Source organism: Ipomoea triloba, chromosome 2 (genome assembly GCF_003576645.1).
Source record: "Ipomoea triloba cultivar NCNSP0323 chromosome 2, ASM357664v1".
NCBI classification, from domain to species: domain Eukaryota; kingdom Viridiplantae; phylum Streptophyta; class Magnoliopsida; order Solanales; family Convolvulaceae; genus Ipomoea; species Ipomoea triloba.
Genome location: NC_044917.1, coordinates 26016434 through 26088522, shown reverse-complemented (window position 1 = coordinate 26088522; position 72089 = coordinate 26016434). Strand labels below are relative to the sequence as shown.

The 72089-nt window shown below is 31.8% G+C and overlaps 5 protein-coding genes across 14 annotated transcripts; 2 read left to right on the top strand and 3 right to left on the bottom strand.

Moving 5' to 3' along the window:
* Positions 1 to 12231: 12231 nt before the first annotated feature.
* On the top strand, positions 12232 to 21026 carry LOC116010290 (replication protein A 70 kDa DNA-binding subunit A-like). 10 transcript variants are annotated; one of them, XM_031249628.1, is made up of 14 exons: positions 12232 to 12499; positions 12896 to 13021; positions 15382 to 15530; positions 15637 to 15901; positions 15998 to 16097; positions 16251 to 16381; positions 16590 to 16668; positions 16744 to 16876; positions 16977 to 17140; positions 17246 to 17298; positions 17450 to 17552; positions 17682 to 17780; positions 18590 to 20689; positions 20789 to 21026. In XM_031249628.1, the coding sequence occupies exons 1-10, from the start codon at positions 12349 to 12351 to the stop codon at positions 17259 to 17261; spliced, it is 1314 nt and encodes a 437-aa protein (XP_031105488.1). In that variant the 5' UTR covers positions 12232 to 12348; the 3' UTR covers positions 17262 to 17298; positions 17450 to 17552; positions 17682 to 17780; positions 18590 to 20689; positions 20789 to 21026. The 10 variants fall into 10 exon arrangements, with proteins under 10 accessions (XP_031105488.1, XP_031105490.1, XP_031105489.1 ...); XM_031249630.1 differs by having other exon boundaries at positions 17246 to 17552; positions 18590 to 18790; positions 19445 to 20689; XM_031249629.1 differs by lacking the exon at positions 17450 to 17552.
* Positions 21027 to 22738: 1712 nt separating this feature from the next.
* LOC116011469 (O-fucosyltransferase 13) lies at positions 22739 to 25927 on the top strand. The gene is made up of 6 exons (XM_031251047.1): positions 22739 to 22999; positions 23160 to 23242; positions 23600 to 23670; positions 23776 to 23864; positions 24388 to 24609; positions 24948 to 25927. Exons 1-6 carry the CDS (start codon positions 22869 to 22871, stop codon positions 25678 to 25680), a joined length of 1329 nt encoding a protein of 442 aa, XP_031106907.1. The 5' UTR covers positions 22739 to 22868; the 3' UTR covers positions 25681 to 25927.
* A 3506-nt stretch (positions 25928 to 29433) lies between these two features.
* Positions 29434 to 31088, bottom strand: LOC116010615 (embryo-specific protein ATS3B-like). The gene is made up of 3 exons (XM_031250097.1): positions 30784 to 31088; positions 30580 to 30684; positions 29434 to 30060 (listed from the first exon to the last, which is right to left on the bottom strand). Exons 1-3 carry the CDS (start codon positions 30937 to 30939, stop codon positions 29722 to 29724), a joined length of 600 nt encoding a protein of 199 aa, XP_031105957.1. The 5' UTR covers positions 30940 to 31088; the 3' UTR covers positions 29434 to 29721.
* A 5182-nt stretch (positions 31089 to 36270) lies between these two features.
* Positions 36271 to 41249, bottom strand: LOC116009717 (TSET complex member tstD). The gene is made up of 5 exons (XM_031248839.1): positions 41078 to 41249; positions 40404 to 40517; positions 37232 to 37311; positions 36899 to 37023; positions 36271 to 36622 (listed from the first exon to the last, which is right to left on the bottom strand). Exons 1-5 carry the CDS (start codon positions 41128 to 41130, stop codon positions 36551 to 36553), a joined length of 444 nt encoding a protein of 147 aa, XP_031104699.1. The 5' UTR covers positions 41131 to 41249; the 3' UTR covers positions 36271 to 36550.
* A 22827-nt stretch (positions 41250 to 64076) lies between these two features.
* Positions 64077 to 65192, bottom strand: LOC116011230 (ethylene-responsive transcription factor WIN1). Its single transcript, XM_031250767.1, has 2 exons — positions 65044 to 65192; positions 64077 to 64920 (listed from the first exon to the last, which is right to left on the bottom strand). Exons 1-2 carry the CDS (start codon positions 65121 to 65123, stop codon positions 64416 to 64418), a joined length of 585 nt encoding a protein of 194 aa, XP_031106627.1. The 5' UTR covers positions 65124 to 65192; the 3' UTR covers positions 64077 to 64415.
* Positions 65193 to 72089: the final 6897 nt, after the last annotated feature.

The window sequence follows — 72089 nt, the reverse complement described above, 5'->3', positions numbered from 1 at the left end:
AATTATAATCAATTATAATTAATATTATTTTATCATAATAATTACCATATTACTAAAATGGCCCTACGTTTGGGCGAAAATTTTTGGAGGAGGATATTGTTTTTATATATAGTATAGATAGTATAGATTATTATTATTGTTATTACTATTACTACTACTACTACTACTACTATTATTATTATTATTATTAAATAATGGTGCAATAATATATATATGTGTGTGTGTGTGTGTGTGTGTGTGTGTGTGTGTGTGTGTGTGTGTAAAATTAATTAATTCTAAATAATATTTTTGTCTAAATAGTTGACATTACAAAAATTTAGAATGTAAAGTAATTAAGGTAATAACATTATTATTATTATTATTATTATTATTATTATTATTATTATTATTATTATTATTATTATTATTATTATTATTATTATTATTATTATGGATAATTGGAGACTAAAATCATTATTTGATCATAATTTTGCAAATAAAGTTTGCAATTTTCTTGTTTATAAAAAACATTATAACCAATAAACATAAACACATAATAAAGTGTGATTATTTAAGAGAAATTAATTTATAATAAATGCCTATAAATTTTGTGGGGAAAACTTGGTACAAATTAGTGGATTTAGTGCAGAAGGAGAAAGAGTTGGCTCTATTTTCAAAGGTGAAACCCAATCAGGCCTTGGAATCGTTGAAGTTTCATCCCACTGCACCTAAAGATATCAATACATATCACTTTAGGCATCACAAATAAAAATGTATCACCAAACCCCTCCCTTTCAAACACAAGGGTATTACTTTAGACATCTCCATTTTGATTCCGGCCACTTGTGGAGATCACGATCTTCAATGCCAACAATAGTTCCAATAAATCCAAAAAAAAAAAACCGCCACATAACGCTCATAATATTAGTTACTGAACATGAAATCTTGGGGCAAAATATGTAATTTTAGTGAACATGAAATCTTATCTCAAAAGCCCAAAATTAAACTCTTATCAATACTTAGTAGCACCATAGCCACTTTGATAATGAACTTGTAAATTAGTCAAATCTTAATATAATTACTACTAATTAATATTATTATTATTAGCAGCATCATCAAACCATCAATAACATCCATAACCTTAATCTTTACCTTCTCATTATTCTAATTTCCTTCAAAATCATTATTATCGCCAATTTCATCATCTATACCAGTACAATACCAAATCTTATCATCACCAATAGTGCGTTCCACCGTGTTCTTAACATAGTGATAGGGATTAACTGCTAATCAGAGATCAAATCTTAGCGGTAAACTATTATATAAGTATTGTATATAATTGAAGGAATATAATATCTATTAACTATGAAAAATAAATTAATAGATCAGACAATGAAAGATTATATACAGACATAAAAAAAAAAGGTAAAGCAATTAGGTATTGTATCTAATTAAAAATGAAAGGTAAGCCTACTTTTGAATTAATAGAGAAGAGCGTGCGTAGAAAGTAGAAACCGATTGAGAGAGAGGTGAGGAGTTCATTGTGAGAGGCTGGAAAACGGAGTGAATAAATAGGTACAGAATGATGCAGTTCCCTCTTATACTCTTTTTTAGCCAATGAAAGGAAAAGAAAAATGGTGAGTAACGGCTGTGTATTTGCAAGAGAAGGGAGGAAATCATGGAGTAATCTATATTGTATGTATTTATATAGAATGAGTGATTGCTTGTCTTCATAATCATCCAATAAAAAGAAATGGAAAGAAATCAGGGATGTACATTGAATTAAAAATCATTTGTGTATAATAGGATTCTTATGTTGACTGTCGAAAGAATATTTTTTTGAGTTCACTGCCGAAAGAATATATATATATATATATATATATATATATATATATATATATATATATATATATATATATGATAATTAATTAATAAATTAATAAATGAATAAAATAAATGATTTTAATAAAATGCCACTAAGTTTGGGCGGGAAAATTTGGGAGGAGGATATTATTTTTATATATAGTATAGATTATAATTATAATATATATCTTATATAATAAAAATAATAAATAAAAAAATACGTAACGTTTTACGTACGTCAAATAAACAAAGAAGAAAAAAAACCTTTTTTTCTTTCTTTTGTTTAATTAATCTAATATGGTCACACTTGTGTGAGACCGTCTCACGGGTCCTTATTCGTGAGACGGGTCGGATCGGGTCGAAGCAACATGCAAATGTAATACTTATATGTGCAAATGTCATACTTATATGCTCAAATATAATACTAATTAGGAATATAATTTTTGTTACTTAAGTATTACATTTTTCATAATAAGTAATGTTGACAAGTGTCCATTACTTATAAGAAAAAATATAATACTTTTGAGGAAAAATGTAATACTTTTAAATCGAAATGTAAAAGTATTGTATTTCCCCTTAAAAGTATTACATTTATCTTATAAGTGACAAAAATTTAATTCCTTATTAGTATTACATTTAAGCATATAAGTATTACATTTTCATCTTGACACGACCCGATCCGGCCCGTCTCACGGTGAGACGGTCTCACACAAATTTTTGTCATCTAATGGATATATCTCATATATATTACTCCATATAAAAACATTTTTAATTTAATATATATCTCATATATATATATATTATAAAATCATATAATAATCAAATTATTATATGATTAAATTAACCCAAGATTTTTTTAGATCAAAAATCAAAAGCCACAAATTAATCTACACATAAAATCATTAGAAAAAGTCCAGCTCTTGATGCCACTGTTAGAAAAATTCATACATGCGCAACGGAAGCATCAAATCGCTTTTTCCTAAGATTCTATGTAAAATAGGGTGTTAGAATGTTTTGCCCTTAAAGCGTGCTTTGGCAGAATCAACAGCTTGAACCGTCTAATTGTCCGACCTCTAGTTCGTTCACGGGCCGGGCACGCGAGAACTCCTAGAGATTTTACGTGAAAACAGTTTTCTGACTAATCTCTATCACTTATATGCCGAGTAAATTCCATCAAAGGTCCCTTGTCTTTGGTGACAATTCCAAATTTAGTCCCAGACTATCGTTTTTGCCATTTAACATCCTAGACTATTATTTTTTGGACACTTTTAGTCCTTCTCATGACTTCTCCTATTTTTAGTAAGGGCATTTTTGTCTTTTTATATTTTTATTTTGTAATTTTTTTGGTTTCAACCGGTTTAATTGGTTTAGGACTTTAGATAATCTTTGATTTTTAGTAATCATATTTTTCAACTCATTATTAAATAACTCGCAAGTCATGAGTGACACCTAGTAGTATGTCATGACTACCTAGTTGACAATGAATATATTTTAATATATTATAATAAACCTTTCCGTTACAAATATTATGCAACATTCCTTCCCCACAACACTTGTTCCGAACTAGGTAAAGGTCATGACTCATGGTCAAACCCATAAACCTGGTCAATACGTCTATTCAATATTCTTAACCTGAAGTTTAACTCCATTATACACTGACCAGAGATTCTCGTTGTATGATTATTGAATAGACTGGAACATCCTTGTTACCTCAAGGCGGTGGATCCTTTATTGAACGCACACATACATATCTTCGCACAATATTGAACTAGGCTACCAAGTACACTTATAGTCTCATAAAGAACAAAATGCGCATACTGGCAAAAACTAGTCCACCATATGTACGAGACAACCATGTCGTCTCAAGTCGAAGGATTATTGCATGCATACTTGTAACATACAACATACTGATGACACGTAGGTAAACACCATGCGGTATGTTAAAGTAAGTCATTATTCAATGACTTGTTCTCTAACAATCATCCACATGTCCACTCTCTATATCTCATACAGAATGGCATGAAACTCACTATAAGGACAATGTGCCAGTCTTATCGGAATACTAATGCCCAATTAGAATTCCTATGACTAGGAACATTTTTACAATACTTCATTTATTAATTTTTCGTCACTCATATTCTTAACTCTTAAGAATGAAGAATTAAGAAGATTTTTCGTCACTCATATTCTTAACTCTTAAGAATAAAGAATTAAGAAGATTGTATAGAATAATATCAAATATTAACTAAGTCAAAATAAATAAATAAAACAATTATTTATTGTATTTAATTAATAAGAAATTAATGTTCAAAACAATAAATGTTGGCTCCTAGGGCATACATGTCTAAGGCGTAGTATGTAAAGTTAGTTCATAAAATTCAATGGCGTAACCGTTTTCTCCATGCACTGCATGAGCTACCTAGCTAGAATGTCACTTTCGGGGCATCTTCCATTGTTCCATCACGCCTCCTCGACCATGCAATTATACACATTACTTCATTGAGATCTGTTAGTTCATCGTTCAGATACCCACAACTAAGCAGTTCTCCATGGCGCTACTATCTTGAGATTCCATTATAGTTGAAGGTTCACCAATCATATAAAGTAGAACACTCGTGCTAATAATTTGTAATTTTGGTGTACTTGTGCTTGTATCAATCTTGTGTAATCGTACAATCATATATTCAGAATAAAAGAAGAAGAAGTTTACAATCATATATCAATCTTGTGTAATCGTACAATTATATATGTAGAGGAGGACGGAAGAGAAGAAGAAGTTTAACCCTGAATTGAGACTCCCCTTTTCTTAATAACTATTTATATATATATATATATATATATATATATATATATATATATATATATATATATATATAACTCAGTAACTGCATCCTATGCTAGAAAATAGGTGGATGATGACAATAACATTAACTATATTTTACAACATTTATTTTATTTTATTTTATGTTTTTGAACTCTCAGCTCATGTGAATTACAATTAAATTTTAATATTTTGTATTAATTACTTTTTAACCGTTGGTAATAGTACGAAAAATGTTTTGAATTTTTAAAGTGGTCAAAACTGTACTCAAAAGGGTATTTTTAACTGAATATATTACGCTTTTTTGTTAGTTGCTAATGGTTGAAAATCCAAAATTTTCTAACCATGAGAGTTGATTATATATTTATATTGCTAAAACACAAAATATAGTAAAAAATGTTTTATTATTGAAAATCATGAAATGTATACTATTAATAAAAACAAGAGTTTATTACGGAAATGGTCCATCGACTATTGCAAAATTATCAATTTGGTCCTCGATAATTTTTCGTGCCCAATTAAGTCCATCGACTTTGAAAAATTTAACCAATCTGGTCCTCCGTTTATTTTGTCGTTAAACATCCGTTAAATAGGGACCAAATTGATAATTTTGCTATAGTCAAGGAACCATTTCAGTGAAAAATTAATTACCAATTTGGTTCCTTGACTATAGCAAAATTACCAATTTGGTCCCGATTTAACGGTAAAATAAACGGAAGACCAAATTGGTTAAAATTTTCAAAGTTAAGGGACTTAATTGGTCACGAAAAATTGTTGAGGATCAAATTGGTAATTTCGCAATAGTCGAGGGACCATTTTGGTAATAAACTCTAAAAACAATATCCTTAACTTTAACTTTCCGCCCAAAATACTCCTATACTATTAAGGTTTGCATAATATTGTAAAATATGGTAATACAATTCCTATTCGTAATACAATCGTACATTAAAATATGATAATTAATACAATTCGTAATAAAATATATATTCTTTTCTACGTTCCTATTCGTAATACAATTCTATATTAAAATTACTAATCGTAATAATACAGTACATATATTTCGCTGCAATGTAATCTATATCTATACTATTAATAAAAACAATATCCTTAACTTTAACTTCCCGCCCAAAACACTCCTATACTATTAAGGTTTGCATAATATTGTAAAATATGGTAATACAATTCCTATTCGTAATACAATCGTACATTAAAATATGGGCAAATACTTGTGTGAGACCGTCTCACGGATCTCAATCCGTGAGACGGGTTGGGTCTTTTATTATATGGGTTAACACTAGCAAGAATCTCATGCTATGTTTCTCTCTTCTTGTTTCTACCACACGATTTCTTCTCCTAGGCCATCTCCTCTGTTAACGGTTTCGGCTTCTTCCCATCTGCTAACGGTCTCAACTTCCTCCCATCTCATCCGCCACCTCCATTTCCGCCGCTGTCTTCAAGTCAAATGCAACCTAGTCAATCAAAAACCTTGTGTAAATTAGCATACCTGCATCAATCACACTAGAATTAACGTACATAATCTTCATTATTCTCATTAAAGTTCTCTGCCCAACTGCCATTACCATTTGATGATAAGCTGAAGTTGCATGCAATCAACTTGCTAATTTGCGAATGTGGTTGCCGGAAAAAATGAACCTGCCTACAGTGGATCCCATCAAGTCTCCAGAACTCACTTCTAAGAATTTTAGAAGCCTTCACCAAGAGTGAATTTACAGATCTGAGTATGGACACGCTTAGCATGAACCACCAAGCAAACAACCGGTCCTTGTAGAGAATTCATTTTACTTCCATTTACTATCAATGAGACAATAAACGGATTATTATCAAATTTCCGCTATTGTGTAAAGCACACCAAATATTTATAGACACACATAAACATAATACTTTATAGCACAAATCTAATACTTCATAACACAAACATAGTACTTAATTTGTATGTAGATATATATAATCAATAGTTTAAACATTAAACATAATACTTCAAAGCACAAATATAATATACAGTCTGTACTTAAATAGATAAAATTAATACTTTAAACATTAAACATAATACTTTATAGCAAAAATCTAATACTTCATAGTACAAATATAATTCTCCATATGCAAGTAGATATAATCAATATTTTAAGCTTTAAACAGAATACTTTAATTTGTAGCACAAATCTTATATTTCATAGCACAAACATAATACTCCATGCATCTGCATGTAGATATAATCAATACATTAAGCTTTAAACATAATACTTTACAGTACAAATCTAATACTCAGTCTGTAGGTAGATATAGTCACTACTTTAAGAATTAAACATATATAATACTTTATAGCACAAAAATCTAATACTTCATAGCACAAACATAATACTCATTCTGCAGGTTGATATATTTTAAGCATTAAATATAAAATTTTATAGTCTAATTATTCTAATACTTCATATCACAAATATATAATCAACACTTTAAGCATTAAATAAAATACTTTATAGCACAAGTCTAATACTTCAAAGCACAAACATAATACTCAATTTGCAGGTTGATATATTTAATAATTTAAGCATTAAACATAATACTTTATAGAACAAATCTAATACTCTGTGTGTGTGTATATATACTTAATACTTTAAGCATTAAACATAATACATTATAGCACAAAACTAATACTTAGTGTGCAAATATATATAACTTAAATGTAATACTTCATAGTACAAATTTAATGCACAGTTTATATGTAGATATATTTAATACTTTAAGCCTTAAATACAATATTTTATAGTCTAAATATAATACTTCATAGAACAAATTTAATACACAGTTTAAGGTAGATATATTTAATACTTTAAGTCTTAAACACAATACTTTATAGCGTAAATATAATACTTCATAGCACAAATCTAATATACAGTTTAAGATAGATATATTTAATACTTTAAGCCTTAAACAGAATACTTTATAGCCTAAATATAATACTTCATAGTACAAATCTAAAACATATATAATCAATACTTTAAGCATTAAATATTATACTTAATAGCATAAATATAATACTTCATAGCATACATCTAATACACAATTTAATATAGACATATTTAATACTTTAAGTCTCAAATGTAATACTTTATAGCTTAAATGTAATACTTCTAGCACAAATCTAAAACATATATAATCAATACTTTAAACCTTAAATACCATACTTTAAGAATCATATATAATACTTTATATAAAAAAAAAAGTAGTACTTTATAGCAAAATATGGCATGAGTATTGGGACTATAAATTGCAAGCCTATTCCTGAACTTATTATCTTACGAGTAGTTTAAAATTAATATTATTTAGATTGTAGAAAAACTCTAATGAATTATTATGAAATTTTATCAATTTTGAGAGGGTAGCTGCGCCCTTAGAGATGCAGATCAATCATCAGCAGCCAATCCAGCCATTACATTTAGGTAAGCGCGCATCGCAGCAGAATTATATTTCATCATTTGCTTCGTATTTTCCTGTGCACTCAATGACCCAAATTATATGNCCTTAAATACCATACTTTAAGAATCATATATAATACTTTATATAAAAAAAAAAGTAGTACTTTATAGCAAAATATGGCATGAGTATTGGGACTATAAATTGCAAGCCTATTCCTGAACTTATTATCTTACGAGTAGTTTAAAATTAATATTATTTAGATTGTAGAAAAACTCTAATGAATTATTATGAAATTTTATCAATTTTGAGAGGGTAGCTGCGCCCTTAGAGATGCAGATCAATCATCAGCAGCCAATCCAGCCATTACATTTAGGTAAGCGCGCATCGCAGCAGAATTATATTTCATCATTTGCTTCGTATTTTCCTGTGCACTCAATGACCCAAATTATATGGATCCGACCCGTCTCACGAATTGAGATCCGTGAGACGGTCTCACACAAGTGTGACCCTAAAATATGATAATTAATACAATTCGTAATAAAATATATTCTTTTCTACGTTCCTATTCGTAATACAATTCTATATTAAAATTACTAATCGTAACAATACAGTACATATATTTCGCTGCAATGCAATCTATATCTATACTATTAATAAAAACAATATCCTCAACTTTAACTTCCCGCCCAAAACACTCATATACTATTAAGGTTTGCGTAATATTGTAAAATATGGTAATACAATTCCTATTCGTAATACAATTATACATTAAAATATGATAATTAATACAATTCCTAATAAAATATATTTTTTCCTACGTTTCTATTCGTAATACAATTCTATGTTAAAATTACTAATCGTAATAATACAGTACATATATTTCCTTGCAATGCAAGCTATACTATTAATAAAAACAATATCCCAACTTTAACTTTCCGCCCAAAACACTCATATACTATTAAGGTTTGCGTAATATTGTAAAATATGGTAATACAATTCATATCCGTAATACAATTATACATTAAATATGGCAATTAATACAATTCCTAATAAAATATATTCTTTCTTACGTAAATTTGCGTAATATTGTAAAATATGGTAATAAAATTCCTATTCGTAATACAATACAATTACTCTCGCCCAAAACACTTCTATACTATTAAGGTTTGGGTAAAAAACAAGCCCAATGGTTGGTGATACGAAAATTTCGCATAACTCAACCCAATTTTCTAATCGACAGTCGTGCCTGCAGGTGTCGGCTCACACGAATCAAGCCTTTTCAAGTTCATTTTTTTTCTAATCGACAGTCGTGCCTGCAGGTGTCGGCTCACACGAATCAAGCCTTTTCAAGTTCATTTTGGGATTTGATTTGCACCCACTGCACGCGCGAGAGAGAGCCTTTATGCTATACAATTCAATAAGTCTTAAAAAGACTCTTGTATAAGTTGTTGTGCAAACCCACTTCCCAAACCAATGTGGGACAAAAGTTACTTGAAAATTTTTTCTCTCAATTTTTCTAACTCAAATGGGTCAACTTTGAGAACCAATTTCTCATTCACCCATTATCCGTTTTGAGCGTACAATATATCAATCTTTTCGTCTAACTATGAAGAACCCGAATCCACTTTGACTCGACCCAAAGCGAAAGTGGATCCCACATATATTTGCACCGCAATATAGCCACTAAAATGCCATTTTATGTTTTTTTTTCAATAGTTATTTGTCTAAAGAATATCAACGTTCTACGGTCAACCAACAATCACTCAACTGATTATCCTATTACTCCCAGATAAATTTTTCTCTAATATAGTTATACTTACTGAATATCAAAATATAAGTGAATTTCAAGATCTTGCAATAACTAACCGACAAGTAATTAAATTAATGATATATAATGCAATGCAAATTATCTACATATTGGACTTATACACTTATTTTAGAATACTGAATTTTTGTGATATTTGTTACATGCAAGGAAGACTCACACTATAGTTTATTTGTCGATTCTTATATGTTATAAATCATAATATCATAAGAAACGGATACTTTTACGAAATATGAAGCATGAGTAGTATGCCAATCAACGTTTATGGACATCGTATTTCAACAGTTTGGATGTGCATCATTTTAAAAAGCCATACACTCCATTTGGTAATCTGGGTTGAAGTTTGGATTAACAGTTCAGATATATGATTCATACATTCTGATATATTTTTGTTTATTGCCTGATGCCAGTATGATGATTTGAATTTTGAGAGCATAGAAACAAGATCGAAACATGCTTATATGCTTGAATGGTCTTACCTCAAAGTTACTACCTACTATCACACAATGTTTTATGTTGTATGTTAGACTCAAGGTTACTAACTTCTCACAATAGTCAGAGACTTGCTTTATATGTATGAAATATTGACAAAAAAATTATGGTTTAGATGTGAGTTTTACTTATATATACCTGGGAATTTGAAACTTTTTAAAATTTAGTGATTGGTAAAATCAATATGTTTTACAGTTTGACTATCAAAACTAATTTTATGGAAAAAATCACAGAATATATACATGTAGATTATAAAATTAAAATTTCACTGTCAATATTGTTATGACTCAATGCTTTTATTACATTAAAAGTGATTTTTTAAAATTTCAAGCTCAAGATATGGCACGCTTGATGAGTCGCAACTAGAAGGTCAGTGATCCGCTCGCCGACTTCAGATGTCGTTGATCAAATTAATCAGTACATGTGTGACATGAATATTGCAAAAAGGACGAACATATTTAAGTTATAACTCTTTGTGTAAGGCAAAATCAGACGGTGAAAATCTATTAGAATTACACCCTCCTAAATTCTTAAATAGTTAGAGATTGTATGATTTTCTTAATCATTCATTGACATTAATTAATGGTTGGTACACCTGTTATGTTATTGCGGAAGATAGACCATTCTCTTGATCTTTATAACTGTACGTGACTCATCATTACAAGATTGACAGATCACATTGTTGAAGCAAGAATAGTTAATGGGACACATGAAGGAACCAAAGTTCTTATCCCTCGAATGTCTTTCACTCTTTCTGATACGAGATTGCCCTTCAAGTTCCAGCATAAATAATTCACATTGATGCTTGCAATTGCCATGAATATCAACAAAATTCAGGGCCGAACACTAACTCACGTTGGGTTATTGCTGAAAAAACCAATTTTTAATCACAGGCAGTTGTATATGGCTTTCTCCCGTGTCACCCATCCTGATAGCCTAAAAGTGTTAATTAGTTCTAGACGAGGATGAACAAGATTGTGTTGCTATTGCCGATGTTGTCTACAAAGAGGTTTCAATAATGTGTAAATACAACCGGTGATATTATGTTTTTTTCAAGATGAAAAAATTGCTATATATCTACACAAAAATATATCTTTCATACATATGAGTTAGAATAACAATTGATTCCTATAACTGAGTTACTAGATTAGAGAACGAGCATATTTGCCCAATTTATAAAAATCTTAAACAATGATATATAAAATCTCTAAAATTCCAGCACCGCATGCGTACATCTACACATTAGCTATTAATTAAGAAATTATTTGCTGGAATTCAAACAAGGATAACATCAGAAAACATAATCGATCCAAAACATATCTTCAATTGTACTATATAATATTTGGTGTTATAATTTATATAATTATATATCGATCCAAATATTCTTAATATATTATAACAAAATCATTCCGTGCATCGCATGGGTGAAAATACTAGTATTGAAAAAAAAAAACTAACAAGCTTCCAATTGCCTTATCTTGAATTTCAAAAAAATAAAGTAAATACTTGAATTACCAAGAAGGAAAAAAATGGAATGATTTTTAGTGGTTAATAACGTTAATTTTAATGTAATTTATATATATCTAAAAACTTAATAAGTGTCAATGATGGTTATATCCCTGGTTTTTGTCCCCTTTTTAATTGCTTACCTTTTTGTACATTATGTTCTTAATGTTTTACACTGCATTTTTATGGACTAGAATGCCCAGCATATTCCGTTACCGTTAAAGTTGACTAAAGAATGTTAAAGTATAAATTTATTTTCATCCACTCATTTTCGTTCCATATTTCCCCTATTTCTTCGGCTTTTCCTTTCCTTAATTTTCCTTAATCTTCCGTTTTTTTTTTATTTACACCAATACAAGAGAGAAGATGTCAGATCCTTCTTCCCTATTTCCCCGACCTAATTCTTCGCTTTTCCTTCCCCACGATGTTACGAATCTTCCACCTATCTTCCTCCCCAGATTCCTCCCATCATTCATCTGCTGCTTCAAATGAGGATTTACACGCTCAACAGCTGGAAGAAGAGCTGCGATCAACAGCATTCAATGAATATGAACATGAATTGCGCTCAAGCCAAGGTAAATTCCTTAATATTTTTGTTAATTTTATATATTGAATCTCTTTAATTTTCCAATCGTTGTTACGGGACGAAGGGTTTAACGCTAAAGCATTCGTTATTCCAGAGTTTACAGCCAGAAATTGGATTAATTTAGGATAAAACATATATGGATTAATTTAGGATTTTATTCAATAGTGTATATACCAAATCCTATTAGTGCCCGGGAATTATTCTGTGATCAGATTTTATTCAGTAGTGTTTAAGAGATATATGAATTATATTCTCAAAAAAAAACATATATGAACAATAGCTAAATTAATGTTATTCCTTTCTCAATTTTTATTTTGTTTTTTGAAAAGTTTCTTGATTTATCTCTTTTTTCTTTATTTAATTTTGGAATATTGCTTGATGTTAGGGGGTATTTTGCTATTTAAGCACTACCGTAGAGGCAGACACTCACCACAGAATAACTGTGAAATTTTATTTATTTTCTCTAAAATTTACTCTGTTACTCTAGTTGTCTGTTCAAGTCCACCTTCAGGTTCTTACTTCTTCTCTCTTTTTATTTTCGTTGTCAAAGAATAATTGCTTCATGTTATGCTATTTGAGAATGTTTTTCTTGTAGTTTTTCATCCAACTGAATGTGTTGATTCATATGTTTGCTAGAGAGGAGACAAATGACTACTAATTTGGTGGTATTTGGTGTATATTTGTGCTATACACCATTGATAGAAACAAACTATTCTCCATTTTTATTTGTGTATATTTGTTTGGGGTGCATATGCTTTCTGTTATTAATTTTTGGTGAGTTGGGGTGATATCCACCTTCTGCAATGAACACAGCTGCCTCCTCCAAACAACCATGCAAAATGGGAATACTGATTGTTCTTATTTTCATGCCCGGCCTTTTTTTATCCACCAAAATTCTCAAGTTTTAAATCTCCACTTCAATTCATAAATTTATTCTTATTTTCACATCTATAATTTATAGAATCCTGTACATAAGTATATTGTTTCAGTTTGGGTGGTTGGTGGTATTTGGTGTGAATTTGTGAAGGAAGAAGTGAGGTGGCGCATTTTTGAGACTTGAAACTCAAAAGCAGTCAGTTTGGGTGGTTGGTGGTATTTGCTTTTCTTTTAAATAAATAATAATCAGGAGAAGTGGTGTAGATCATTATTTTTGACACAACCTAACAAAGCTTTTGTTCTGCTGAGTATGGTGTAACTATATAGCTCTTATGATGGTAGTGATGGTATATTGCCTTCCACTACTTCATATTTTGTTATAACCATATGCATTAAGCATGACTTAAATCACAAATTAGTATGTTACTTTTGTTGAGTGACGAGGTAAATCAACCCGTTTCGATGGCTAAGGACTGGGGAATATGCCCCCTGTCCATCCCTTGAATGATGTACAAGCTTGGGTTGTAAGGGGGCTAATTTCATACACTTAGAAAGTAAAAAAAAAAAAAAAAAGTTAAACATAATGCTATCGTTCTTTATATGGCTATTGTCTCCCACGTATCAAACTTCCTCTGGAACAAAATTACTAGCTCCAAGTTGAGGTGTATGATAACCTCACTTGCTTAGCTTCAAAATTATAGAAAAGAAGCTTCCAAAATTTCTATGCATGTATCATATATGTGTCAATTTTCTCACTCATACCCATATGTTTACATGCATAATTTTTGCATTTTGGGCTGTTTGGGGTCAAGCTTCTTCCAGTAGTGTCAAGCTGTTATTGATAACCCCTAAAAGGCCTATTTTTTTAATCTATGTTTTGATGTCAACCAATTTCAAGGTTTTAGAAAGTGTCCATTGATAGAAACAAAGTATTCTCCATTTCTGCTTTGATTCATATGAGATTTGCAACCTAAGTGGGTCTCTTTTTCTTCTCTATTGCTTCAGTCTTCTGTCTTCTGGAAAATTAGTAAACCCCTTCTTTAATGCACACAGTAGTTAATTAGGTGGACAATGTTAGAAATGTGTATGCATTTAGAAAAAAATCCTTACGAATTGTGCAATTAGTTTGGAGTCTTGTTGAGGGAGGTAAATTGCAAGATGTATTTCAACAAGTTATTCAAAGTATTCATACTCTAAATTTGGCCAATACATAACAATGGGTTGCACACCACACCACAACGGATTGAACAATCCACACAGGCTCCAGAGCTCAACTATATGCTAATGTTAAATTACACTTATCTGCTACTGCAAAATGGGAGAGTGGTTACAAATGGTCACCTTATCCACTTTCCATTTCCCCCCTAACTTTAAAAATAAATAAAAATAATAAAAACAAATAAAATGCTAAGCTTTCTACAGACCAGCCCTTTCCCATCACGGAAAATGGCTGAAGCTGTGATGAGCTTCACGATTATTTTCGACAAAAAAAAAAAAGAAAAAAAGAAAGAGCTTCACGATTATCAAACCAAGGATTCATAACCCCTCTCTTCATTGTCCATCAAAACTTCCTAAACCAGTAAGTTTTCTGGTGATTTTCTATTATCCCTATTATTATTAGTATATTATTATTTTTAATCTTTATTTTCCTTTATGATATTCCAGCTTGTGCAATGCTTAAATTCTACTTTTAACCCTTGCAGTAGTTACCAATTCCATGGATCCAAGTTGCACCCATCTCAATTATTAGCCTATATTATTTGTACCAATTACTTGTAGCTTATAATAATAATAATAATAATAATAATAATTATTATTATTATTATTATTATTATTAGTATAGTAATAGTGATGAAATATAATTTGGATAATATTTCTATTGCTATTGCTTCTTCTTTTTTTAACATTTTGAGATGGAAGCTCACTTTGCATATATATATATATATACTACATTGTCATAACATATATATTTATTTTTATTTAATATTTTTTCAGCAATGGAATCTCGCCTTTTAATCCCCCAAATAACAACTAAGAAAAAACAATGGAGTTGTAAAGTTTGTGTTATTGAAAAGTTGAATACAAGAGAGTCAAAGAGCAAACCTGGAACCTTGTACAAGCCTATAACATTACAAGATGAAGCGGTTACTCATTTTTATTATTTCTGAACTTCAAAATTAATTCTATGTTGTTAAAATGATTGATTATATTTTCAAATAGTTTTTGACATTTTCTTTAAAATAATTATAGGGCAACAAAGTTCAAGGAATGACTTATCAAAATGATATTGAACTACTTGATGAAAGGCTCATTGTCTCTAATGCATTAGTCTCTCGTGCTAATCAATTTTTCAATGTCCCAGATGAGATGTATAGATTTGTTTGGTCAATTAATAGGAAAACTCTAATACAAGCAGTCGACAATGACGACCAATTGGATTTACAACCTTCTTCTGACATGGATACAAAACCCTTTGGACAATTATATGATTACAAATCTAAAAGACAAGCAATAAGTGAGTTTATATTCTTTTCATACATTTTTTAATTTCTTTATACATTTATTCAAATTTAGAAAATATTGTGACAAACTAATTGAACTATATTTATAGATATCATTGGAGTCGTGATTTCTAAACTACCAAGAGAATTTATTGTGACCAACAGGACAGGACAACAAAAAGCCAACGACTTTGTGATCGTTGATGAAGAGTATGTTTTTCAATTTATTTAACTCCAAAGTTTTTAAATTGTCCATTAGAATTTCAAAGGAAACATGATTAATTTTAAAGTTTATTTTATTTATTGTTTTATTGTCAACTAATCTTGCCATGATCTATTTATGAATTTTTATTCATGTCCTAGGCTTAAACCTATCATTTTCACAATGTGGGGAAATTTTACGGTTTGCCAAGGAGTTGAAATTGACAAAGAGCTCCGATCAGGAGATTATCCCGTTGTTCTTGGAAGAAGGATTACTGTCACCCCATATCAAGGTATGTATGCAAATTTAATTAATATTCATTTCGATAAGTTAATTATAAAAGAATGAGTGTCAATAACATGATCAAGTATTAAATGTACTTGTTAGAAAGCCTAATTTTATACACCATAAACATTTTCATTATCAATTAATTGTAATTGATATATTTTTTGTACCATTAACATTTTCCTTATCAAGTATATGTTTAACATGTTAAATAGGAATTTCCTTATCTACAAGAACGGACTCGGGTGTAGAAGTGAATCCGTTCGGTAAACGTGCTGATGCTCTTAAAGAATGGTAATCTAAATTCATTTTTTATCATTTAAATGTTCTATTTGTTACACTTGATAAATGATTATATGTTGATGACAGGGCGAAGACTAATTCTTTAGTTATTGAAAGATTGATTGTTGAAAAAGCACATAACAATGCTGGAAGTGAAATGGCAAGCCCTCTTGATCAACAAATATCACCAATTTCATATTTAAAGAAGTCATTTGAACAGGTTTCGCACTAATGTCACATCCTTTAATTGTTCATTTTCTTTATAACTTGTTTTACTCACTTTTATTTTGCTATTTTTCTGCATGTATTAAAAAATCAAGTCAAAAGGAGTTTGGGTTAAATCAAAGATCACACTCATAGATAACGGAAATCTTACCTACTATATTGGTTGCAACAATTGTGATAAGAAAATTAATTGTAATGATGAAGGTATTAAATTCCAATGTATGTTTTGTGGTCATGGAAATGCGGTTTCTATCAAGAGGTAAAATCATGACTCCTCAATGAAATTATACACATACTTTATTATATCTCACAGTAATCATGATGCAAAATTTTTACTTTGTATCATGATAACTCCACCGACTAGGACTCGAGCGGACTAAGATTATTTTATAAAGATGCTCATCATTGGCGACATCTGTTAGTTTCCTTCTTCCAATAAAGTTTTCACACATTTGTAGTTTCATTATCCCTTTAGTTATTCAGAGAATGACTTGTTAATGTATGGCATATGTTTTGCCCACAATGGTTAATTCATCTGTTGGGATATAATGTCAATTCTCATGGGCAGGTTTGGTTTACAACATGCTTTTATCCTAATAATATTCTTACTGAACTCCAAGCAAAAGAAGGATTTTGAGTCTAAAATCTACATCTATTGATATATTTTATAGGTAAACTTACCTTTAAACTAAAATCGTTTTTGAAATGCTGTTTTAACATGCAAAATTGATTTTTTTTTTTGACTACTATTGAACATGCAAAATTGATTAATAACTTCTTTTGCTTTTCCTTATATTCAGTGAGGTGAAAGACGATAATCTCCCGAGATCAGTTGATATTACACAATGTGACCATACATAATCTTTGACATTGGTGAAAAGTCAGACAAAATAAATCAGGTTCTATTTTATTTCAAAGTTGATTTAATTGATATTTTCTTGTAGCTACAGTTTCTATCCATTATTGTTTATTAAACTAGAGTATACTAGAATCTACTCATGAGTGTGCAAGTAATTGGTTAGTTTATCTTAAATCAATTTTTAATTGTAAAATGAAATAGACGCACAGTTTCAAAATGAATTTTTCTTGGAATGAAACGAACTAAGCAATGAGTAATATTTATGCTCATTGACTTTACAAATATTGTAGAATTAGTATGAATTCTTGTACGTTAGTTTTTCTATAACCAACATATATATGATAGTATAAACACCAATTGGTGAATTGACGTATACATGATAGTATAGACATCAATTGCATATAACTTATATTCTTACGAAAAAACTCGACATCATTTATTTATTTATTAGTTATTTTTAAATACAATATAGGTTGATTCTAAGGTAGAACTAACACCAATTTGTATTATTATTTTTTATTAGAGTAATCTTAATTATCATTTGTTTTATTTGTCATTAATTTGGAATGCTCTTATATGATTTTTTTAATACAAAATACACTAATATAACAATACTCGTAAATAATTAAATACTTCCAAAAATCAGACAGGTGTAAGCATATTTTATACCACATAATAGATTACATTAACTTACAAGTGTATTTTACAAAACATTTGCCTTCTTTGTTTATGGTTAAACATATGCAGTCTAATAATTAGTCTTAATGTAAATACCAATATTAACTGTCATACATAGATTAAAAATTATCGAAAATTTCTAATTATGTAATTTATTTCATCTCCTTTTAGTAATGAATAATTGTGGCCCTTCTCAACCTACTATTGATCGAGCTGAGCGAAATAGAAAAGACAGAGAAAAGTATGCTTGAAATGTTGCTCAACGTGAGAGTAGAAATCTCAAGCGTAGACTTGCACTTGATGCCTCTGCTAAAGAAAAAGAAAAAAGGTTGTCAGATGCTCGTGGAGCGAATCATAGCAATGCAATTCCAGGTACTTACAATATACTCAACTTTCACACTTACATTACCCATATTTCTTTTATATATTTTATAATTTTCATCTTATAATAAACTAATTACTTTACACTTGCTTTGCCAAATTAATTCACATATTTTTACCAAAATATATTAAAACTAAATTTATGCTACTCTGTATACAAATACGTACATATGCCTCCATGTTAAAAATCAAAATAAAAAAAAAATTATTCCAATTTTTTACACACTTAGTGAGAAATTCAAATGCCTCCCAACATAATCCATTTACATTGTCTCCAATGAATGATTGTACTTATTGTGGGGCAAAACGCTTTCAATACGAACCACCGGGCTTCTGTTGTTCGCGTGGCCAAATTACGCTCATCTCAAATGAAATGCCTACAATTTTAAGGAATTTATTTGTTGGTCAACATTCTGCTGCAAAGCATTTTCAAGAATCTGTCAGACCCTATAACAATACATTTGCATTTACTTCTATGGGAATACAAAACTATGATAAAGACCTATGCAGAAGAAATAAAGGAATCTACACATTTAAAGTTCAAGGTCAGATGTATCACTTTGTGAATGATTTGTTACCAAATGGTTGTCCTCCTCGCAATTTGCAACTCTATTTCTTTGACACTGAACATGAACTTGAGAACAGACTTCAAGGTGCTGATAGGATGGACAGAGATATTGTTAGTGCACTTAGTATGGACCGTATGAATTTCCTGACATAAGTTGAAGCTACCTTATTAAAAAAATGTAGACTGCTTCTTTGGGATGAAGCTTCTATGGCTAACCGTCGGGCTATTGAAAGCGTTGATACAACGCTTAGAGATATTATGGACACCGAACAAATTTTTGGAGGAAAAGTAGTTGTTTTTGGAGGTGATTTTCGACAAACATTGCCGGTTATTAGATATGGGAAGAAAGAAGATTTCATTGAAGCGAGTTTGGTTAAATCACCCTTAATTTGGCCAACTATCCGACGATTAAAATTGGTCCACAATATTCGTGCAAACGAGGATCCGGCTTTTTGTGAGTACTTGATGAAGATTGGCGATGGAACTGAACAATTAGTTGGTCGAGACAAGATTAAGATTCCATCTTCATTCATTATTCCATGTACGAATGAGGATACCTCTCTTGATGCTTTATTCCAATCCGTATATCCTAACTTAACGTGTTTCGAGACTGATCCTTATTCATTAATGAGCAAAGCCATCTTAACACCTAAAAATGAGATTGCGGATGAAATTAATTCTATCTTAATAGATAGATTCCCGGGAGAAAGTAAGTGCTATGTTAGTTTTGACGAACCACTTGATTCGAAGCAAATGCATTGTAAAGATTATTTGCACACTTTATCCCCAGCTGGCCTGCCTCCTCACAAGTTAATTCTGAAGAAAAATTGCCCTATAATTTTATTGAGAAATCTGAACCCATCTGAAGGATTGTGTAACGGGACAAGATTGGTTTGTGATTCGTTTGAAGATCATCTCATAAGTTGTTTGATTGCAGTTGGTGAATACAAAGGAAAGCATGTCTTCATTCTAAGAATTCCTCTAGAGCCATCAAAGGATGAAAATTGTCCAATACCATTTAAGAGGACACAATTTCCTATTAAAATCTGTTTTGCCATGACCATTAACAAAGCTCAAGGACAAACACTAGATTTCGTTGGAATTTACTTGAAAGGGCCGGTTTTTAGTCATGGACAATTATACGTTGCTATGTCTCGAGCAAAAAAGGCCGAATCTGTCAAGATGATTATATTCAGCGATGACGGTCAAAACAAACTGACCAATATCACAAATAATATTGTTTATCAAGAAATCCTCGAGTACATTTCTCAGAGCACAGTTACACGAAACAAAAATTAGCACCATGTCTCACGTTTATTGATGTAAGTTTTGTTTACTCTCTTATTTCAAATTTAAATAAACATACTTCTTAAATACTAATTATTTTCAATTGACAACTATTTATCTCATATGTGACACAGGTTTTCTGTATAACAATCTGTGCAAGATGTTGAATTGAGACAGTTGAATTCAAGTGTTATGTATATCTATACATGACAAATCCTCTATGGTTCAATACATTAGTGTGATATATCATTCAAAACGAGAGCATGTAATTTTTAAATTCAATTTACTCTTTTTTATTGTTCTTAAACTTTTTATATTAAGTTTCCTAGCTTATTGATTGATGAGTAATACAGTTTTTAATAATTATTTTCATTTGTTTTTCTTTTGGGTACTAATAGCAAAATTAACAAAATCACTTGCCTAAATGCATAATGTTGACAATATAAGACAATATTTAATTACTATGGTGTGAAGTGGTATGAAGGCATAAGTAATTTATGTAAATTTTAAATAATTTATTTTATCATTCGTAATTTATCAGTTACTTCAACGATACTTAAAAAATTTTGTGAAAGAAGAATTTCCCAGAACAATGGTTATTTTTAAGTATATTCACTTAGTTCGCTACTAAAATGTCTTGTTTAAACTTTAATTCAAGTTTTTTTTTTTTTGTAACTTTATGTTATTATTTACAAATTCATCTTATTTCAATAACATTTGTATCTAATATCCAGGTATCAAATGAGCAGCAACATAATGCATTTACAATTGAATTGAGACAAGATTATTAGATATCAATTTGTGAAAGTTGTTGAATTTAGATAGTTGAAATCAATTACTATGTAGATCAATATATAAATATGAATTTATAAGAGATATATCTCCAATTCGAAGAAGACTACATTTAAACAAATTTTATTCATTTTCAAAGACAAAAATATTGTAATACAAAATTTGAGTATCCTTAAAATTACAGTGGATGGGATGAAAAAAATTACAGTGGAATAAATACATCACAATTAAATTGAATTTGTTGTGTTAATTTAAAATACATACACAACAAATATCTATGACACATCAACAACTAAAAAACAAAAGAAAAAGAAAACGCATTATATCTATTTCAAAATAATTTACTAAATAAGTTGAAAGATTGGGCACAAGTCTTCGCGCAAAGCGCGTAGGAAAAACTAGTTTGTGGATAAAAGACAAAAAAATGGTTGCGCCTGACGCGGGCTACTACGGCTGAATTTCCCATTTCAAGACTGATATTTACTGTTCCCAAAAACACTCGTTGCAGGACAAACTATTTTTTCTCTTTCTTCATTTATCTCCCTTCCAACTAAACTTGTACTGTTCCAAAAACCAACAAATAACCATTGATGTATATGCTCTTATATTAGGATCAATTGCTTTGATTTTTTATTTTTATATATTTATAGGGTCATACACAACACTGCTGCAAAAATCTCTGCCTAGACTGCCTAGGCGCTAGGTGTTCCTAGACCAAGGTGAATTGCTCCCTAGTTGTCTGCCTAGGTGGCTGGCCGCCTAGCGCCTAACTTGGCCGAGTTGGCGGCCGACTGGCCAAATTTGGCCGAGTTAACTCGTCCAACTCGACAGAGTTAGCCGAGTTAACTCGAGCGAGTTGGCCTTGTTAAATTTATTATTATATTTATATATATTTAAATTTATTTATTTATATAAGTAAGAGAAGTAAGATATATATATATATATATATATATATATATATATATATATATATATATATATAATATGACATAGACCCACACACATGATTTATTTTTTTGTTTTTATAGGTCATCGCCTAGGCGCCGCCTAGACCGCTTAGACGCTAGTTTACTGTCCGACTAGGGCCTACTGCAACCATGATACATAATCAAACATCAATATTGATATTCATTCTAAGTTCACCCTACTTTCAAATATATAAAATACTTTCATCAAAATCTATTATCATTATCAAGTATTTGATTCTCATTCCAATTTCGATTTTCACGTAATAACCAAAAATCCCCTTAGCCTTTACCCACTTCTTCCCTTTCAATTAGAAAAAGGAAATTAGGATCCGAAATAAGTATAGGTATAACCGTCGGCGACCCGGCGGCAAAGATTTGAGCTTTGTAGATAAGATAGATTGATAGATCTACGACTTCATCCACTCGCCGAAACCATAGAGATTCAACCGCGGGAATGATAGCGTCAACGGTGAAGAAGCCATTGTTGGGGGTCACAGTCCTCACGTTCTCTATCTTCCTCGCCATTATTTTGTTTCCTCCTTTGTATCCTTTCTCCGAGACCCCAATCTCTCTTGATTCTTCGCTGTAAGTTTTTCATGCATCCCAATCTTCATTGTTCTCGATTAATTTGGCTTCTGTTTATTCTGGCATCCCCATTTTTTCTTGGTTTAATTGTCATCTTTTGGTACGAATTGTGTTCTGATTTACTGATTTATCCTTTTTCTTTTCTTTTCTGGAAAATCAGACTTGAAAGGCCGGAAATATGGAGTCTCCCAAGGGTCGTGGAATGGCGGCCTTGCAATTGGTGGCTCCGACGTGATTTTAGTGGTTAGCTTTCGCTTTTGTTTTGAGATCTTACTGAAGCTGCTATATGCGCTTTGCATATTTTGGTTCTTTATAGAAATTGCACAGAAGAAACTGGTACTGAGATAAAATCCCTAGTGCGCTAAGTGATTAGATTGTGAAACAATCTGTAATTCTTTTAGATTTCTGGTTTTGGGGTATGCTATTTGAGACTTTGAGAGATATCTTTTTATACAAAGGAAGCAGTATTGGGATTGTTTTTTAAAATTCATTTGCATAATAAATCTTATACATGGGGGGTTTAATTTTTCTGAAGTTGTAAACTTTGACTGGCTTCCAATGCAGAATTTGCATATGGTTTTTTGTCTTGAAATGCTGCAGCTCTACCAGCTGAGACTAACGGCTATATCCGAGTGGATTGTTATGGTGGGCTCAACCAGATGAGGAGGGATGTGAGTACTTCATAACTTGGAATGCGAAATTGACCTGATTTTGGCGTCCTTTTGCTTTTCGATCTGTGGGTGTCAGATATGACTTGAAACATGCTTGTTATGCAGTTGTGCGATGGTGTTGGCATAGCTCGTTTGCTGAATGCAACTCTTGTTTTGCCCAAGTTTGAAGTTGCTGCATATTGGAATGAATCAAGGTATGCCGGAATTAGCTAAGGTTCTATAGACTTGGTTTATGGAAGAGATTTTTTAGATTATACTCATAAAAGTATACACACCTTTCTTTAATGAGAATGTGAGATACTAATTGAAGTGTTACATTTCTAGTTTACTGTAGTCAAAATAATTACAAATTTACGATTACATATAAATCCTTTTCAGCATATAAGTTGGTGTGATTTGGTGGTAATGGTTTGTGCTTCAAGTGTACTTTGTTTCATAAACAGGGGAAGTATACTGTAGAAAATAACCATTAAGCATTTTTATATCTGGAACCTGATATCAAACATTGCAGACTGTTTTGGGAAAGGAGTCTAGTCCATTATATAACAACCAAACACAAAAAACCCCAAGACTCATAAGTTGTAATAGATCTGTTTAGACACAGTATGTTATTTTTAAGAATATTGTATCGTTTTATGCTCAAGTTTTCTGTTTTATCATTAGTTGCATGTTCTATTCAATCCATGTTGTGACAGGACTTCCGCTTTCTACTCTCAGTGATTTTTCAGATATCTTTGATGTGGATTATTTCATCAAACAATTGAATGGCTTTGTTAAAGTAGTAAAAAAGCTTCCTCCAGAGATCGCATCAAGGGAACCCTTCAGAGTTGATTGCAGCAAACGTAAAGGCCTATTTGACTACGCTGAAAGTGTTCTTCCTTCCCTGTTGGAACATCGTTATATTGCTATCACACCTGCAATGAGTCAAAGGAGGGATAGGTATAGCTTCTATTTCATATTTTGAGATAATATCTTTTTTGCTTTAATGCTCTTATTCTTAAGAATTTTTCTTCCCCATTCACTCCAAGTGTACTCCAGTTATGGGTGATTTTAGGTGTTCTCAGACGAACGAGAGTGCTCCAACTATTTTGCATACTACTTTTTCTCTAACTTTATTTTGTTACCCATATTTTCTATATTCAAGCCTGTATCTTTTCTATCCTCTTTAGTTTCTTTATTGTTAGGCTACGCATTCTGTAGTTTCTATTTTATTTGTTTGTTTACATATTTTTTAAGCAATCCACTTTGGCATTAATTATCGTCATTCTATCTTTTAGGTACCCTCTGCATGCAAAAGCTGCATTTTGTCAAGGTTGTTACAATGCTTTACGCCTCATAAGTGCATTGGAAAAGAAAGCTTCTGATCTTCTACAAGCTATACCAAAACCCTTCCTATCACTTCACCTAAGGTTTGAACCTGACATGGTGGCTTATAGTCAGTGTGAGTATGCAGGTCTTTCTTCTGCTTCTATGGAAGCCATAGAGGCTGCACGAGGGGATCGAAAACCTTGGACTGGAGAAGCAGCTCAGATTTGGAGAAACCGTGGGAAGTGTCCCTTGACACCAAATGAAACTGCCCTCATCCTCCAAGCTCTTTCTATTCCTACAGACACAAATATTTATTTGGCTGCTGGCGATGGCTTGATGGAACTCGAAGGGTTTACCTCAGTGTACACCAACGTAGTAACCAAATCCACTCTTCTTAGTGGTGAGGATTTCACAAAGATGCACGGGAACACAAAAGCTGCACTTGATTACTATGTATCTATTAGCAGCGATTCTTATATAGCAACCTATTTCGGGAACATGGATAAGATGGTTGCAGCGATGAGAGCCTTCAAGGGGTTGCATAACACACTTTTCTTGAGCAGGAGAGACTTCTCGGTGTTGACTTCTCAGGGTCTTGAGGGAAAGGACTTGGCAGATGCCCTGTGGAAGGTTCATAGGGATGATTTTGTAGTGAGCAAGGGATCTGCTTTGCCAGACTGCTTCTGTGAAGAAAAACTATAAATTCAAGATTCACTTCATTTGTAACTCTTTTATTTTTGTTGCCATTGAGCATTTCTATACCTGTAAGACAGTATAAAACTGGGATTTTATGTTCACGAGTAGGATTTCAAGATAGAAAATTGAGCCTTGGCTTATGCTTATCCTCTCTCAGCTGTAAGTAGCACATTTTTGAGCAAGTATTGTTTTTATCAAGACAAGATTTATACATTTCCCACATGATGGTTGGTGTCATCCACTCTTTGTTAAAGTGTATTGGTGTAATTTATCAAGTGAGTTATTGTAATTTACATCTTCCTAAATGTTTTGATAGGGGATTTTGGGGTTAGGGATTTAATCTTTTGGGTAAAGAGGATAATATTGAGCAAATTAATGGAATGAATGAAGTTATTGATAACTTGAGGCTACAAGAAACTACTGTATAGGTGTATCGGGACGGTTTAAAAGCTTCAATTAAGATGTCAATTTATAGAAGATCGCCATTCACTCTGTCCTCATTGAGCTTCTTCTTGAACTTCAATTCCTTGGTCTGCATAACGAAATCATCAAACACCACAATTTCTTACATCTAGCAATTAAAAAACTTGCAGGAAGATAATGTATGCAAGTTACAATATGAATATAATAATGCTGGTTAAAACACATCTAAATTAAATCTTTCTTCAAGGCCATATAACCCAAGAGTTGCGCTTCCCATCCACGTACTGTTACAGGGCGTTTGGTTGGGTGGAAAGAATTAGAGGGGAAAAGAATTGTAATTCGGTGGAATTGCAATTCAATGAATAAGGTAGGAATTGAAATTACAGTGTTTGGTAGGCAGGAATGGGAGTACAGGGAATTGAAATAAAAGAAATGACAAAATGACTAAAATGCTCTTATGTTGTAGTATATGTTGTAGTAGTAGTAGTAATAATAATAATAATTCTTTCAATAATAATAATAATATTTCCTTCAAAAATAATAATAATAATAATAATAATAATAATAACAATAAGTATAATAATAATAACTCCTTAAAAAAAGAATAATAATAATAATAATTTTTTAAAAATTAAAAAAAAAAAAAAAAAACAACGGGTATGGGAAGAGGGGCAAAATTGTCTTTACACCAACACAATTGCCCCTCCTCTCCACCGAATTGCAATTCATGGGAGGTACCCCATGAATTGCAATTCATCATTTGGAGGGAATTGCAATTCTGCGGAATTGCAATTCGGCTCGGCCTAGCCTACAATCAACTCATATAATTAAGTTGCGATATTTCATTAAATATTATGACATTAAAAGCAGTTAATAAAAAAAAAACAATAAGAATACATACAGCAGGATTAGCAGCAATAATGTATATAGTTGAATCATAATTTAGAATGAGATTTTGGCTCTTTGTGCTTCATTTGGTTGAGAAAGTAGTTATAAACATATACTACATTGTGATGGAGTCAATAGTACTCAATATATATATAGGATCGCGTTCAGGTGCGTACTGGCCGTCCAGGAGAGAATTACGGACGAATCACAGCGCGCCACGTGTCCGGAATGTAGTTGCACATAACGTTATAACTAGGTGCACATAGGTGCACCCAGGTGCATAAATGTTAACAAGGTAAATTACTTGCACCTGTAAGTGAAAATAGGTGCACACGTGCAAGTAAAATGTATTACAAGTGCAAGTAAATTGTATAATGAGCATCAATACTAAGTGCACCTAATGTTATAACTAGGTGCACATAGGTTGCACCCAAGTACATGAATGTTAACAAAGTAAATTACTTGCACAAGTGCAAGTAAAATGTATTGCAGATGCAAGTAAAATGTATTACAGGTGCAAGTGAAATGTACACTGAGCATCAATACTAAGTGCACCTAATGTTATAACTAGGTGCACCTAATGTTATAATTAGGTGCACCTAGGTTGCACCAGGTGCATGAATATTAACAAGGTAAATTACTTGCATTTGTAAGTGAAAATATTTGCGAAAATAGGTGCATGAATATTAACAAGGTAAATTACTCGCACTTGTAAGTGAAAATAGGTGCGAAAATCGGTGCACTTGTAAGTGAAACTAGGTCCACCAAAGTTCTAGTTATTTACGAAAATGCCATCGCGTCATTTTTTTAAAATTGCATTTGATTCGTTGATCTGGACACGTGGACAGCTGTGATTTGTCTGCAGTTCTCTCCTGAGCGAGAGTACGCACGAGAGTGCAACCCTATATATATATATACATATACATATATATATATATACATATACATATATACATAGGGGAAGAATTTCGGGAGAACCCGGGTTCGATTCCCATAAGTGACGATTCCCCCTCGGCCAGCTCTTGTGCCTCTCGGAGCGAATGTGGGTTGACATGGACCGTTAAACGAACAGAGAAAGACCCCGTGAATCTACCTATATATATATATATATATATATATATATATATATATATATATATATATATATATATATATGCAGGCCTGATGGCCGAGCCTGATATATATAGCCTGGCTTGTTTAGTTAAATAGGCATTTGAAATTGGCTCAAACCCAGCCTTTCTACTAAACGAGCTAGGCCTAACTAAGCTCTAATTATGCCCGAACATAGGCCCTTACAAGGGGTCTAGCCTATTCCCATCTCTACGTACTGTGATAAAATATGATATGATATTGATATGTCATTATATAGCCTCATCTTGGTGCTCATTTATGCTTGTTTTTTACTCTAATGCTAGGTAAATAAACATGGAACAACACGTAATTTGACATATTTTGTTCGAAGGAAAGAATGATCGAGAAATGAGCAAACAAGCATGAAAAGATGTTAATCTTGAGAGAAAACAGGACTTTAAAGCACAAGGAAAACACCCGATGGCACACCGGGGACCGAAGGAGTCAAACAATGGCGTAGAGGTCAATTAGAAGAACTCACGCTGACACTCACACCGTGAGTGTCAGCGTGAGTCTCAATGATCAATTTTTGATCATTGAGACTCACGGTGGGACTCACCGTGACTCCTTATCCTGAAGGCTACGAAAATGCGCGAAAATTAGACTATAAATACCCTTGGTTGGTTATTTTGTAGTCACTTTTGAATTTCTAAACTCCCATTTTAATTTTTCTCTCTAGGAAACTTCAAAAACATTCTCACACACTTGTAATCTACGATGAATTAGGAAATTTAGAAGAAGAATTCCTTTGTATTCACAACATTCAAGTTCAATTTCAAGATTATTTCCTTCCATTAAATAATCAAGTTAAGTTCTTTATCTCATACTTTAGCATTTATATTTCTTAAAGTTTCTTTTGAATTCCATGTTTTTTTTTTTTTTTTTTGAAACCATGTTTATTATTTCATTTGCTTTTAGTTTTACATTTCAATCAAGCATGAATAGTTAAACATTCCTAGGATTTGAATTGAACTTCCTTGAATATGAATCTCAATATGAATTAAATTGCATAAATTAGGTTTTGTATTGTGTGAAATTGATTTGACTGTTCATAATTATGACCAAATTATGCAAGAGATATTTGGAATTGGTGTTCCACCTATGAGAATAGGGCTACACCATAGCCATACCTCTCATATTTCTTACTCACGTTTGAGAAAAGGGGGTTTGAATTAAGGAAATAAACATACAAAGTGGTTGTTAAATTGTCTCTTCTAGCCAAGTTGTCATGAGAATGAGACTTAGGATTAGTTGATAGTCCAAGAGATCACGAGAGTGACATTGACACTTAAACCATTTCCCCAAATTCATCATTTAAACTTGCATAACTTAAACATTAGACATAAACATGATTTTATTCAAGTATGAGATTGAGAACAATTTAAACTAGAGATGAATAGCAAGCTAAGAGGTAACACACAAGACACCAACCAATTAACATAGTTTTAACTAAAGCTAGCTAGCTATTAAAAGCATTACAGATACATTGAAACTGGGAATTGAATTCTTTTATTTATGGCATGCATCAAGAAGTTGATGAAATCCACCGAAACTAGCTAGCTAGGAACCCAAAGGCAACCTTATTACACACCAAAACCCATCAAATTAATCACGCTCCAGCCCAGCAATGGCATACAACGTTGAAGCAAATGCAGACACCAAATTCCATCCCCATTTGGCATAAGCTTTTGTAGCTCGACTGCAGTAGTCAAAGCCATACCACATATCTCTGGGCACACCCACATTGTAGTAGAAGGTGACAGGCCTGCTATAATGCCCCTGCCCCTTGATCGTAATATCATAGGGTATCCACCCGTCGTTTCCGCTCCGGTATACGTACACGTAGCATATCTGATACGTACACGGACCCCATATCTGGAACGTATCTGTTGAACACCGCTCGAATGTCCTTGAATATGGATCGTCTAGCCTCGGTGCATAAACCTAAATTTCCCCAAAAACACAAACATCATCACAATTCTTATTCAAGAAATGGGAAAAATGCCTATTGATTGTTGGCTAACCATACAGGATCTAGCCCTCTGGTGCCTGGCGAGGCACCAGACTCTGATTTACTTATCTAGACTGGGACTAGAAGGTGATGAGAGCCTTGATATAGAGAATTTCGCTTTATTGTAGGTAAAAATACAGAATCAAGCCCGTATTGAGACAATTGTACCCGACACAGATTCTCCCACTTAATGGGTGATTGAATCGTCATGATTTACTCATTCATTACCTATCAGAACAGGGAGTGGGAGTTAAGGAAATTTCACCTAATTGTAGGCAATAATACATAATCAAGCCTACAATGTGAAAATTACACTAGACATAGGTTCTCCTAGTTAATAGGCGATTAAGTCGTCATGATTTAACCATCGACTGCCTACCCGTCGAGACGAGGTGTGGGAAATTTGGCGTAATTGTGGGCAAGAAATGGGAAATGTATGAATCTGAAGGAACCTGATTCCCATAAGCATCACCGAATGAGAGGCTGATTTGGTCTCTGGTGGTTGAAGTGGAATAGCAGCTTGTCCTTATGTCCACAGTGAAAGAGCATTTCCCATTCTGCAAATTAAAAACAAAACGTACGATATGATCGATCTTCAATATAATACGGAGTAATTTCTTTTCATGATCGATCGATCGATTTCAAGACAGACAGACCTGTTGGTTGAGGGTGGTGGTGTTGACGGCGAAGGAAGGAGGAGCTGGGTGCGGCCAAGAAAGGATTGAATTTGATCTTGCCTCCGAGATAATAATGGGTATGAACAGTAAGATCAGTGCAAAAACAGGCACACAATAAACTTTTGCCATTGCCATCTTCTTCCTTCTCCTTCCCAGTCTGTGAATTCGAATTTGGGGTCTTAATCCTCAGCCTGCACGCCAAAATCCTGATCACAATGCCACCTTTAATTTCGCCTTCTCATCTGATTTGTATAGTAGTCCATCACAAAGGCATATCAGTCTTTTCACCTCTATATACCCCTGGTATTTTTGGACTCTTAATGGATTTTCCATATATAGAGTTTCTACAAATATTAGTGCGAATTATTATCCGTGCCGTGCAATATTTTATAGAAAAAATATATATATTTAGTCCCTTAATTATTCTTTACTAATTGTTTTAGTCGTTAACTTTTTACTGTTTTAATATACACTCTTAACTCTGTAAAAAAGTTACAATTTTATCCGTGGAATCTCACATTGTGTTTAAATGGCATGTAGTGACTCTCCCGTATAGAGGGTCATGAGATCGAGTTTCATTTAAGACGTTGTTGCTCTTTGTGCTTCAATAGGTTGAGAAAGTATAGATGGATAGATACTACAATGTAATAAAGTCAACAGCATTAAAAAAAACCATGGAATCAACAAAATTATTAAATTTTATTAAAATATTACTTAGTAGATATTTTAGTATTTTTTAATATTTCTTATTTAATTATAATCTTTTTTTAATCTTAATTTTTTATTTGTAAAATAAAAAGATTGATTTGTGTAATAGCGGATAAACAAAATTATTAAACTTTTGCGGTCTTTTGGTTAAAGGGAAGTAATTAAGTGTGAAAAGAATTGCAATTCCATGGGAAAATAATAATGCGTGAATAAAGTGAGAGTTTAAATTGCAGTATTTGGTTTGCAGGAATAAAATTACTAGAAATTTCTATTCCAATGTTTGGTATACATGAAAATTGAGAGGGAATAAGTAGTATAAAGTTCAAAATGCTCATTGTTATTATAATAATAATAATAATAATTATTATTATTATTTGAAAACTATTATTATTATTTATAATTGACAAATTAATTCACAAATTGTTAGAGTTGTTGCATCTAAAAAATGCAAATTTTGAAGAGTTCTGCATATAAAGAATTCAAAGGAACATACATGAAAGTTGTTGTATGTATATAACGCATATAAAGAATGCAAATTTTGAATAATTGTTGCATATAAAGATTAAATTAAATGAATATACACAGAGGGAAGCCGAAGAATAATACACACTATAATTTAGAAGGGAATGCCATGTATCAATTTTAGGTTTAAAAAAAGGAGGGATAATTTTGTCTCAAGACTCTTTTTTTCTTCCTAAAATCCATGGAATTAAATTCCCAGGAGGGCCATGGGATTCTAATTCCATGAAAATAAGGGAATTGCAAATCCCCCCAACCAAACGAAGGAATTTTGTTACATTCGCAATTAGGTGGAAATTAAGTGGAATGGAATTGTAATTCCCTCCAACCAAACGCCCTGTTAATTCTCAAGATACAACCCAAGACCTTGATCAGAGTGCTACCTTTATGGCCTGTTTGGTTGAATGTAGTTTGAGGGGAATTGCAATTCATTGAATTCCCAAACTACATTGTATGTTTACTTGGAGAAAATTGTAATTCCCTCAAAATGATGAATTGCAATTCATGGGGTGTACCACGTGAATTGCAATTCGGTAGAGAGGATGAGCAATTTTGCTGGTGTAAAGATAATTTTGCCCTTCCTCCCATACCCTTATTATTATTATTATTATTATTATTATTATTATTATTATTAGTCATTTTGTCGCTTCTTACTTTTCAATTCTTTGAATTGCAATTCCACCAAATTACACCACTCAATGTTACGAAACACACCACAATGTTAAGAAACACACCACAATGCATATTTGTGTGGTGTGAACCGCACGGGAGAGCACGACCGCACCTGAACCTGACCCTATATATATATATGTGTGTGTGTGTATATATATATATATATATATATATATATATATATATATATATATATATATATATATATATATATATATATATATATATGTATGTATATATATATATATGTATGTATATGTATATAGAAAATTAATCAAATGTGGCCTGTGCATTACGTGCGGTCGTGTGGCCCAAGATATGCCGCTGGATGGAGGTGATCTGACGGTGGAGGTTATATATTAGGATTTAGGAAGTTTAATTCGCATAACTTAAGTGGGGCTTTATGGTAATTGTAAGTGGGAAGGTAATGTTAGAGTACAGAATACACTAATAAACGTATTATTAAAACACACCATTCAACGTACTAAAATGCACCAGTTCTTAAATTAAAACACACCACGTAACCACCACACACCAAATGCAACTACTCTTGTAAAATTCACCACCATGTGTATTAAAACACACCATTCTACGTTATAAAATGCACCACTGGAGAAATTAAAACACACCATTCCCCACCATACCGAAATACACCACTCAATTCAAATGCACCAACAAAATTAAAACACACCATTATACGTTATAAAATACACCACTGGACAAATTAAAACACACCATTCCCCACCATACCGAAATACACCACTCAATTCAAATGCACCAACAAAATTAAAACACACCATTATACGTTATAAAATGCACCAGTTCTCATATTAAAACACACCACTTAAACACCACACACCAAATACACTTACTATTGCGAATTACACCAATATTATCTCAAATATGAACCAGATTAATGTTGATAATGCACAGACTATTGCGAATTACACCAATATTATCTCAAATATGAACCAGATTAATGTTGATAATGCACAGAGTATTGCGAATTACTCCATTCTCGTTTCTCTGTTGGAGTCGACTTATGCTTTTTGTTCAGAACGGAGCGCTCGTTGCTGGTGATGGAGTCCCTTCTACGCTCGTCTGGTGTTTGTTGCTCAGTGCTCGTCGACTTCAAGTCTCCGTCTGGTGTTTGTTGCTCAGTGCTCGTCGACTTCAAGTCTCCGTCGTCTGTTTGTTGCTCAGTGCTCGTCGACTTCAAGTCTCCGTCGTCGTCTTGTTGCTCAGTGCTCGTCGACTTCAAGTCTCCGTCGTCGTCTAATCTGATCTGGTTTTGAAATTGTAGTGAATTGTCAACGTTATCCTTCCCGTTCGCGTAGCTAAAGATCGGCGTCTGTATTGTTTGGATTAATATGAAGCCTTAAATCATGTGATCTAATGGTGCAGATAAGGCCACACAGCCGCATGGGAGAGACTGGCCGCATCTGATGGGGACTCTATGTATATATATATATATATATATGTATGTATGTATGTATATATATATATATATATGTATATATATATATATATATATATGTATATGTATGTATATGTATATATGTATATATGTAGATGTATATATATGTATATATATATATATGTGTGTGTGTGTGTGTGTGTGTGTGTGTGTGTGTGTGTGTGTGTGTATATATATGTATATATATATGTGTGTGTGTGTGTGTGTATATATACACACACACACACATATATATATACATATATATACACACACACACACACACACACACACACACACACACACACACACACACATATATATATATATGTATATATATATGGAGGGCTTAGGTGAGTGAGGGACTGATTTGATCTTTTCATCTGGATATATCAACGATTAAGGTTGCTGAAAAATAAAGAGAAAAGGACAGAGTTCATATTATAAATATTACGAAGTTAAAAGTTTGTAATAATTAAAAAATAAAATCGATATTGCATTTATTTTACTCTCAATCATTCATAAATCTTAATAAGCGGCGGAGATCAGTTCTCACTTTTCACATGAGGAACTTGTTATCATCGTGTTCATCAATGATTGATGATTTTATTAAAAAAACGCACACACACACGGTCAATTTTATCATTATTACAAATTTTTAAGTTTACAATATTTATAAACTAAACTCCATTTTTTTTCAACAACCCTCAACCGTTGATCTATTCATACGGATGGATCAAATTAAATCCGTATGTACTTAATTTTTACATTGGAGCATGTTCTTATATGAACCATTTTCCCCAGACACACACGTGATGAGTAGGGGGGCATTTCGTTTTCTAGTTCAGTTTTTTTTTTTTAATAAATGAAACCATTTAGTTTCAATTTTTAGTTCGATTCGATTTGAAAGAGTTTAGTTTTAGTTCGATTTGAAAACTCGAACATTCCCTAGTTCTCTATCACTAGGGATTGCAAATTCCATCTGCCCCACTGATATCCACCTGAACCCACCCTGTATGGATCGGTTTTTGTGGGTGATAGTGGGTGGTGGGCCTAGTTATTGACTTGGTAACCACAATGTTATAAGTTCGACTCTTAACGGGAGTGACCTACTTGGTTTGAGCCTGTCAGCCATAAGCAACCTAAACTAGTTCATTCTCGAATAGTAGTTAGGCTATATATATAGGCTTAGGATTCCATGAGAACACATCCCCCCAAGAGAAAATTAAGAATCAATCTCAGCCTTACATCTGTAAAAATCGGATGGACCAAATCAAATTAAAAAAAAAAAAAGTACTATGACATTTTTGTAATTATCGTCAATTTTACCACACAACTTTTAACACTACTCTGCACTTGTTAAAACCAAAATGTTTATTTCTGGATAACATTTAAAAAATCAATAAAAAGAAAACTAAATTTTAAATTAAATCGTAAATGTTAAACCCTAAACAGTAAAATGTGAACTCCTAACCCAAATAAAACCAAAAAAAAAAAAAAAACTTAGGGAGTGTTTGGTTCGCACATGAAGTCGAAATGGAAATAAGAATCAAATACTTGATAATGATAATGAGTTTTGATGTACGTATTTTGCATGTTTGGTAGTAGGGTAGAATTGCAAAGTACAAATTTTAATATTAAATATGCACTTTGTAATACTTAACTGTGCACTTCATAACAACTAAATGTGCATTTCAGAAAACTTTTGAGAAGTGCAGACTATTGTCTTAAAAGTTGCCCAATAAAATTGGTGATAATTACAAAAATGCTATAGCATTTTTTAAAATTTAACTTGAGCCTTTCAATTTTCTCAAATATAAGACTAAAATTGATTCTTAATTTTGTTCTAACGATTTATTCTTATTTAATCATATATATACATAACAAATCAAATTTTAAAACAAAAAACGTTGTAGCATTTTCTCGTAATTGTTGGATTTATAGATTAAATAAAACTAAGTTTGGGAAGCCAAATTCTGATCGTCAGGATTAAAAACCAGATATTGCTAAGGGAGAAAAATTGACAACGTTTTGCGTACTGGACACTTGTCGCACTTTGGATATTCATCTGTTTCGCCGTTTGGAGCCACCGCTGCATGGCTTTGCAGTTCTGACGCTACTAAATTCTTATTTTATTCTTAAAAGAATTTAATACATTGTTTTCTGCCTTTCTGGATACCAAGTCAAATTCAAAATGATAAGCCAGAGCATTTGCATTAAGTACAGTAGTACAGAAGTGGCTGTAATTTAGAACTGGTAACAATGTCACAAGCAAAAGTACTGTGCATATCAATCAACTTGTAGATACTCATTCCTGAAGTTATACAACATATGTATGCCGCGGTTGTGGTGGCTGGATTCACGAACAAGGGAGAATGCGATAATCATTGCTCAGAACTCGACAGGGGGCTTCAACCTTATGAGTCGTTTGATTCTTTCTTTCTCAGTATTTTCCAGCAGCCCCTATGAACCAAATAGAGTAACAAGAGCATTAGCAAATGACTATTGACTAATAGACTCCAATTCTAGGGAACTGGCCTAAGTTAGTAGAGAGTACTAGATATCTAGTGTGTGGTCATTCTGAGATAGGAAGGGTGAATATAATTCCCCCATCACAGATCTGTATTTGAGTTTCAGATTGCACACGATTATAAATCAAAGATTGAGAAGAACTGAGGCTTGGTGTTTTGAGTGGATAACTCGCATTTGCGTTCCAATCTAAAAGATGGTTTTGCTCACCTTCCACACAATCTCATCCAGGCATAGGCAAATCTTTCCATACTTGTCCAAGAAAAGGCGCTCGGTTGGAGGTTTTCCACACACATCCTTAATGCCCGATGTTATGACGAAGATTGCTTCAGATACTAGAAACAAAGTCAACAAGATTAAATGGTTAGTAATAACACTGGTGAGAATTATCTTGAGGACTTGCAATCCAAGTAAATAGTCCAAGAATCTTGCAATAATTATCTATGAGGGTTATGCAAAGCAAAGAAAACACTGGGAGTACTTCTTGCCATGCCAAAATTTATAAATGAGGCCTAGAAACTGTGCCTTAAACAATATACTCACAGGCAAGTTCATCATACTCATCCTTGCCAACAACAAAAATGCTGACATCCCCCAGCACCGTGTACACAATATAAACTGATCTGCACATGTGGATAAGATTTAGAGATGAGAAAAACTTAAAGAATCATAAGAAGATAACAAGGTAGATCTTGTCAAAAAAAAAAAAAAAAAAAAGATAACAAGGTAGATTGTATTTGTTTCCTACACTTAGACATGACCCCAGATTGGTTCTGGTTCAGGGAAATTGAAGAACCTGAACGGTAGCCACTACAGTAGAGGTTTGGTCACAGTTCACAAACCGGTGGTTTAGGTTCAAACTGCCGGTTCTAATTGTTGAAAAATAAAGAGTTAGGTTTATCTATATGGTTGTGTCTGTTTATGAAAAATAAAGAGTTAGGTTTATCTATATGGTTGTGTCTGTTTATGAATAGGTGTCAGTTTATGGATAGGTACTTAGTACTTACAATTATGTGTCTGTATATATATTTATATGTACTATGTTTCTTTATTAAAAATAGAAATAGATAATATAGAATCATTACATTTTCTATATCTTTCAGTCTTATATACATTTTCCATTCCTTGATTCTTCATTCTTGCTTTCGCCTAACTTACGGGTGATTGTTATTTTCCACCCGCCAGGCCATTCTATCTTCCAAATTCAAGATGGTATCAGAGCCTACTTTCCTAGGGTATTTTCCTTCCCATTTTTCCGGCGTAAATAGTAGCCTGCGACTACCTCTTGGATTCAGACATATCTATGGTGGTTTACTTAACTCGGAATCATGTCGCAACCTTAACCAAGAAACGCCGGTGTCATCCGCCGCTGCATGCACCCACACTCGCTATCACATTTTGCCGGAACTCCGATTGTTTTTCTCAAATCTCTTCGTCTCCGATGGTTTTTTTGGTCTGACCTCCCACACTGATGAATTCCTCTCTTTCTTTCGACCTTATCTGGAAAATTTCATCGCCATCCGTCAGCGCCGCTGACGAACTTCCCTCATGCACTGGCGCATGAGGCCACCTCCGGCGGGATTTTCCGGCGAAAATTTCCAGAAATCTCCGTCAGTCCTCCGCAACTCATCTGCGTGGGTTTCCTGTGGTGTATTTTTTTTCCAATGGAAGTTTTTCAGATTGTTGTTTTGCCCTTTAGACCTTTTGGTGAAATTTGAAGGCTTTTTGGGTTTGTTGCCAAACTTCTTTCTAGGGTGTTTTGGTATAACCGTATTTGTTTATTTATTTTTGGTATACCATATTTATTCCTTAGGGTTTTCAAGTTTAGCACCTTTTTGTTTTCGGAAGCCTTTTTTGTTATTCACTTATCCTATAAGAGAGTGTAAACAACAACCATGTGGTGTTCTCGGTATTCATATTTTTATTCTTTGGGTGTGTATTTGTCATTACTATGGGCTCTACTTCATCCCCTTCGCTGCTCATGCTTTGTTTGCTTTGCCGCTCTTGATGAAGATTGTTGTTAGCAAATCCTAGAGTGCTTATGTTGCTGTGAGGTTGTTTATGACAAGCTTCGCCCCTGATGCCTTCATTCCCAAGGGTTGTGTATAGCATTGTCCCTTCGAAGCCATCCAACACTGTTATCCTCTAGCTACTTTATCTTCATTTGTAATTTAAAGTAAGGTAGAGTGTATGTTTCAATCCAAACTTGGATCCTCCAGATGTTCTAGCTTGAGGGGGAGTGTTGAAAAATAAAGAGTTAGGTTTATCTATATGGTTGTGTCTGTTTATGGATAGGTACTTACAGTTATGTGTATATATATATATATATATATATATATATATATATATATATATATATATATATATATATATATATATATATATATATATATATATATATATACTATGTTTCTTTATTAGAAACAGAAACAGACAATATAGGATCATTACATTTTCTATATCTTTCAGTCTTACATACATTTTCCATTCCTTGATTCTTCATTCTTGCTTTTGCCTAATTGGTGGGTGGTTGTTATTCTCCACCCTCCAGGCCATTCCATCTTCCAAATTCAACACTAACCATGTTTTTTTCTTTACATTTTCCAAATTCTAGATTTCCAGCCTTCCAAGTTCATATTTTCATAGTCCCGACTCCTGAACTTATGATTTGGATTTCAAATTCAATTAATCATTATTCATTATAATTATATTTTACTTCGTATGTTCTTAACCAATAAATGTACTAAAACAAAATAATTACAATAATTTTGGGCTTAAAACAGTTTATAAGAACATACTGTAATTCAATTAATCGTTATTCATTATAATTATATTTGGCCTCATGGGCTGAGGACGTGACAGCCTTTCTGTTTTGGTGGGTTGCAGCCCCATGGCCTGGCCCATATGTGTATTATCTGTGAGTGAGTGTGTGCGTATAAGAAGTTTTTAGAGTTTTGCATTTTGGCCGAACCATGGTCATGCCTCCCTCAGTCATCACCCACACCCCCCTCTCCCCCTAGGGGGGCTTTTCATTGACAAGCAATGGCTTTCTAACCACTTCTGTTTCATCTTTTAACAGACTCCAAGTTGAGGGGACCCCAAGGGCAGGGCAAAGACTAGCAAACTATTGTTGACATGATAAAGAGAATGCCCATCAAACTTTTTATGAATCAGAACTGGAACTGGTTTGGCCTGAACCACGGTCATGCCATCATGCCAACCTACACTCAGCCCCCCCCCCGGGGTGGGGGCTTTTCATTGGTAAGTAATGACTTTCTAACCAACTATCTTTCATCTTTTTTAAATCAGACGGGAGGGGGAAGACTAGCAAACTATTGTTGATGTGATAAAGAGAACACCCTTAAAACAGTTTATAAGAACATACTGGTCCCATTTTGCAAAACATATAGTAATGGATTATGATAATAAATTATTTATACTATCACATGAATGGATCAAAACAACTAAAAAATAAATATACAAGTAAACAAAGATGAATGTTCGTTATCCATTATTTTTCACCAAGGGGAAGAGCATGGATTGAAAAAAGGTTAGCCAAACATGGAAGAAGTCCTCAGATATCTTGTCAATTGGTACAAATTTTACCCTATTTTAGTATTGTTAATTGTTACAGAGTAATTTTTTGTGGGTTTAGTGAACCAGTAGAGTATTTTAACTAACTAAACAAGAGAAGAGATTCAAGAGAAGCACATACTTGTGACAAGCAACAAGAAGCTCTTCATTCTTTGTGCCTTTAAGATTATCTGCACCCAGCTTAACTAGGAAAGACCGCCAATGCAAACGCTCTTCTGCTGGGACACCATTAAATCTGTGAGCAGAATATCAGTAAGTAATCACTAAGAGCAATTCATATAATCTCATAAGAAACAGGCAGCCTCCCCTTAACACTATTACACCTGTCTTCTCTCCACAGCTATAACAATTCTCTTTCCAGAGACATACAAACAATTCTTGATTAGAGGACAGCTATCAATCCACTGTTTTTGGAAGAAAAATTTGAATCTACCATGTCAAATATTGAATGTTCCAAAAGCTAAAGGGGCGATCAAAACCTCAATTATTCACATAATCACATTCAAGTATGAAACTTTAACCGTAATTAACTAACTGTACGAAAGCTCAATCCCAGATCCCTAATGTTGCAAACATATTTCTTACAAATTGATCGACTCTAAAGTTTTATTTCATAAACTTGAGCAACATATTTCTGAACTAAATGCTCGTCCAATCAAATCATAGAAATGGAAGACAATTATAAAACCTAGATTTTAAATTTTTAACTAGAATTCGAAGAGGGAAACCAATCAACTACTTACGATCTCAGCAGAACTGCATCAAAGTATATAAAATATGAGTTTTTGAGGTTACCGTTCGACGAGAATGTTCCCCTCGGAGTTAGCAATCAACACAGCCAGCAACATTTCTCTTTATTCTTCTTTTGATTTTGAATCGGATAGTTGCAGAGAACTGATCGAGGTCGGGAAAAATTGGGAATTTGGTCGCCGAAGAAGAAAGATGTCTCTCAAAATTGTGGTATTTGGATCTTTCTCCCCTGATATTTGAAATATTTTCATTTTAGGCTCACAAATATAATTTTAGTTTGAAATTAGGGTCAAATAAGTTATCAAATTATATTAATTGAGTTATTCAATTAAAAAAATGTAATTAGATCTATAAACAACGCAACATCATGCAATTAAACATAAAATGACATGTTTTTTTAATCATGCATTTATTTTTTTATTGTATTTAAAATCATTTAAATATTGCATGATTTTATACTCCAATGAAAATTAACATGACATCTTTTTTTTTAGTACTGTTGACTCTGTTATAATGATTGTAGGTTTATTGATGCAGTTTATATTAAAAGTCAAATTTTTTTTTAAAAAAAGTGTAAATTTTAATTTATAAAATGATAGATAATTAAGGTAATTATATATAAAAAAAATTGTGAGATAAAGAGAGTTAATATTATAAAAGTTCTTTTGTACGTAAAATTAAATGTGATGAATGGGGTACAAGGCGTACCAGTCATTATCCATAGACCATGGTTTCACACATTTGTGTAAATCATAAATAAAAAGTACATTTAATATACTAAAAATATATTATTTTAAAGTATATGATTTTTTTTAATATATTATCAAATAACGTACATTCAGTGCATAAATAATGTACTTTTAGTATATTAAAAATATATATTGAATTCATGGTCCACGTAACTATGTGGGTCATGGTTCACACAATAATTTGCTCAAGGCGTAGCGAATCAGTCTCTCCTTAGACAGTTGGATCCTTCGACTCTCTTAACAACTGGTCAGACGCAAATTTTACTGTAGACCGCGGTCCACAATGGATTGTGGTCCATGCATCAAAACGGCGTCGTTTTGATTAATGAAAATAAATGATTGAAATGGCTTCTCGTTTCGCGTCGTTAACTCTGTGTGTATAACATATTCAGTTTCATTTTATATATACTGCAGTTCCCTTTCAACACAACTATAGTTCCTTTTCGATATAACTACAATTTCATTCGACATTATACACTCAAATATGTGAAACTATTATTCAGTTTCCTTTCAACACAACTACAATATCATTTCGATATAACTACAATTTCATTGGACAATATACACTCAAATATGTGAAACTATTATTCAGTTTCATTTTATATACATTGCAGTTTTCTTTCAACACAACTACAGTTTCATTTTGATATAACTACACTTTCATTTGATAATATGAAAACAAATGTGAGGTAGTATCTTTTGAGATGAACTGTAGTTTCATTTACGAAGCTCCGTTAAGACTTGACGACTGTCGTTTCTTTACTTAATGAAATGACGGCGTTTTGGGACTATAGTCCACCGTATAATGACTGCGGGTCAGAGCATTGGGCTTTGGCTTGGAAATGTTGAATGCGTTGTGGCAATCTTTGGAAAGTATTGGACTATAGGCGAAACTGGGCTCATGGCCCATGATCCGACATAAGCAGAAGCAGGCTATCTTGTATTAATTTGTGGCTAGGGATTTTAGCGAACAGAGTTTTCGGTAAATTACTCGTGTTCATGTTCGATAAGTGTTCGTTTATTAATGTAAACAAACATAAATAAACAAATTTTAGACATCGATTCATAAACGAACAGTGTCTGAATAGTTGTAGACTCGTTTGCTAAATACTCGTAAACAAGCTCATTCGGTGTTCATTTAATAATGTTTAAGAACAAACTCGTTTAATAATGTTTACAAACATGTTAATGAACAAGCAGTTAAGCATGTGTGTGTGTGTGTTGTTTGTTTGGTTATTGTTTGTGAACATAGATTATTTCTTATTCATGATTGAATTGTGATTTTGGACATGTGCATGTGTTGGTTATTAAGCGTTCATGAGCATGTTCACAAACGTTAATGAACATGTTTGTGAACGTGTTCGTTAACGTTAAAAACACGTTCATGAACATGTTCACGAATGTTAACAAACACTAAGGAACGCTTAAAAACAAACACGAACATGATTTTCAAAAACCTTAATAAACGTACATGAACACAAATACTTCAAATATCTTAATAAACGAACACGGACAACATCCGTTCATTTATGTTATGCTCTTTAACAACCCTATTCGTGGTATAATAGGACTGAGTTACCTATTCCTGAGGTAATAATTTCTCTTAAGGCGAGAAGTCTTAGGAATTAGCTTTTCTTTTAGGACTCCGAGTCCCATGGCCGGATTTTAGGGAGTGCAAGATAGGCAACAACACAGGGCCTCAATTTATAGAAGGGCACAATATTTATTTTTGACCTAGCTACTTAAGAAATTAAAAAAAAAAATCTACAACTAATCCTAAAACACATCAGTTTTATCCCAAATCACTTCTCCCTCCTAATAATTATGACCTAACTAGTTGAGCATGGCAAAACCATTCTGTTTCCCCAAGCCCTGAATCTGCAAAGATAACTTAAAGTAAAAATCATATATTTTACGTATTTTTTTTAAAGATTGTGCTTATACTTTTGGTAGGGCCTCATTTATTATAAGAACGGGACTACAAAAAAAAAAAAAAAATCGGCCCTGCGAGTCCTCTTGTATAAATATTCTCTCCAAAGAGGTAAAATTGATCCATTTTTTTCCCTAATAAAACACTTAGGTGGAGTTTGGTTCAAAGAAAAAAAATTTGAATAGAATATAGATCCAACATGAAAAAAAAAAATAAGAAAGGAATAGAATATGAATATTATTCTACTGTTTGGTTCACAATTTGAATAAAACATATGATTATATGAGGAATCATATGATTGTGTTTGGTTGGACCAATAATAAAAAAAGAATATCATTTAAATAACCATAATACCCTTATTCAAAATAAAACACATAAAAATATATATACATACTCACCCACCATAAAATATAAAATATAAAACATAATAAAATTTATTATATTATTTCACTAGTATTTTCACCTGTGCACAGAATGAATTTGCTATAATATTTTAAGAATATTTGGATCGATATATAATTATATAAATTATAACATCAAATATTATATAGTGCAATTGAAAAGATGTTTTGGACCGATTATATTTTGTGATGTTATCCTTGCTTGAATTTGACCAAATAATTATTGAATTAATAGCTAATGTGTAGATGTAAGCATTCGGTGCTGAAACTTTGGGGATTTTATATATCAATGTTTATGATTTGTATAACATGGGTAAATGTGCTCTTTGAAAAAGAAAGAAAGAAAGAAAACATAATATCACTGGTTCGAAGTACTCATTATTGAAAACCTCTTTGTAGATGACATTGATAGTAGTAACAGAATTTTGTTCATCCTTTTCTAGAGCTAACACCTTCAAGCCATCAGGATGGGTGACTCAGAAAAAGTCACGTACAATTAACTGTGATTAAATACCAGTTTTTTAAGCAATAACCCAACATGAGTTAGTGTTTAGCCTTGACTTTTGTTGATAGTCATGGCATATGCGAGCATCAATGGGAATTGTTTACGTTGGAACTTGAAAGGCAATCTCGTATCAGAAGGAGTGAGAGACATTCGGGGGATAAGAACTTTGGTTCCTTCATGTGTTGCATTAACTATTCTTGCTTTGACAATGTGATCTGCCAATCTTATAAAGATGAGATGCGTACCATTGCAAATACCAAGAAAATAGTTTATGTTCTACAATAACATAATAGGTGAACTAACCTTTAATGTCACTGAATGATTAGGGAGTCCAGACAATTAGGAATTCAGGAATGTGTTATTTTGATAGATTTTCACCGTCTGGTTCTGCCTTACGCAAAGAGTCACAACTTAAATATGTTCGTCCTTCAGCAGTGTTCATGTCACACATGTACTGATCAATTTGATCAACAACATCTAAAGTCGGAGAGATGATCGCTCAGCTTTCTAGGTGCGACTCATCAAGCATGCCATATCTTGCGCTTGGGAAGGTGCTTTCCACTATAGTTGCAATGGGATTACGTCCACACTTCAACAAAAACTGTGATGGAATATCAATTTTAGACAATCTATTGTATACAACCCCTGCAATTCCATCTCCAATGTTTGCAATCCATTTTGAAAACCAATCAAGTATATCTCCCTCTGAAGCTAAGCCCCATAGTCTCAAGTTCTTTGTGAGCCTCAATACCTTGCAATTCGTCCAAAGGTAAGAAAAATTAATTATGATTCCGACAACAACTGGTCTCGTTGCTTTTGAAATAACGGAAAAAATCTGTCTAAAATTACCGCCCAAAACTACTGTCTTTCCACCAAATGTCTTTTCAGCACTACCTAGTATGACAAACCTTAATATATCCCTCATGGTTTTTGTCAAAAGCTTCAAAACAATGTTTGTACATCATTGGTGCCTCGTTCAATATAATCAATGTTCTCCTTAGGTTCTTCCCCACAAAGATAGCAACTTCTCTAACTCCACCAAAGTGAACTATTTCTTATCTGAATCCGATAACACCAACACTTAATAGGCCAAAACGGAAACAAAGAAATCAATAAATTAGTTTATTTAGAAATAATGATAAGGAAATAACAAAGTCGAATCAATAGATCTGAGCTCGATATACTTGGATTCTGCATGAGATGTCGACGTTGAAACTGTGCATCTTCGGCAAGAAATTCCCAAACGGCATTCCACACCACCTCTGACCTACTGATTGAACTTGAAGTGAGCAGCGTAGCAAACAACCTTTGCAAAGCATACACGGATGCATAGTAACTTGAGTCAGTAATGCCGTTAATATACTCCTTGTCTTCATCTAATAATCCATATTCATAACATGCATCCCTAAACGATTTGTGAATGACCCCTCAACAGTGCAAATATCCTCGTAGCTAGAAAGTCCACGTACTAGATTTAAAAGGCATCGAAGATAGTGTAATTCTCCACACCCTGGCGGTACATAGAATAATTATCCTATGGAGAAGCCTTTTTTCATTAGATGTCATTCACGCAAATCTTGTCTCAAAACAAACTTACTAGGGAACTCTGCATAAGTGAGTGACCAGGCATCTTCGTATATTTTGTTCAGCTCAAACCAAGCCTTAAATCGGCTGTGCTTAATCGTTTGGTTCTCCACAATCTCGTCGAGAGGCTAATCTTCACCATAGACAACATTTTGTTGATTCTCTAAGTGGAAATTTAACCTCTACACAGGTGGGGTTCAATAATGTATCAAGTATCCAAATAGCCGCTATGTGGCTTCATATGCAAGTATATAGCGACAATAGTATCACATGTTAATCTCATCAACCACATCACCATTGAGAGAATTCATTGAAATACTCATGAATTCTGCCATGATCCTATCATTTCCTTTGTTCACGTATTTGAATAAATATTTAATAGACTTGGATTGGTTGCACCATTCAACGTTAATATGTGCGTGATATTTTAGGAGCAGATGTTTATTATGTGCAACGACATAACGGTTATCAAGTTCAATTCCATTCTTACTGATTATGAGCCCATTGTCATGCCTTATGTAGATCGAATAACCATCTTTATCCAAAATTGTATGAGTTACATATTTTTTTTAGAAAAACACTTTGAACATTTACCATCAACCATGCACGGCGAATTCTTCTGGAGTTCTCCGCAGGGTCCATACATGAATTCGCTGACTACGTCATGGTATTCAGCATCTGGGTCTAGTATTTCAGCTAAGATCAGGGCATCAATTTCGTTCGCAGAATTTGCCTTATTCATTCTTTTCGAAAATAGCAAGACGTGCGCGTGATGGAGTCCTCTTTTTGAAGTTCAATCGTATAGATAACTGTAGAGAAAATCCAAGAATGAACAATTGAAGTTTAATTTATAAAGGAAAATTATAATTGATGATGGCAAATTCAAATATGTATGATTTTCAAATACCTCCATATATCTCGCTAAACATCTTGTTTGTTTTGATGTCTTCAATCATCGCATCAAGCTTCATCTTTAAACACACAACAAACGATGTCAAGTTTATCCTTTGCTTTAAGGCCACAGTGTGCAACATACCACTCAATCTCATGCCACTTTGGGTTGCTGGTGAATGTAATGAATATGTATGGATAATCGATGTGCTAGCATATTGCCATTGCATCTTCATAGTTCTGAATCATATACCTAGCTCCACCTGTGAACGATGATGAGAGTATAATTCTTTTACCCCGCGCTGTGGGGTCTAATTCACCTCTTGTCAACGCATCGCTCAACCCTAATAAGCTTCATAACGCAACGCCTCCTGATGAGTTCTAATGTAAATCAAGCATGCAGATTCGATCATTGTATATGTATCAACAAAGAATTGTTGGAATAACCTTATAGAATATAGCGATGTATTCTTCTCATGTATATAAAATGATAAATAACCTTATCCTACCACCAGGATGACGTTGGCGCCATGCATCAGAAAATATAATTTCATTGCGATAACCATTTTCTTCGTAGGGGAACAACAAAGGTTACTGTAGCAGCAGATATGCAGGGTTCAATCTCTTTAACTGACCAGTCCTGGTCTCGATCAATATGTCTAGATCACCCATTGATGGGTTCAGATCCTCGAGAATAAGTGCAGCTACCTCATGAGCAATAGGTAAATTGTAAGTCCTTCCATCTTTGCTGCACCTACCTATTAAATTCATCTTAATCTAGTGTTCGCACCCGTGTGATGCACAGGATTGATTTGCTATAATATTTTAAGAATATTTGGATTGATATATAATTATAGAAATTATAATATCAAATATTACATAGTGCAATTAAAAAGATGGTTTGGATCGATAATGTTTTGTGATATTATCTTTGCATGAATTTGACCAAATAATTGTTGAATTAATAGCTAATGTGTATATGTAAGCATCCAGTGCTGAAACTTTGGGGATTTTATATATTAGTGTTTAGGATTTGTATAACTTGGGCAAATTTGCTCTTTGAAAAAAAAAAAACAAACATAATATCACCAGTTCGAATTACACATTATTGAAAACCTTTTTTAGATGACATTGGTAGTACTAACATAATCTTGTCCATCATCGTCTAGCGCTAACACCTTCAGGCTATCAGGATGGGTGTCTCGGGAAAAAGTCACTTACAATTGAATATGATTAAACACCGGTTTGCCCAACATGAGTTGGTGTTTGACCCTGGCTTTTGTTGGTACTCATGGCACATGCGAGCATCATTGGGAATTGTTTATGCTAAAACTTGAAGGGCAATATCATATTAGAAGGAGTGAAAGACATTTGAGGATAAGAACTTTGGTTTCTTCATGTGTCCCATTAACTATTCTTGATTCGACAATGTGATTTGCCAATCTTGTGACGATGAGACGCGTACCATTGCAAAGACCAAGAGGGTGGTCAATGTTCCGCAATAACATAACAGGTGCACCAACCTTTAATGTCAATGAATGATTGGGGAGTCCAAACAATCTCAAACTATTTCGAAATTCAAGAGTGTGTGCTTTTGATAGATTTTCACTATCTGATTCTTCCTTACACAAATAGTCACAACTTAAATATGCTCGTCTTTTTATAGTGTTCATGTCGCACATGTATTGATTAATTTGATAGTAAAATCAAATAAATACATAATAATTAACAAATTAATTGGAGTAAATCAATTATTTTAAAAACAAATAAATCAAAATTTATATAATAAAATGTAAAGATTATTACAAATAATTTGAATTTGAGTTGTATTACCATTACCTAGGCATATTAATAGGTGTTCTTGGACAACTAACCATATATCTACCGTATAATGCTTCACTAGCGACCACTGCAATTATTTATACCCGAGTGAAGAAAATTAAAATTTACATTGTATTTAATTAAAATAGTTAGGTACGCTATTAAGATAACAAATTTGTTTACAATTAACACTGAGATTAGTTGGACTAAATGTTGGTGCACAAACAGCTGGTTCTAACAACGACTGAACATTATCGAACAACCTATTTGGTTGGAGCAACGATGTTTGTGTATTATTCTGGTTAGGTACGCTATTAAGATAACAAATTTGCTTATAAATAACACTGAGATTAGCTAGACTAATGTACAATTGTAATAAGAGTACGAATTATATTACCATACTTTACAATATTATACAAACCTTAATAGTATAGGACTGTTTTGGGCGGAAAGTTAAAATATAGGATTTTGTTTGTATAAATTACGTTGCAGAATAGTATATGTACAATTATATTGCGATTAGTAATTTTAATTTTTTTTGAAAATAATTTTAATTTAAAATTGTATTACAAATAAAAAAGTAGGAAAGAATATATTGTATTAGGAATTGCATTAATATATTATAATGTACAATTGCAGTACGAATATGAATTGTATTACCATATTTTTAAATATTACGCAAACCTTAATAGTATAGGACTGTTTTGGACGGAAAGTTAAAATATATGATTTTGTTTTCATTAATAGTATAGATTACGTTGCAGGAAATTATATGTACTGTAATATTACGATTAGTAATTTATTCTAGAATTGTATTACGAATAGGAAAGTAAGAAAGAATATATATTGTATTAGGAATTGTATTATCATACTTTAATGTACAATTGTAGTATGAATACGAATTGTATTACCATATTTTACAATATTACTCAGACCTTAATAGAATAGGAGTGTTTTGTACGGGAAATGTTAAAATGGAGATTTTGTTTTTATTAATAGCATAGATTACGTTGCAGGGAAGTATATGTATAGTTATATTACGAATAATAATTTTAATCTAAAATTGTATTACGAATAGGAAAGTAGAAAAAAAAATATTGTATTAACATATTTTAATTTACAATTGTAGTACGAATAGAAATTGTATTACCATATTTTACAATATTACACAAACCTTAATTGCATATGAATGTTTTGGGCGGGAAGTTAACATGGAGGATTTTGATTTTATTAATATTATAAATATAGATTACGTTGTAGGAAAGTATATGTATTGTAATATTACGATTAATACTTTATTTAATTATTGTATTACGAATAGGAAAGTAAGAAAGAATATATATTGTATTAGGAATTGTATTACCATATTTTAATGTACAATTGCAATACGAATACGAATTGTATTACCATATCTACACTTATAATAAGAGCCAATAATGTTAGACCCCTAACTGGAACTAAAAAAATGTTGGTGTAATAGTCTGTTATAACATATTGTAATTTGTGTTCTTTTTATTGTGCACCCTCCAATTAAATTCCTAATATATACTAATCATTTATTATTTTACCAAATTCTTTCCATTAAATATAACGGAAGTTTAACATTAAATTCTGTAGGCAATTTGTTTCTTTATTGCAGTTTTCAAACAAATTGACAATACTCTATAATACAATTCTGTATAGATTTTTAACTTAAAATTAGAATATTGAAGCCTTAATAGGATTCTATAATACAATTTTGTATAGATTCCTAACTAAACCATTATTCTACCCAAAACAACAGTATATAAACCCCTCCCATTCTCACTGGTATTCACCCAAAACTAAACCTAGCATATTCTGCAATACACCATCTACTTGACATTCTATAAGCATGATTGTCAAAATATTATCATGCTAATTCTATTATTTGTATTTGTACTCTTAATGATTACAGTTTTTTTTTAAAAAAAAAAAATCAATGATGGTATACTCATTAATTAGTATAACTTCAATATCGTTATGTAAATATATCTATTGTATAATCTGTTCATCTATACTTGTATCCTTATATGTAATGTTGTGGTTCTCATTATATTCATCTATAATCTACACATTTTAGTTACTCATAACTCCCTAATCTATGGTTTTTGAATTTATGTTATGGTTCACATTATATTATTTCTTAACATTCTTTATGAACATATTTCTCATGGCACAAGGATATTAGTCATGACAAATGCAGTAAAGTTTTTTTTTTTGAAAACACAAATGCAGTAAAGTTAATTGATATTGACACACAAACTGTGGGATGGTTGTACAGTTCATGTCATTAAGAAAAACGAACCAAAAAACGCTATTGGAACGCCTGAGAAAAAGTATATGCTCATCGTCTTTGAGAATGAAACTGTATAAATAGTTAAAAATTTCTCCCTTTTTTTATTATTATTATTATTATTATTATTATTTTATTTTATTTTTATCATTATTAGTAGTATTATTATTATTATTATTATTATGAAGATGCTCTCATTCACCACCAACATCATTGTAAATGCTATATCTAAATGCAAGGAACTCAGGTTCAATCAATAGTGTTTGATAATGACAACGGAATGTATGACATCACTTTACAAACCAACAAATGGTACATCATCTCAAATGTCATTGTCAAACCCGTCCGGACGAACTATAAAATACTTGATCACAAATACAATTACACATGTATTTTAAATGGTCGGACCGGTGTCCAAACAAGTGACAATGATGACACGACATTTGCTCCCATGTAAATGGTTTATTTGTTTCTACTTACTTTAGTTGTAATTTAGCTATTTACAATTTCGTTATGTTTTATTAAAATATATAAGCATCGATACTATTTATTTTATTTTTATTAATTTAGCATTTTTTTTTCTCTCTCATTATTATATGACTACTTTAACCAATTAAGGAACACTAATTTAAAAATACGCATTGGACATTGGTTTAATCGCGCAACACGCGTGTGATAACTAGTTTTACAATATTACGCAAACCTTAATAGTATAGAACTGTTTTGGGCGGGAAGTTAAAATAGAGGATTTTGTTTTTATTAATAGAATAGATTTTAAGCTAAAATTGTATTACGAATAAAAAAGTAGGGAATGACATATTTTATTAGAAATTGTATTACCATATTTTAATTTACAATTGTAGTACGAATAGGAATTGTATTACCATATTTTACAATATTACGCAAATCTTAATAGTATAGGAGCGTTTTGGGAGGTAAGTTAAAGTTGAGGATTTTGTTTTTATTAATAGTATAGATTATATTGTAGGAAATATATGTATTATATTATTACGATTTGTAATTTTAATCTAGAATTGTATTACGGATAGAAAGTATGGAAGAATATATTTTATTAGTAATTGTATTACCATATTTTAATTTACAATTGTAGTCCGAATATGAATTGTATTATCATACTAGTTTTTCACGCGCATTGCACGATTGGGATAATGCCCAATTTTTATTTTTAAATAAGTACTTTAAACTATACCAATGCAAGATTATATTGGAGTAGTTTTTCCCCTACATGTTCATGTGCTGTGAAATGTTTGCCGTACATTATCATGTGAAAGTATTGAGGAAAATATTAATATTTATTATATTTGTAGAAGGTTAATGAGTAGTACATTTTGTTCTAGTTTCATAACTTGTTTACTTGATAGTAACAACAATAGCTTTGCAGGTAGTCCGAATACTGATGTTGCAATATGTCTAGTTTCATCAACAGTTTCTACATCCATTTCGCACATGTTTATTTTGAAGTTCATATTTTTTGAATTAGTATGAATGAGTATTGAGTATAGTACTTGATTGTGTGTGTGTGTCTGTGTGTGTTTTTTTTTTAATTTTTTTTTGTTGATTTGATACTAATATTGGAGTATCTACTGCTGCCTTTTCATCACAATGCATGCAGTTAAATAGTTTGTCACTTTGTGCATAAACATTTTTAAACAGTGGCTACATCCTATATATCAATTATTTTTGTTGTCAAGATGGATATTGATTTTGTCTTTAATACAAACAAGTTGATTGTAGAAAATGAAATGAATTGTAAATTTATATTAGTTCTAATATATTTAAAAAATGCACAATAAGTATTTTACATACAAGATTAACGAATGCTGCAACGGTAGCTATTTTTCAAATTTCTTCTTTTTCTGAATTTGAAAGATTGATTCCAACAATGTTGTAGTCTCAGCATCTTTTCAATGCATCAAGTGTATCGCAATGTTCTATTGCGCTACATACATTTTTAATAATAAGTTTTAAATCAATTTATTGGATTATTTGAATTCTTCTTTGTCAACAAATCCTTCATAAGTGGTTAATATGATTGGATTCAAATTGTTTTTTTTTTTAAATTTTTTCCATGTTATTAACATAGTACTTGGTAAAATAAATATATAACATTATTTTTTAGTATAACTTTTAATATTTAATTACAAGATAGTGTAAAAAAAACAATGAACAATGTAGTGAATATAATTAATTAATAAATTTGAAGGTAATGAATCTTTGTATTGTAGAAAATATAGACAATATAACTAATGAAATTATAAATGATGAATAAAGACATTGTAGACATCGAATTATAAATTAAAGAAATGCATATGTATTATTTTTGAGCGGAAAGTTAAAATTGAGGATTTTTTTTATTAATAATATAGATTATGTTGCAGGAAATATATATATTGTATTATTACGGTTAGTAATTTTAATTTAGAATTGTATCACGAATAGGAAAGTAGGGAAAAATATATTTTATTAGGAATTGTATTTCCATATTTTAATATACAATTGTATTACGAATAGAAATTATATTACAATATTTTACAATATTACGCAAACCATAATAATATAGGAGTGTTTTGGGCGGGAAGTTAAAATTGAGGATTTTGTTTTTATTAATAAATATAGAATATAGATAAGCAATTATAAATAGAAATAGGGAATATACAAATAGGTAAGTGAACTATTTGAGGGATAGCAATTAAGCCACCGAACTCAAATAAGCTCCAAATTCATCCATGAAACCGAAAAAAAAAAAAACAATTAGCATTTTAACATGTTAACAACAAGTTTGTGCTGATTGGGATGACATGTGTATTTTTATTTTATATTTTATTATTATTATTATTATTATTATCCCATTTGACCCTAAAAAAACTAAGCATTTGACCAACCCACCGCTAACTAATAAATAAATTTAACTACCAATCACATTATGACACCTCAAGAGGGAAAATTTGTGGGGGAAATATAGAAGGGATTTGTAGCATTGCTCTTTAATCAAAATGTTAAGTAATATTTTATACAGAGTATATTTTATTCTCAACATAAAAAAGAAATATATTAATTATATTCTTGAAAGTAGGTTTTTGCAATATTATTATGTTGAAATAATTGTTGATACTTCGTATAATAAAATCTAACACGTAGATATGTGTTGGGCCGACTTATCCTTGATTTAAAAAAAAAAACAAAAAAAAAAATAGAATGCATTCAAATATTCAATAACAATGCTTAGTTTTTTGTTTTATTTTTTAGGGTCAAATGATTAGTAGGATAATAATAATAAAAAAAATAAAAAATAAAAAATACACATGACATCCTAATAAGTACAAACTTGCTGTTATTCTGCTAAAAATGCTAATTGCTTTTTCTTCTTTTTTTTTTCCGGGTTCATGGATGAATTTGGAGTTTATTCAAGTTTGATGGCTTAATTGTTATTCCCAAAATAGTTCAATGACCTATTTGTACCTTTTCCATAAAAATAAATTGAAGAATAAAACAATTGTACACGAACTGGGTTAGTTTCTCTAGGTTGTGTATTGTATGTGTATAAAGAATTTATGAGGGTATTTTTTGAATAATAAAATATAGTTATTTCTCCCAGTCGAGGAATAGCTAATAGTCTAATACAAAGCGGGCCTTGGGAATGGCTATTTCAATTGTAAAAGGAATAGACCATTTGGTTGAATTATATTCCTTATTTTAAAAGTTGAACCAAAGAGCGAAATAGATCTATCCCACTGAATGGTATTATATTCTCAATGTATTCCATGAACTAAGCATTACGATATTCTCTCCAAATTATCTTCTCTACTCATTTTATTATCAGTGATGTTGGCCCGTTGTCGATTACCTGTTAGTTATAAAACTAATATAACAAAATAATTTTTTTTTTGAGTACTACACCACTAAGGCTCAAACCCACTCCCATAATCCATGTGGGAGTGTTAACTGGGACACCGAGTGCCACTAGACCACAAGGTCTTTGACACAAAACAAATTAATTGTATTATATATAGTAAATTGATCATACTGACCTAATAAATAACTCTCAATTAAATAGGTTAATATTATATTGTCACAATTTTAACTAATTAAACACAAATTAAACACGTTTTCAGTAGACTAGTAATATGTACAAAGTAATTTTATAACAAAGGTACGTAATTTTATGCTTTGTTTTGTGTTGTTGTTTGTTTGTTTGTTTTTTTTTTTTTTGTTTTTTTTTTTTTGTTTTTTGTTTTTTGTATTCAATCAATCACACCTTAAATATCATTTGAATTGATAAAGTAAAACACTAAGGCCATGTTTGGTAAATGGCTGTTAACTTATTGGGTTAGAAGATATAATTAATTGATAATATTAGCTGATTGTAAAAAAAAGTGTTTGGTAAATTAGCTGTTTGTTATAATTTCTTTTTTCAAAATACTAATTGAAAAGGCTGCTTTGAGTATCCTTTTGAAATTTAGTATTTTGGAGTTACAAAAAACTTATTAATCAAACACTTATATTGATTTTTTAACCAAATCAAACAACTAATAATTGTCAAATATGCCAAAATTGACCAATAGGTCAATTATTTACAAAACAGGGCCTAAAACATAAACTCTCTAACTTATGTAAAAAAAGTTTTAGATTTTGTCATCTAGACAAAACGTTAATTATATTAATTATACTTAAATTTATATTATTAATTTAATTAAATGAACTAATTCTCATTTTTATTCCTCAAATATACTATTGATAATTTTATATTTTGCTATCAAATTTCAAAATGAGATAATACCAAAATTTCCCTTGACTATTTCATAATTCTCAAATTGATCACCAGCTACCAATTAATCTAAAATGGTCGATCAATTATGTAAAATTTTACGTATTTTAGTCATTTATTACTCACACTATGGACTATATTAGGTAAATTTCGCATAATCAATAACTATTTTAAATAAATTGGTAGACAATGATCAATATGAAAATGATGACATAATCGATGGATAATTTTAGGTATTTTTTTTTTTAGAATTAAAAAAATACTATTTGAAAAACAATGATAAACTACTTGAGAGTTGAGACTAATAGGGGGCTGTTGAGATGAGATTCCAGGTGTTCAATGCAGTATATTCACAACTCAAGAAAGTAAACTATTATACGCATTAGATAGTGGTAGATTTTGGTACTTTATACTTAAGATTGCATGTGATGGATGGTGCACCGAATGAAATTCGTCTATTGCTTATGGTTGATCGTGATGGGTAATTAGCTAGGTCACTTTTTTTAGGATAGTTGCTGTTTTTTTAGTACAAAGAGTCAATACCTTACTCGAAATTTGATCCTGTGACCTTTGTTCAAGGAGAGCCACATAGGTGTCATATGAGCATAAAGTGCTTGACGGATAGTTGCTTGTTACTCATGACTCATGAGTCATGATAAAATCATAATATTTATTGCAAAAAATTTAATACCAATTTAAAATAAATAAATTATTATTATTATTTATAATACATATTGTAATATTTATATGTGAAATTGTATGTGGTACTATTTAATTAGTGTAAAATGATTGTTACTAATAATAAATATTGCAATACTTATAATTGAAATTGTGATACTTACAAAATGTAATTCTAATATAAATATTGTAATACTTAATTATATGTGCATTAATACTTATGAAATAAATTGTAATACTTATTGTAGAAAGTTTAATACCAATTTGAATAAAAATATATCGTTACTTATGATAGATATTATAATACTTATATGTGAAATAGTGATATTATTTATGTTAAAATTTATTGTTACTAATGATAAATATTGTACTATTTAAAACTGAAATTGTGATACTTACACACTTAGTTGTCTACAAATCGACCCACCCGTCTCACGGTCTCCCACAAGTTTTTGCCTTTTATAAAATAAAATTGTTGTTCAAATATCTTGAAAAATATTTTTAAAATACAAGACAAAACAAAAAACACGCGTGCGCGCGCGAACACACACACATATATATATGAGACAACAACAACAGCAGTAATAGTGGTAGTGGTAGTGGTAGTGGTAGCAATAGTAGTAGTGGTAGCAGTAGTGGTAGTGGTAATGTTACTCTGGACATCTGGTATTCTGGTAATGTTTCTATTTGGCTTATTTTATTATGTTTGTCCCTTTTATGTGGCAATGACGAAGCTTTCACCTATAATCAGAAAAGAATGATTAAGTTGATATGTTGTTCTATACTTATTGTAGCAATTTGCCCTTAATCCAAAATTGAATGGAAAAATGCTTACTGAGCCAATTACCAAGTGCCAACTATTAAGTATTAATTATCTAATCCCCTTCTTCCCTTTGCAGCTTGCTTGTGTAATGTGTACTAATTCTTTTCACTAACTTGTAACAATTCACATGAAGAAGAGTACGCCTTTGCGGATATTGGATAACTTCAAGCCTTTATGAATCATGGCTTCATCTGTGATTATGTGAATCTGTTGTCTATTTAAATATTTTGTAACAATGTAACCCTTTTGTCAATTTGTCTTTTGGTCTGTAATAACTTGTAATTTGTAAATAGGCATTCTATTTTGGTCTGGAAATCTGTAATAAGTAATAACCTTGTGTAGTTAGTATCAGTTAGTACTTGGTACTTGGTACTTAATTAGTACTTAGGTCTTAATACTTAATAGTAAGACCTTGGTACTTAGTAATTAGTATTTACTATTTAGTATATGTTTACAAGTTTAATAATTAGTATGATATTAATATATAGAGTTACTTTTTAAGATTTAGCCCCTGTCAATTGATTTGAACAAATTTAGTCCTTTAATTTTTCATAATGTATCACAATTAGTCACTGATGTTATATAATTAAAAATTTTATTAATAAATTTGCTTTATACGGTTATATTTGTACTCTCTCCAACTTCTTTCTTCCTCCTCTTAACCATGTATGCCATCTCCCTCAAACATTTGATTTGCAAGAACTCATACAATCAAAATCAATAAGTAAGATTCTCCCCCTTCTCTCTAGGAAGCTACATAATAATTTTTTGACAAACCCACTTGTGATGGGGAGAGAGATCGAGACCAACCGGAGAAGAAGAACCCCATCGGAAAATACAAATATGTAGTAGCCGGAAATGGACTGCCAAGCTGAGGAGACGGATATCTCTAAGCAAGCCCATAGGAGAAGTCCATGTTCAAAGCCACCGCGAAAGCCAATTAAGTCTACGTCTACTGTCGTGGATGAAGAACAAGCCGCCGGAATGTCATTGACCACCAAAGCTCTTAAAATTACTTAAGCTGAGGAGACGGATATCTCTAAACAATAGATAACAAGCTAGAAAGCTCTTAAAATTACTTAAAATGAATATTGGTAATGGATCAATGTCTTTTGTCCAAGCAAATGATTTGCAAATTTTCATGCATATGGATTACGTAATTTGTCGGCAAAACAACCACAGGAACACGGTAGGAAAAAAGAGCGAAAAAGAATGTGGCTTTTAAAGAGGAGGAGAATCCTACTTATTGATTTTTTATTGTTTATGAGTTAGGATTCTTGTAAATGAAATATTTGATGAAGATGGCGTATGTTCTTAAGAGAAGAGAGAAGGAAGTGAAGAATACTTGACAAATATTACTCCATGAAAAAAAATATATTATTAAAAGTTTTAATTATATAATATCAACGACTAAATGTGCTACATTATACATAATTAAAGGACTAAGTTTGTTCAAATCAATTGACAGGGACAAATTTCCAAAACTAAAACAATTAAGGGGCCAAAAGCGCCATTTTTCCTATAATTAATTAACTGCTTCCTGCATGTTGGAACCTAGTATGGACTTTAGAAAAAGAAGGCCCCAAAACCCATTAATGCTCACTTAAAATGAAATATTTTATTGGTGAAGTTTCAAATAGTAGACCCCTAGCCCTCATCCCACTACTGAAAGATAAAGATACCAAACTCTTTTAGCTCATTACAACTCATCACCTTAAACACGTCATTAGTACATAACACCCAAAGTGTTGTCTTGTTTTATAGGCTGTGGACTAAGTTTGGTAAGTTGCTGATGCTCGGAATATGATTTTCCCCATTCATCTAGTATTGCTTCAGTTAATAGTCATAAGATTTTAAATTTAATTTTCCATTTAAATTACCTATTTACCTAACTTCTTGATTTAAGTTGATCAATTATGAATAAATTAGATTAATTTACCTCTTTATGATCCTTTTCAAGTTAGAGTCACAAGGTAAGCCTCACCTAGAACACATCTTTAAATAGTGATGGGGCTTTCTCGTAATAAATTTAAATAGTTTCATGAAAATAAAGATAATTACAGAATAAAGTACGAAAAATAAATAAAGGACACAACTTTACGTGAAAATCGAGAAAGAAAACACAACATATTGATATCGAAACTTGAAAGAGAAAATCAGAGGATTTTAGTTGGTGACCTAATCGAGTCCTACGAATATTACTCCATCATCAGTTGGATTATTCTTTAATTAATTAAGATTAATCTAGGATTAAGTTAAGGGTGTACATATACCTACTCTTAGGAACTGTCCCCCACATCAAGTCGTTTTAGTCTTTATTATGTATGATGTTTAATATTTGATACATATAATGCAGACACCGCAGCCGATAGCTAGCTTAAGTAATCACCCTTCACATGGGTGTTACTCTCCAGATCGAGAAACTTTATATTGAAAATAAATAATTAAATAAAATTATATATATATATATATATATATATATAAATATATAAATTTAGGAACTTCAATAATACCAGTGACATCAATTGAGTGGGTTGTTAATTTTAGGCCGAAATCAATAGACTGACCTGATAAATCTAAAAAGTTTTAAGGTCAGGGGACAATAAATTTTAACTCAAGCAAAACACCTTAATACACAAACCACACATCTAAAATTTTAAAATCGTGCACCTAAATATCATAATTGACGCACCTTAAGTATAGAAACCATGCACCTTAAGAAGGAAAACCATGCACTTTAAGAAGAAAATTATCCACCTAAAGCTTTAAACCGACGCACCTTAAGTTTCAACAACTAGCGCATCTTAAGCACACAAAACACGCACCTTAAAAAGGAAAATCACGCACCTTAAGAAGTAAAACAACGCACCTAAAACTTTAGATCGACACACCTTAAGTTTCAACAAAAACAAACCTTAAGCATAGAAACTACGCACCTAAAGAAGGAAAATCATGCACCTTAAGAAAGAAAACCATGCACCTTACTAAAGTTTATATTAATTGAATGTGAGGTTATTTAAGGGAAGAAAATAATATATTAGAGGATAAAGAAGAAAAATTATAAAAAATTACTAAAATCAAAATAATATGAACCATTCGTTTAGGTAAATAATTACCACCAACATTTTTTTTCTTCCTGTTAGAGTCTTAACTTTATTGACTCTTATTAAGATTGTATGTATATTGTATATGTATTGTATGTATGTATGTAGATTGTAGATAGATTATAGATGTAGAAGTAGATGTAGATTTATCATCCAACTCATATTGATATGTAAAGCTAATTAATTTTCATGTCGTATATTCATAGTTTACACGTTGGAGTATGTACTTTCTAACGAAGTACAATCCTCTCATTTATATACTTGCTCTTACCTAACTATAGATGCAATGTGCGTTCACCATATCACAAGATTCTTCATCCCCAATTCAAAGAAATAAGAAATTAATGATGTATATTATTCCTAAAAAAAAAACCGTAAATTTTCTATTACATAAAATAGTAAAAAAAAAAATAGCATTTTTTCTTCTTTCCATCTCTGGTTGAGGTGGTCAAAAAGTTTGATTACGGTAGATTGTCGAAAATTTCAAAAAGCTACAAAGAATCTGAGTTTCAACCATTAAAGTGGTCGAAAATTCTGGACACTTGTTTGGTGACCAAATTTTTTTAATGGTCAAATCAAATTTTAAATTTTAAAATTTTAAATTATTCTTTATATATTTGTCCTTTAGTTCGACTTCACATTCCATTAAAAATTCCTATTATCCTTTTTTTTTTTTTTTAAATTCACTCTTCATGTTGAAATACTTCGAGCAACAACTAATGGACTTTTTAGCAACGGTCTTCATCGAAGAGTAAACAAAATAGGAATTAATGCAGATAATTTCTTAATCAAAGCATCTCGATCTATCTTTTATTTTTTTGTTTTTTCAGACAAATTAAATATGTTACAATAATGTCGTGCCAATTAATGATTAAGAACGGCTTGGGTATGAAATAGGATAATCACATTACATCAAACACAATCTGATTGTTACTAATATAGCAGCGTGATACAGACATTCGCCTAAAATGACATTATATATTTCCCAGAAGTCTAATAATGCTTTTAGTTAAATGTCATCAATTAAACAACATCGTTTTATTCCAAGTCTGGGAATTGACAATTTCTTATAACTGTTTACACAAAGACCATTTTAGATTATGATGGTTCCACGTCATTTCAATATCATATAAATACATCTCTTGTCAAACAGATGGAATATATGGAATACACACATATATATATGGGCAGATCATATTTAATTTCTTGTGAAAATTGCAAATGTTCAATTCAAAAATAAGATTAAAGTACATCGTGCACCAATTCAAAAATAAGATTAAAGTACATCGTGCAACAACTACGAGTGCAATTGTTGATATGTAATGTAGTTGTTGCATGATGTACTTTAAGTTTGAAATATTTATTAAAATGTCTACGTATTTTTTTTTATACTTTAAATCCGTCGATCATCATAGATAAATGTTTAAAATTGGTCCACAATTTTTACCTAGGTAGCAATTCTCGCTTGATCATACGTAGAGTGTTTGTGTGAAAGAGGAGGTATTATGATTGTTAGATATCTTAATTAATTTTTTACTGGGCTAATTTGTATCGTTAATATGCCTATTAACAAATTATCTATTTATAATTGAAATGAACACAACTTATGGAAATGTAAAATATGTTAATTAATTATTGAGTACATACTTTATGCAAATCAGACTGGCATAGTTATGTACTCAATCGTGGTCTCATGGTGCTCGAAATTGTTCCGTGTTCTTTCGTTCCTATTGTTTGAGATGATACTGTCGGTGGGATCCATGTTCGTAATTAATTGATTTTCTTTGGGGTTAACCCCTCCTTCTTTGTTTTCAAAAAAAAAAAAAAAAAACCCCTCCTTCTTTATTTATTATTATTATTATTATTATTATTATTATTATAAAAGCACACTTGTATAGTAAGTACTATGCATCGTGTTAATTGAATTTGCATATGTATGTTGTACTAATTAATCAGGTTTTCTTGCTATTACTACATAACTTTCATAAACTTAAAATAATATCCACAGACATTTACAAATACTCCGTAACATGTTATGCTTTTTTTGCATTTGTATTCAGTGCAAGAGGACCGATCGACGTTAGTTTAATTTTAGAATTTTCTTAAAATTACATAATAATTTGGTTCTTAATAATTAAATGCAATGAAAATATAAGGTACCAAGTTACTAACTGATCACAAATTAAAATAAAGAGAATATTAATGGTGTGTTTCGTTCATGGGTTTACACACCAAGAATGAGAATCAAAATCATAGTTAGTGCTTGGTTGACAACTTTTTAAAACACAATTATGATATTTGATTACCCATTCAATTAAAAAATTCATTACCTAATTAAAAACGTAACGGGTATCATTCAATTTGTAATTTGATTTTTAAGTTTGGACTAGTGCTTTTAGATTTTTGTTTTGATTTTGTTTTGTTTTGTTTATATTGGTGCTTTAATTTGGATATCATTATATTAAGACCAATTGTCTTAATTTTTTATTTTTGTATTCTTAAAAGTTAAAAATATTAATTCCCATTATAGGATCATACATAACCAAACATCAATATTGGTAATCATTTAAATTTCACCTTGCTACCAAACATGCAAAATACTTTCACCAAAACTCATTATCATTACCAAGTATTTGATTCAGATTCCGATTCTGATTCTCTTGTGTGAACCAAATACACCCTAAATTTTACCACACTATGCATTGTAGTGGTATTGTTTTTTTTTTTTTTTTTTTTTTTTTTCTTTTTGTGACGAGAAAAACATATAGTATAGTTACTGTCCAATGTTGTGCATTTGGTAAATCCCGCTTATGTGTAATAATAGTCTGCAAACCGTACAAGAAAGGTAAACCCGACTATAAGGTTGACCACGAATACATATTCATTTTTAGTATACTTTTAATGTACTATATGTTCATTTTTTTTAGAGTAGTATATTAAAAATGAACCTTAAGAAAGTAAACTTGTAATACAGTGTACTAAAAATGAATCTTCAATATACTAAAAATGAACTTGTATGTCAGTGATTTAGGACATAATGATTGAATAAACTCCTCCTATACGACTGATTTGATCAAAAGAATGTTAATTAAAATTGAATTCATAATTCTTTGAGGAGAGAATTATATTCCACACATTCAGACATTCAGTCCCCTTTAGACACAAATCAAAACCACAAAACAAGCCAACAGTTTACATCAACAATTAACGAGCCTTGGACCAAAAGGGTTGCTTTCTGGTGAGTGATGAAAGTGTCAGAGAGATATACAGACTGATATTTCCAAATTCCAGGCGAGAAGTTAAAGTCGTCCATTATTATTATTATATATATAAATAATATATAATAAGTAATAACCTGAACCCACTCCATTTATTCTTCTTCAATTCTCCCCACGATATACACCTCTGTCGGCGCGTGAAATTTATATTAAACGTCTTTTCAACAGCAAAAACCTTAATTATCTCACCAAACTCTTTGGAAGTCCAAATCAATTCAATATATATAATATAAGCTGTGGAGATAATACAACTCGATCACAATTATATTTCACAACGTAACCTTGTACGAACCAAACACAGTCTTGGACGTCGTACTATATTGCACATGTTGGTTTTCCTACCTCTAAGGACAAATTATAGTATCCCGGCAACCGGGTAGGGAATAGGGATATACCAGTCCTCCTTCAAATGATTGATTAAAAAAAGAAAAAAATATGATAATAACTTGTAAAACAAATATAGTTGTTTTTTCGTTTTATTTATTTTGTTCTAATCTTAATTTGATCTTACTGTGATGATTAATTCTCGTTTAGGAGTTCCTCGATCATTTGCAGCGCGATCTTCTCCTCTTCGTTCACTGTTTGATTGCCGTCGTCGGCGACGACGTCTGTAGTGTCTTCTGAAGTCTCCGAGGAAAGGCTTTCTTGCTTGGGCGGCGGCTGCTGTTTGTTTCCGAGCTCGACGGTCATGACCCAGTTGGAGTCGGAGGATGCGCCGGCGCGTTTCTGCCACACTCCGATGTTGGAATTCTCGGTGTCGAGCCTTAAGCAAGTGAGCGACGGCGACAGTGACTTGCAGCATTTCCGGAGCTTTGCGCTCAAGATAGCAGAAAGAGAGCTCGAGGAAGAAGAAGAAGAAGAAGAAGCAGCAGAAGAGGAAGACTTATCTTCTTTACCGTCTTTGTTAGCCGCCACCGGAAAGTTGGTCTTCGCATTCCGGCCGTTCATCAAAATAGCCGCCTCGTCGTAGGCTCTTGCCGCCTCCTCCGCCGTCTCAAACGTCCCCAACCAAACCCTCCTCTTCCTATATATAGATATATGCATGCATGAATATAATATTATTACATTTGAGGTGTAAAATAGCTAATCGGCCGGCAGTCCGACATTGATATAATAATAATGGAAAGTGCAGTGGATATATACATACAATAAAGGGTGGCGAATCTCAGAGACCCAGGAGCCCCAGTGGCGCTGCCTGACACCTCTGAACTTCTTGGACTGAACCATTGTTCTGAGAAAGTGTCAGAGAATTGAATTGGAGATGAAGTACAAAATAGAAACAGCAGTGCGGAAATAATGGAAAAATATAATGTGAGAGAGAGAGATCGAGTACAGGATATATGAAAGCTGCTGGGGTGAAGAGGAGTGAATGCACCACTCCGCATTGAAACAGAAAGGCTGAGTTGTGGGGCATGCACTATGCCCAATTGCCAAAGTTATTGATTTAACCAGTTTCAATTTTGATTCTGAATGAGAGTCTATTAATATTTTTAGTTTAAATTGATTAACTATACACAAACTAAATTAGTTTACTTCACTAATGGATATTTTGGGAATTGTCAAGCCATTCATAACTCATTAGTAAAAAAAAAAAAAACAAAGAATTCATTTTACTCGAAGCATCTAGTTTTCTTTTTTTATTGAAGGGCATATCGCATTTCCAGATTCATCGACTGGAATCCTATATTTCATTTCATTAGAATTTTACTTTATTGATATTTTTTTAATATAGAAAAAAAAAATTAATCAAATTAATATAGAAGAGAGTATATACGTATTTCTATCTCCGGATTGAGTGTTGTTATATTCAATATTACGGTACTCAGTTTGGAAAGCTCTTGGTATTTAGAGTTAGCTGATTGACTGCTTTTATCAGTGGATGGGCTAGGCTCGGTTGCTCACCGGCCCGCCTAACATAGACAACATTCGTTATATCGTGGACCGCGATCCACAATGCATTGTGGACCAAGGTCACAAAACGACGTCGTTTTAATAAGTGGGAGAAACAGCTCCCGTAAATCTCCATAACTGATACTACAGTTCATCTCAAATGATACTACAATTGTGTTAGACTGATACTACAGTTGCGTTGAACTGATACTGTAGTTGTGTTGAAAGGGAACTGCAGTTGCACGGAACGGAGGCCGTTTCATCCGCAGTTGTGTTGAACTGATACTTTAGGTTGAGGTTGTTTCATCCGTCTGAAACTGCAGTTGTGTTGAAAGGGAACTGCAGTTGCGCGGAACGAATGCCGTTTCGTCCATATGTTTTCATTAATCAAAATGACGTCATTTTATCACTTGGACCACAATGCTTTGTGGACCACGGTCCACAGTAAAATTTGCGACATAGACAGTCAAGTCATGCATAATGGTGCCCGATCGGGTGCAGCACTCAGAGGCAGTGAGGCGGGATTCCTAAGGATCTTGTCCCGATTTGGCGGGATACTTTTATATTTCATATTAGGCAGCAATTATTGCGGTTTGGACAGTTTAAGTAATCTTCCTAAATCTAAGGTTCATTATTCTGGTATAAATACTCTCAGCCTCATGGTAAAGGGTTAACTTTAGTGCAAGAGAGCAATTACTCCATCTCATTACTTTCAACATTTTTATTCTATTATTTCATTTGTTTTATGGTTGTGTTGATTTGCCGTCGCGCTACCTCGTGGCCGTAAAATTAACATTCACTATGATCAATTGTTAATTAAAATTCAGAAATAAAATTTATCTTGTACATACTTTTGGATAATGAGTGCCATTTTCTACTCACAAAAGAACAAAGAAAGGCTTATTGTCGGTGAAGGAGAAGAGATCAACCATTGCAGCTCTTCTATGGTCCACCATTCGCACCCTCTTTAACCCTTCCTATACTACCGTACCGCCCTCTATGGCTTTCAATAAAGATAAAAGAATTCTGTTCCATGTGCATTTTAATTTTTTTTTATTTTATTACTACTGGTTATAACCGTGATTAAATTAATAACAAACGCATAAATTAAAATAAATAAATACTTAGTATAATTTTTAGACATTAAAGTTAATTAATATAAAATAAAAATGATTAATATTTTCAAAATCATCAAAATGAATATATATATATATATATATATATATATATATATTGAATCCTAATCATATGAGAACACACTTCCCAGGTGAGAACTTATGGACAAATTCAAACTATTGATACACAAAATTTGATCGATGGTAAATTAAGTAAAAAATGAGTGGTCATTTTCATAAATATTACAAAGTTTTAAAATGAGCAGGATCATTTCCATAAATAATACGGAGTACAAATTTTTCTTTACTCTCAACTGTTAGATTTGGATTTGTCCATAGGTTCTTACTTGAGACATGGTTCTCACCTGATTATGGACTATATATATATATATATATATATATGGGGTTCAGGTGAGATAGAAGGCCCAGGTGAGAAGTGAGATAGAATCTCAACCGCCGTAGATCAAAAATAAATTCGCCAACTATGAACTTCAAGAATGTGCACTGGAAGAAGGGAAAATGTGCACTAGAAGGCAAAAATGCGCACTGGAGGCACAAAGTTGTTAAACAATTATTAAAAAATTAAATTTAATATATCATCATCATCACAAATCATAAATGACCATAACTAATAAACAAACAAACAATATTCAACTCAAATTAGTCATTAGTAATCAAAATTAACTAATCTTTTAAAAAAAGTTTGTCATATACAATTAAAGAAAAAGGCTCTGGAAGGCACAACAATGTGCACTGTATGACATAAAAATGTGCACTAGATGAAGGAACAATGTACACTGTATGGCATAATAATGTGCTTTGTTAGAAGAACAATGTGCACTGGAAGAAGGAACAATGTGCACTGTATGGCATAAAAATGTGCATTGGAAGAAGGAAAAATGTGCACTATATGGCATAAAATTGTGCATTGAAAGAAGGAATAATGTGCACTGTATGACATAACAATGTGCACTAGAAGAGGAAAATTGTGCACTATATGGCATAAAAATGTGCACTGGAAAAAGGAAAAATGTGCACTGGAAGGCACAAAAAAAAAAAAAAAAGACTTACTAACACAAAATTACAATAATGTCACCGTGTTTTTTTTTTTTAAAGAGTTTTTTCCCAAAATGGTCCATCGACTATTGTTCATTCTCAATTTTGCATTTCGACTTTCAATTGCACCTAATGTGGTCCCTCGACTTTCAAAAACTCATCCAATTTGGTCCTCCATTACATATTCCGTCAAATCAGTGTTAAAATGGAGGGTATTTTTGTCCATTTACCTATTGTTAGCCTAATAAACATTGAGAAATAGTTGATGGACCATTTTGAGAATAGTCAAGGGACCATTTTGGAAAAAGCTATTTTATTTATTTCATTTTTGTTTATTTTCATTTTTTAGACTCTATAAAATTAGAATTTCTATACATTTTTTTCTTACAAATATAAATAGTTAAAATCGCGCAATCCAACCTCAAAATTTTAAACTTTCTTTACAGACTTTTCCCCTCTAAATATACAAACTATTCCTATGAAGTTTTACAATAAGTTCCGTAAATTTCATAAATACTCATATACTTCTTTTTATTTTTTATTTTTTTATTTTTTTATTTTTTATGCTCATAGACAATCAATCACTATGTATCACATTAAATATTACTTTTACCATTGAAAATAATATTTTTTTTTTCAAGCGTAGACACCCAAAGAGTGTAAAATGTAGGGAAAATATTGGACCGAAAGGTAAATTTTTCTAGTAAACTTCTCAGGTGAGCCGAAAAGTAAAATCTCATCAATGTTTCCTGCAATATTTTCTGTATTTGATTTCGAAGTAATTATTAAATTTTATATTAATTTACATTATTTAAGATATTGTATGACATCTTTTATATGTTTTCCTCTTCTTATTTTTTTTATTAATTATTAATTATTAAGGCAAGTATAATTTATTTTGTAACGTGGACACATTATTTTTAATAATTTTGATTTAATTAAATTATATCTTAATTATAAAAATCCTACCTAATAATTTTAGTATATTACACGAGACACAATAATTATTATAAATAATGTTTAATAATTGTCAATTTGTATTCAACAATAAAATTTATAGTTAATTTTTAAGTCAATCATAAAATCTTTTGTGCTGTGGACACATTATTTTTAATTATTTGAGTTTAATAATATTATATCTTATTTATAAAAAAATCCAAAGTAATATATTTAGTACTACGGATGTGACTAAAAATTATTTTAATCGGTGCTTAAAAAATGAGTATTTATAAAATTTATGAAACTTATTGTAAATCTGCATAGGAATAGTTTGTATATTTAGATAGAGGGAAAAAGTCTGTAAAAAAGTTAAAAAATTTTACAATGGATTGCACGATTTTAACTATTTATATTTGTAAGAAAAAAATGTATAGAAATTCTAATTTTATAGAGTCTAAAAAATGAAAATAAACAAAAATGAAATAAATAAATAGTTTTTCCCAAAATGGTCCCTTGACTATTCTCAAAATGGTCCCTCAACTATTTCTCAATGTTTATTAGGCTAACAATAGGTAAATGGACGAAAATGCCATCCATTTTAACACTGATTTGACGGAATATGTAACGGAGGATCAAATTGGGTGAGTTTTTGATAGTCAAGGGACCACATTAGGTGCAATTGAAAGTCGAAATGCAAAATTGAGAATGAGCAATAGTCGAGGGACCATTTTGGGAGAAAACTCTTTTTAAAATCTCCAATTTGGACCCTTTATCTGGACTCAATCTACGGATACAATTTCATCTTATTTCACATCTAAGGCAATTGTTTCATAGGATCCTTTATATATATATATGTTCAAATGTGGTCGCGCCTTCCTATGCGGTCGGTGCGATTCACATCACTCAATGTTAGAAAACGCACCACTCAATGTTAGAAAACGCACCACTCAATGTTAGAAAACGCACCACCATGAAAATACACAAAAACACCAAAAACCACACCGCACACCCAAAATAATGTACCATAACTCCCCTGCCCATAATGGTGCATTTGCTAACACTTTGTGGTGTATATTTGCATACCTAGTGATGTATTTTTTGAATGATGCATATTTGTGTGGTGCATTTTCTAACATTGAGTGGTATATATTTGTATACATAGTGGTGTGGTCGTACTGATCGCACGTTAAGGGGCGGTTACACCTAATTATAACCATATATATATATTATGCGCGATGCGTAAAAAATAGGTGTCCAATATTGATATTTTATATTAAAATTTTAAATATATGGGTTCCTGTGCGATTGGCCTTCTATGGTTGTGTGGTTTTCCTTCTTTAGGTGTGTGATTTCCTTTTTAAGGTGCATGGATTGTGTGCTTAAAGTGCGTCAGCGGTGAAACTTAAGGTGAGTGAACCTAAATCTTAAGGTGCGCTTTTCCTTCTTAAGGTGCGTTGTTTTCCTTCTTAATGTGCGTTGTTTTCCTTCTTAAGGTGTGTGAGTTGTTAAAACTTAAGGTGCACCATTTTAAAGCTTTAACAGCACGTTTGGTTCACAGAATGAATTTTGAGGTAATAGGAATGCTATTCCATAAGAAATGGAATATGTAAGGAATAGAATATGAATTGTATTCTATTGTTTGGTTCGCGGAAGTAATAAACTTTAGGAACTATATTACAGTGTTTGGTTGGTTTAAGGAATAGAAATGAAATATGTTTTAAAAGACATAAATGAAATATTCTAATTACACAGAGTTTATATCCTCATCGTATAGCCTATGGGCTTGTTTGGCAATCAGCGGTTAGCGGTCATTAGATAGCGGATTGTATTAGCAGGTTTGACTAGCGGATTGTATTAGCGGTTTATAAAAAAATGTTTGGTAAAATTAGCTATTTAGGTTAGTGGTTCACATGTAAAATGACCTATAAGGACATTCATGTTATTATTAATATTAATAGTATTATTATTATTATGTAATAATAAAATAAAACTTATAATAATATTAATAACAATAATAAGAGCCAAGGACCTTGTGGTCCAGTAGTCTTTGGCATCAAACCCTTCTCTTTATACAGGAGGTGGTGGGTTCGAGCCTTAGTGGAGTCAATACTGACTTCTATGCTTCAATAGTATTCAAAAAAAAAAGAATAATAATACAAAACAAAATTATATATAAAATAATTTTTTTAAAACACAAATGAGAGTTTTTGATCCCACACCGGTAACTCAGGAAGAATAGCTCATTTGGGTTCCTCTATATAAGAGAAACTGTGCAAATACTTTCTATAGGCTAATAAACCTTACTCTCTCTATTTCTTTTATTCTATTTCTTCTATTCTATTTTTCTATTTCTTTTCGTATTTCATCAAAATTGAAAAAATTCCCCCTCTTTCTCTTTTTTTTTTTTTTCAATTCAAAATTAAACTATTAAGTAAGAAATTGATCGAAAGGGCGTTGGGATATGTCTGGAAAAATAGAAACCAAGACTAGGAATCTTTAACGAACAGGATCACGAATCCTTACTCTTTCGACACAAGACAAGAAAAAGGGAATTTTCTCCACCCCTTTCTTATGTCGAAGACTAAGACAAGGAAGACGAGGAATCTCTCCTAAAATCATTTGTTCCCCGCACTCAGGAAGAATAGCTCATTTGGGTTCCTCTATATAAGAGAAACATTGCTTCTCTTTTAAAATTAACATTAGGATAAGAAAGCCTTAAAGAGCCAAAAGCTCCTTCATTTAAGGAGCCTTAATTGCTCTTAGTTAAAATTTTTTTTTAAAAAAATAATATAGGAGCGTTTTGGGAAAAGGAAGATCTTTCGACAAAACGCCATGGGGTAAAATTGAAAATAACAACATTAGGATATTCCTGAGAACTCAGGAATAGCCTAATACCTAGGGGAGACTAGGAATTTCTATTCCCCTTGCAAGGGGAATAGGTCATTCCCAAGACCATTGTTCCTGGGAATAGAAGGTTTTACCAAACAGCGGAATAGACATATTACTGGGAATGCTATTCCATTTCAGGCCTATTCCACGAACCAAACGTGCCATAAGTGCGTGGTTTGTGTACTTAAGGTGCCTGTAGTTTGTATTTTTAAGGTGCTTTGTTTTAGTGTTTAAGGTGCGTGATTTGTGTACTTAAGGTGCACCATTGTAATGCTTCAGGTGCGTAACCGCACAACCGCACGGG

What these genes read in the sequence shown, in the direction of transcription:
- LOC116011230 (XM_031250767.1), bottom strand. Translation starts at nt 65,123, where the DNA reads ATGGTTCAGTCCAAGAAGTTCAGAGGTGTCAGGCAGCGCCACTGGGGC. An exon ending in GAGATTCGCCACCCTTTATT is followed by an intron (nt 64,921 to 65,043) that starts GTATGTATATAT and finishes ATCTATATATAG; the next exon opens with GAAGAGGAGGGTTTGGTTGG.
- LOC116010615 (XM_031250097.1), bottom strand. Translation starts at nt 30,939, where the DNA reads ATGGCAATGGCAAAAGTTTATTGTGTGCCTGTTTTTGCACTGATCTTA. An exon ending in CCACCACCCTCAACCAACAG is followed by an intron (nt 30,685 to 30,783) that starts GTCTGTCTGTCT and finishes TTTAATTTGCAG; the next exon opens with AATGGGAAATGCTCTTTCAC. An exon ending in GTGATGCTTATGGGAATCAG is followed by an intron (nt 30,061 to 30,579) that starts GTTCCTTCAGAT and finishes GGGGAAATTTAG; the next exon opens with GTTTATGCACCGAGGCTAGA.
- LOC116009717 (XM_031248839.1), bottom strand. Translation starts at nt 41,130, where the DNA reads ATGTTGCTGGCTGTGTTGATTGCTAACTCCGAGGGGAACATTCTCGTC. An exon ending in GGGAACATTCTCGTCGAACG is followed by an intron (nt 40,518 to 41,077) that starts GTAACCTCAAAA and finishes TTCTGCTCACAG; the next exon opens with ATTTAATGGTGTCCCAGCAG. An exon ending in TGAGTATGATGAACTTGCCT is followed by an intron (nt 37,024 to 37,231) that starts GTGAGTATATTG and finishes CTTTGTTTCTAG; the next exon opens with TATCTGAAGCAATCTTCGTC.
- LOC116010290 (XM_031249629.1), top strand. Translation starts at nt 12,349, where the DNA reads ATGTTACGAATCTTCCACCTATCTTCCTCCCCAGATTCCTCCCATCAT. An exon ending in TGAATTGCGCTCAAGCCAAG is followed by an intron (nt 12,500 to 12,895) that starts GTAAATTCCTTA and finishes GCTTGATGTTAG; the next exon opens with GGGGTATTTTGCTATTTAAG. An exon ending in GCTGATGCTCTTAAAGAATG is followed by an intron (nt 16,669 to 16,743) that starts GTAATCTAAATT and finishes TGTTGATGACAG; the next exon opens with GGCGAAGACTAATTCTTTAG.
- LOC116011469 (XM_031251047.1), top strand. Translation starts at nt 22,869, where the DNA reads ATGATAGCGTCAACGGTGAAGAAGCCATTGTTGGGGGTCACAGTCCTC. An exon ending in GCTCCGACGTGATTTTAGTG is followed by an intron (nt 23,243 to 23,599) that starts GTTAGCTTTCGC and finishes GAAATGCTGCAG; the next exon opens with CTCTACCAGCTGAGACTAAC. An exon ending in ATGAGTCAAAGGAGGGATAG is followed by an intron (nt 24,610 to 24,947) that starts GTATAGCTTCTA and finishes TCTATCTTTTAG; the next exon opens with GTACCCTCTGCATGCAAAAG.